The 72,089-nt window shown below is 35.4% G+C and overlaps 4 protein-coding genes, 1 long non-coding RNA gene and 1 pseudogene across 6 annotated transcripts; 3 read left to right on the top strand and 3 right to left on the bottom strand.

Moving 5' to 3' along the window:
- Nucleotides 1–889: 889 nt before the first annotated feature.
- Nucleotides 890–5,803, bottom strand: LOC143581490 (uncharacterized). 2 transcript variants are annotated; one of them, XR_013143831.1, is made up of 4 exons: nt 5,175–5,803; nt 5,040–5,093; nt 1,419–1,518; nt 890–996 (listed from the first exon to the last, which is right to left on the bottom strand). It is a non-coding gene; the product is annotated as an uncharacterized LOC143581490 (long non-coding RNA). The 2 variants fall into 2 exon arrangements; XR_013143830.1 differs by having other exon boundaries at nt 5,040–5,803.
- Nucleotides 5,804–37,542: 31,739 nt separating this feature from the next.
- LOC143581482 (uncharacterized) lies at nt 37,543–38,148 on the top strand (the record flags this gene model as incomplete). Its single annotated transcript, XM_077064257.1, has 1 exon — nt 37,543–38,148. A coding segment is annotated over one exon (606 nt), but the record flags the coding sequence as incomplete, so codon positions are not given.
- Nucleotides 38,149–39,107: 959 nt separating this feature from the next.
- On the top strand, nt 39,108–41,590 carry LOC143581489 (GCN5-related N-acetyltransferase 6, chloroplastic-like). Its single transcript, XM_077064263.1, has 8 exons — nt 39,108–39,523; nt 39,724–39,913; nt 40,392–40,444; nt 40,536–40,572; nt 40,659–40,724; nt 40,812–40,916; nt 40,989–41,136; nt 41,203–41,590. The coding sequence occupies exons 1-8, from the start codon at nt 39,438–39,440 to the stop codon at nt 41,343–41,345; spliced, it is 828 nt and encodes a 275-aa protein (XP_076920378.1). The 5' UTR covers nt 39,108–39,437; the 3' UTR covers nt 41,346–41,590.
- A 105-nt stretch (nt 41,591–41,695) lies between these two features.
- LOC143581481 (EIN3-binding F-box protein 1-like) lies at nt 41,696–43,578 on the bottom strand. Its single transcript, XM_077064256.1, has 5 exons — nt 43,432–43,578; nt 42,830–43,263; nt 42,557–42,718; nt 42,391–42,466; nt 41,696–42,287 (listed from the first exon to the last, which is right to left on the bottom strand). Exons 1-5 carry the CDS (start codon nt 43,576–43,578, stop codon nt 42,006–42,008), a joined length of 1,101 nt encoding a protein of 366 aa, XP_076920371.1. The 3' UTR covers nt 41,696–42,005.
- A 10,969-nt stretch (nt 43,579–54,547) lies between these two features.
- Nucleotides 54,548–57,119, top strand: LOC143581488 (mediator of RNA polymerase II transcription subunit 20a-like). The gene is made up of 5 exons (XM_077064262.1): nt 54,548–54,710; nt 54,808–54,950; nt 56,353–56,531; nt 56,617–56,706; nt 56,808–57,119. The coding sequence occupies exons 1-5, from the start codon at nt 54,697–54,699 to the stop codon at nt 57,039–57,041; spliced, it is 660 nt and encodes a 219-aa protein (XP_076920377.1). The 5' UTR covers nt 54,548–54,696; the 3' UTR covers nt 57,042–57,119.
- A 339-nt stretch (nt 57,120–57,458) lies between these two features.
- LOC143581487 (transcription factor MYB1-like) lies at nt 57,459–58,655 on the bottom strand (annotated as a pseudogene).
- Between the last annotated feature and the right edge of the window lie 13,434 nt (nt 58,656–72,089).

The following is a 72,089-nucleotide window of genomic DNA, read 5'->3' as shown; positions in this document are numbered from 1 at the left end:
TTCGCTACAGATTTACAATCACCCTCCCCTCTATCTTCAACCGGTTTCACCACCATCGTTCTCTCTCATCTATTGCCTCTCACCATGGTCACCATCAGGTTTTGCACCACCTGATTTAGGGTTTCGTGGTGGTGCAGCCTTGATACGGTGGGCCTTTGGCCATCTGTGGAAAGGGGAGGATATGGTGGTTCGGTAACTGGTTGTGTGGCGGTGTTTCCAATGTTTTGTTGTGCTTTAACGCAAGAGAGTGGGGAGCTGATTATAAAGTAATTGCAGGCTAAACCAAAGCAGCCTTCTGTTTGGGACCAAACGATTATAACCTGTTGTATAATTCAAAAGGTCTGCTCATCTCATTCCTTAACACCTTGTTGTCTTTTCCAGTTTTGTGTTGTATTCTCCTGCTAATCTGTCAAAAACATTTAAACAAAATTAACTGTAAACTGCTTAAACAACGTATCAAGACAGCTGAATAATAAAATAAGCCTATAAAATTGAATCTAATATCATCATGTGATTATAACATGAAAGTGACGTTAATCTAAGTGAATATGTAACTTCTCATTTTTCCTTATTTCAAAATTTTTAATTTTTCCTTATTTTAGGGGTGTGCCCACCTGGGTTTTGCATACGGGTTCTAAGCAAAATGAATTCGGGTCAATCCAGGCCATTTTGAAAAGGTATCAATTAATTCATGTCAAAACAGATTGGGCTAAAAGCAAAGGGGCATGTCAAAACCTCTCTGGGACTGCATAAACCGAAATCGATTCTATCCAAAAACCGATTTGGGAGAAACCGGTTTGAAAACGAACATAACCGTCAGTTTGTAACCGGTTTGAGAACTCCCAAGTTAAAACCAAACCAAACAGGATTCGAGATTGTTACCTAATTAGACAACTGGAGATGAACCGAGTGCTACTGTTTAATCGGCGGCTTCATTGTGTCACGTAGAGTTCATGTTTGAAAGCTGTTTTAGAGCAGTAACGAATTACCCTGAACCTGCAAGTATGATAAAGAAAATGTACTTAAAAAAATGATTAGGATGAAATATATTAAAGGTAGCAAATGAGCTGGTTGAGCGGGTCGGGTAACACTTCATAATGATAGAGTGAATGTACTACTAAAATTTAGTACATTACAAAACCATGTAAATCATATATCTAAAATAGTTCATTACCTAAAAATTAAACTAAAAACTAACTAATTTATTTTGAAATATTATATAGCAACTTTGTGTAAATTCACAAAGATCCTAATTATCTAAACTAACTTTATACTCAATTTTTAAATGTTTCCTGGGCTAAAAGCAAGTAGCTTCTTGGTGAAACCAAATCAAACCGGATTCGATGTATCAAGTGTGTAAATTGTTGGAAATATCAAATGGAACAAAATCATACTAACAGAATGTTTAATTTTGTTACCTGATTGGTTGAATCGGAGATGATAAACCGAGTGATTCAGTTTGATCATTGTGTCGCCCGGGAAGCGTTTCGTGTAGAACAGTAATGAATTGCCCTGAACCTGAAAGAATTGGAAAACTGAACAATAATGTAAACTCTCTAGAGGTTATGTTTTTATTTGAGTCCAACCACACAACATTCAATAGTTTTAAATTTTCAATTTTCAAAAGAAATGAGCAAATTATCCAAAACAAAAACTTTATATTTCTTGGCCATCAATCACACAAGCATGGAGTTCAAACAGACTATCACACAAGGCAATCTATATATGAAGTTAATCTTGAAAGTTAAAATCTAGATCTTTAGTGGTGATTTCAAGATGATAAGAAATATAATTAGAACACACAAAGGTTCAAATATATGTACAAACTCACTCAAACAGACTACTACTTTTGAGTTCCCCTGCAGGCATGATTAATAAGTAATTACTACTAGCATCAATATGTTATTGGTTTATCCAGTTATCACTGCAACAAATTGAGGAGATATGATCACTAGCCTATAACTGTTAGGAACAAAGCGGCGCGCGGAAGCGAAACAGCACACACATGCACAACGATAAACACGCATAAACGAAAATATAAACGACACAAGAATTTAACGTGGTTCGGTCCCCACGAGGGGACCTACGTCCACGGGCTGCAACTAGGTTTTCTTATTAGCTCAGAACAAAGATTACAATTACATGATGGGATATATATAATAAACAGTATTAGGGTTAAACATAATTAGGAACCAAAACTGGGCCTCCTAATAAAACCGGCCCAAAGGCCTTCATAACCCAACAATCTCCCACTTGAAGGCCTTGCGATAAATTCCAGCCTGCCATCCAAGTAAATATAACAATCTCATTCATCCAGTAACTCTAGTAATCTTCAGTAATAGAAATCTACCAAGCCTCCAGTTCCAAGAACAAGCTAAAACTTCAACAAAAGAAGTTCTCCAAGCCTCCAGTTCTCTAGGAACAAACTAAGATTTCTACCAATCCACACCCTGGTTGCATCCGCCCTTCTCATCAGTTACCTGAAAGGCCTATTGAAGCTCCCGAGAACTCCAATCCGGTCATCCCAGACCCAGCCATGACAAAACTCGCCAATGACTCATCCTCAATCTTAACCGACCCTCACTTACTCACACAACCGGCTTCAAAGACTTCCAGAGGATAAACGCTCTCCAAATCAGCAGACTATACCAGGAGAGATTTTCACATTCGGATTCCTGGTCCTCCGAACCCAACGTCCCTTTGGAAACAAACCTAGAACACACCTGCGTGCTCCCACTGTTACCAAAACCCCGAACATGTTCAGACCTCCTCCGAATACGCTCAAACTAACATCACTGTGGCTCCAGGCTTCATGTCTGCAAATTGAAACCCCTTAGCTCTACCCGATTCAGCGAGCCAAGACCTTATAACTCGGAAGTTGGTTCACTTCTTCCGACGATACAAAAAAAAACTCGTATCTTCCAAAAGTCTTTAATTAAAAGATTCAACAATGCTTCATTGAAGTGAGTAACAAATAAAGCATACCATAATCTTGAACCCAAGAGTCGTCACCGCCTTCACTGAGTCCCAATGCATCAACCCCAGATACATTCTCAAAAGCAGAATTCCAAACCTTTCGACATCGACCCTTAAAATGTCTCACCTCTACGCAACCTACCAAGTCGACTTTGCCCAGCTCCCACTGTCTCTGTTATCCCAACCCATGCCACACCAACACTCCATGAGATGAACCCTACTCGTACTATCCCGGCAAATAACTTTACCCAACACGAGATTATGAACCTCTCAAATGGTGTACCACTGATCACCACCAAACAAGATATAACTTCACAATTCCAAACGAACAAGAAGTAATAATCACAGTTTCGAACCAGCTAACAGGCAAACAGCTATAACAACAGTAGAACTTTCATGAAATCAAGCGGTACCAAGGGTTCTATGACCGTACACACGATCAGTTAACTCAAACCCTAACCGAAAGATCATCCAAACGAGCAATAGTTTACATGACTTGCCACTAACCTCATTTTTTTTTTCACTTATGCCGTCACCAGCACACACGCTGGTTCCATTTTCTCCAAGTTTATCCATCACCAGTACTATATCCAAGTTCACATGACAAACCAATCAACCAAAATCCATAACCGTCAACATTCTGATCATAACCACCTCGTCTTCAGTTATAACAATAACAAACGAGAACAAATCGAAAACAGTGAACAGACACAACAAGGGCACGGGCCTAAACTTGACGATTGTTCAACAGAACACTGCCAAATAAACCGATTTGCTCTTGCAATAACCGATAAATCAACTAACTGTAAATAAACTATATAAAGTTACCTCAGACTAATCTCTTGCAAACAAATCTGAACCCGAACCTAAATGGTCTTCACAAAACCCGGTTCCCTAATTTACGGTTGATAATAAATAGTCAAACCCCGAACTTGAAACACAAAATCCTAACTCTTTCTGCAAGTTTCAGTGAATTCCAAGTTTTTAGCAAAAAAAACTTAATCACAACTTGCTTCCAAATAACAAAAATGGCAGCTCAAAAGTTAGAGAAGTAGAAAACCAAAACTGACCAAATATTGATTTAAACAAAAAAAACTTTAGTCACCCTTTTCAATACCCAATGAGAAAGTAACCAGCCCCAAGGAGAATTATCTCCTTCACGTGAACAAAAAAAAACAAAGAAAAAACCCTTGTTTGTCTTTCTCATATTTTCATCAATTTCTAGCCACACATCATTCAGGTCAAGACAAGAAACAGAAACATCGGCCATGGTCTCCCATCGCAATCTCTGGCCAGCATAATCAGCCGACCCCATAAAATACTGGCACACACAGATCGCGCTGACCATCTACTTCGCCAATGACTTCGATTTGAACTCAGACCATCGATTGAACAAAAGAATATAACAAGATATCTCAGCAGCGATTAACCGAGGGAACGTGAAACCGAATCACTAACCAGATCCAAATCAAAACCCTAACTCAGCCTGACAGCCACCAATCTTGACTATCGATCACTGATGAACACGAACCAGAAATTAACCCTGCGATCTCCAAGAGTTATTCACGGTGACGGACCTACCCAACCCTAATCACCAAAAAACAGATTCGAACCAAAACCTTCTGCGAAATCGTTACCAGTGCAACGAACCGTGTGTCCAACAAGCCAAAGCTCTGATGCCACTTGTTAGGAACAAAGCGGCGCGCGGAAGCGAAACAGCACACACATGCACAACGATAAACACGCATAAACGAAAATATAAACGACACAAGAATTTAACGTGGTTCGGTCCCCACGAGGGGACCTACGTCCACGGGCTGCAACTAGGTTTTCTTATTAGCTCAGAACAAAGATTACAATTACATGATGGGATATATATAATAAACAGTATTAGGGTTAAACATAATTAGGAACCAAAACTGGGCCTCCTAATAAAACCGGCCCAAAGGCCTTCATAACCCAACAATAACTTCTACTATTCAGATAGTAAAACGATTTTCACAGTAATTAATAACAACGACAAAGCAAATACATTTGATTTATATAACTAGTTGGAGAGATACCTGGCAAACGGCGATAGAAGTGAGAGATCCCAGATTCGACTTCCTTCTCTGATTCTGAAGCACATAAACAACGCAAAGAATATTAACTCACCTAGACACGCATTAACTGAAAAAAAAAAGGCAATTATAAATTACCTGCAGGCTAAACCCAAATCAGCCCTCTGTTTGGGACTAAACGACTAAAATTGTTGTGTTATTCAAAAGGTGTGCTCATCTCACTCTTTAACAACATGTTGTCTTTTCCAGTTTTGTGTTATATGCTCCTGTTTTCATGATTTCAAAATCCCTTTGGCTAATCTGTCAAAAACAAACAAACAGATTGATTGCATGAAGATCCTATTTTTTGTTGTAACACTAATACATTTTTCAGTCATTTCAACAAAACAAAAGAGCTAATAATGCAACTTTCAAAAGAAAAAATCTACCAATCTTGAAGGCAAAGTGGCAAACAACCCATCGACCGTGAAGAGCAAGGCCATCCTCCGCCGCTCCGATGTGTTCAAGCCCGATACATGTTACAAAAACATGGCAATGCAGATTAAAATTTGTCATTTGGAGCATTCACATAAAAGTGACCTTGAACTAAGTTAATGTGTTAATTTTCGTCTGGTTTTTCACATTTGACAAACATCCACCAATTATTATAACACATTTTATCTATTCACCTCACCTTTCTGTGTCATTTATCATGTTTCGGTAATTTTATTCATATAATAATAGACCTCACACTCAAAAGATATTAAGCAACCCACTTTCAAGATAAGGTAAGGATCACCTTAACACACATGATCTATTTAATCACGAATATAAAGTGCTTGGTCGTGAGAGAACATAATAAAAATATTTTAAAAAAATGCCAACCTTTTTGTTTCTCCAAAATTTAATTTCTTTTATTTCTAAATCTTTTTCGAAACAAAATCTTATTCGCCATTTTTTAAGATACCTAAGATACTCTAGTCTATGCGCAAGCATAACAGAAGGGATCAAATTATCAGTTAATTTAATATAAATAGATGATATACACGGTCTTTTCGACTATTTTTAAAGATACACAAGATACTCCAGGTCTATGCGCAAGCATAAAAGAAGAGATCATGTTATCTTGTTTATTTTTAAAGATACGCGAGCTACTCAAGGTCTATGCGCAAGCATAACAGAAGAGATCAGGTTATCTTGTTTACTTTTAAAGATACGCAAGATACTCTAGGTCTATGCGCAAGCATAACAGAAGAGATCAGGTTATCTTGTTTACTTTTAAAGATACACAAGATACTCTAGGTCTATGCGCAAGCATAACAGAAGAGATCGGGTTATCTTGTTTACTTTTAAAGATACGCAGATACTCTAGGTCTATGCGCAAGCATAACAGAAGAGATCAGGTTATCTTGTTTATTTTTAAAGATACGCAAGATACACTAGGTCTATGCGCAAGCATAACAGAAGAGATCAAGTTAACTTGTTTATTTTTAAATATACGCAAGATACTCTAGGTCTATGCGCAAGCATAACAGAAGTGATCAGGTTATCTTGTTTATTTTTAAATATACGCAAGATACTCTAGGTCTATGCGCAAGCATAACAGAAGAGATCAGGTTATCTTGTTAATTTAATATAAATAGATGAAATGCACGGTCTTTTCGACTATTTTTAAAGATACAAAAGATACTCTAGGTCAACGCGCAAGCATAACAGAAGAGATCAGGTTATCTTGTTTATTTTTAAAGATACGCAAGATACTCTAGGTCTATGCGCAAGCATAACAGAAGAGATCAGGTTATATTGTTTATTTTTAAAGATACGCAATATACTCTAGGTCGCATAACAGAAGATATCAGGTTATCTTGTTAATTTAAAATAAATAAATGATATACATGGTCTTTTCGACTATTTTTAAAGATACACAAGATACTCTAGGTCTATGCGCAAGCATAACAGAAGAGATCAGATTATCATGTTTATTTTTAAAGATACGCAAGATACTCTAGGTATGCGCAAGAATAACAGAAGAGATGTATCTTGTTTATTTTTAAAGATACGCAAGATACTCTAGGTATGCGCAAGCATAACATAAGAGATCAGGTTATCTTGTTTATTTTTAAAGATACGCAAGATACTAGGTCTATGCGCAAGCATAACAGAAGAGATCAGTTTATCTTGTTAATTTAATATAAATAGATGATATACACGGTCTTTTCGACTATTTTTAAGATACGCGAGATACTCTAGGTCTATGCGCAAGCATAACAGAAGAGATCAGGTTATCTTGTTTATTTTTAAAGATACGCAAGATACTCTAGTCTATGCGCAAGCATAACAGAAAAGATCAGGTTATCTTGTTTATTTTTAAAGATACGCAAGATACTCTAGGTCTATGCGCAAGCATAACAGAAGAGAAGGTTATCTTGTTTATTTTTAAAGATACGCAAGATACTCTAGGTCTATGCGCAAGCATAACAGAAGAGATCAGGTTATCTTGTTAATTTAATATAAATAGATGATATACACGATCTTTTCGACTATTTTTAAAGATACGCGAGATACTCTAGGTCTATGCGCAAGCATAACAGAAGAGATCAGGTTATCTTGTTTATTTTTAAAGATACGCAAGATACTCTAGGTTTATGCGCAAGCATAACAGAAGAGATCAGGTTATCTTGTTTATTTTTAAAGATACACAAGATACTCTAGGTCTATGCGCAAGCATAACAGCAGAGATCAGGTTATTTTGTTAATTTAATATATAAATAGACCATATATACACAGTCTTTTCGACTATTTTTAAAGATACACAAGATACTCTAGGTCTATGCGCAAGCATAACAGAAGAGATCATGTTATCTTGTTTAATTTTAAAGATACATAAGATACTCTAGGCCTGTGCGCAAGCTTAACAGAAGAGATTAGGTTATCTTGTTAATTAAAAATAAATAGAGGATATACACAGTCTTTTTGACTATTTTTAAAGATACACAAGATACTTTGGGTCTATGCGCAAGCATGACAGCAGAGATCTGGTCATCTTGTTTATTAAAAACAAATAGATCTTGCATAAAGATCATCATCACTTTATATTCAATGATAAAATAGTGTGTGTAGCACATATTAATGACATCTTAACTATTCATAGAAAAATGTATATTTTCAGTCATAAGCTCATAGAGTATTGGGTTATGAGACATTTAATGGCAATACACACAAAAGAATTACCATGCAAAAAGACAAATGGTAAATAATTAGAAACTAAAGTTGGTATATGCAGAACAAAGAGTCAAAAGACAAATTTACCTTTTGAAGCAAGAACATGAAATTGACTTTGATCTATGTTTCGTTTGGCTTTCCACATTTGGTGTTGAAATGAATAATCTTTCACATTCGGACCTCCATGTGCGGTGTGTTCACCCATATGCAAGTAAAAAAAGAAACTCGATTAACATCGTATCAATACAATAAAGTATGTTGATTAATTGCACTAACTTAGCTGTTAAACCTTTAGGAACTATTTTTACGAAAATAATTTATGTTGTTTTTTCAAAGTTAAAATAGTTTTGTTTTATACTTTTTATGTTAAGATAAACATGAATTTAACTTCATATTATACTGTTTCTTAAGTATATATTTTACTAAAAAGTATATAAAACTTATAATAATGAAAATGAATAAACTGAAATTAAAATAAAATTATAAATGTTATTGTACTTATATATATAATATGTTACATACATATTGTAAGATTTATAGAACAAAAATTATTGCAAGAACATCAAAAAAAACCTAAATCGTTTAATTTTGTATTAATGATTCATATTTTTTTTAAAATTCATACATCTTAGATGCAAACACATGTCATATACATAAAAAAAATCATTACACTAACTCGCAAAAAATTGGTATAAAACAAATTAGTATAATGATTGTAAATATACATAGCATACATATCTGCATGTATGAAGTAAGAAATTTCAAAAAAATTATAAACCACTGATTGAAAATTAAACAATCTTGTTTGTTTTTTGTTCTTGCATTACTTAGTGTTCTATAATGAACCTCATAGTATATATATACAGTATATATATACAACTTCAAATACGGAACGGAATTTTGCAAAACTTAACATGATGAAATCAAATAGAAAGAGATGTTGCAGGGAAGAAAATAATAAAATATTTTTCATAAAAAATAAATAAAATAAAATAACTACTTTAGAGGCTTTCTCCTTTTGTATGAAATAGAAAATGTAATAACAGGATGATAGATACAAAAGATAGAAAATGGACTGGTTGAGAGGATCGGATAACGCTTTAAATTTAGTATATTACACAACCGGGTATCTCATATATAAGATAGGCTATGTTTTGTTTGTGTGTGTGTTAGACAGAGAAAAGGAGGGATAGAGGTATAACCTCATCAGGAGTCTGCTACTCTGTTCTTCATCCAGAGATTGTCGATATTCGATTACCATCCTGGAAATGGAAATGTAGTTAATACTTCAAACCAACTCGAGATGATATCATGAAAGTTGTGACATTGTTTTATCAACAGAAAGTAGACATCTTACATCAATTCAAACTATTTTTCCCCAATCTCAGATCCATATATCCACCTAAAACTTAATACTCTATATAGAACGCTAAAAATAAGTCCCAAAAAGCCACTAGACAGCAAGGGCAGAGTAACTACATGTAGCCCAATACTTAGTATACTTGTGACTTAGCAACAATCAATACTCTTAATGACCTAACGAGCTGAAACTTTTTGTGTATTATCCAGATTACTTATATTCCCCAACAAATTAAAACAATATCTATTTTCACATAAACTTTCAACACAAGTTAAGAATTGATATGAAACTCAAAACTCGTTAATTTGACACGTAACACTTCCAGAAAACTTAAACTGAATAGAAGAGATCCTTAACTCAGGTTTATATAACCTAGCGTTACCAAATTTAGTCCAGCTCTATTCTACTTAATAGCATGAGAGTTAACATAATCTCCAACTAGATATACCAACCTAACTTACTTGCCAAGTTCCTTTACAAACCTAACTCTTTTGCCAAGGCTTAATTCAAAAATCAAAATTCTAAATCAAGTTATTTATTATTTATAATGTGCAGAAACTAGAGAATGACCTCTTTAGACAACATCTATTATAAAAACTAGTGTATGTACATGATCCACCTATCTTACTCTACTTATAGAAAAATGTATTACACTTATATATTATAATCCCGAGATTAGAGTACCACATATTAATGGCATCCTATTCCTATCTATTCACAGAAAAATGTAAATTTTCAATCATAAGCTTAGTTTTGAGTTATTGGCAATACACACAAAAGAACTACCATGCAAAAGACAGTTGGTAAACAATTAGAAACTAAAGTTGGTATATGCAGAACAAAGAGTCAAAAGACAAATTTACCTTTTGAAGCAAGAACATGAAATTGACTTTGATCTATGTTTCGTCTTGCTTTCCACAATGGCACCTCCAAGCGCGGGGTGTTCACCCATATGCAAGTAAAAAAGAAAACTTGATTAACATCGTATCAATACAATAAACCAGGCTAATTAATTGCACTAACTTAGTTGTTAAACCTTTAGGAACTGTTTTTGCAAAATTATAATATATGTTGTTTTTATCAAAATTAACTTAGTTTTGTTTTATGTTAAGATAAACATGACCTTAACTTCATAATATGTTGTTGCCTAAGTACAGATTTTACTAAAAAGTATATAAAATTTATAATAATAAAAAACGATAAAACAAAAATTAAAATACAACTATAGATGTTATTGTAATTATATATATAATCGTGAGCTTTATCATATATCTATATAGTAAGATTTTTTATAAACAAAAGTTATTGCAAGAAGAAAAAACTAAATCGTTTGATTTTGTATTAATGATTCATAATTTTTTAAAAAAAAACATGCATCTTAGATGCAAACGCATATGTTATATACATAAAAAAAATCATTACACTAACTCGCAAAAAATTTGGTATAAAACAAATTAGTATAAAGATTGTAAATATACATAACATACATATTTGCATGTATGATGTAAGAAATTTCAATAAAAATTATAAACCACTAATTTAAAAATTAAATGAACCCTACAAGATATATATATATATATATATATATATATATACAACTCTATATAAGGAACTGAATTTTGCAATACATAACACAATGAAATCAAATGGAAAGAGATGTTGTTTGGAGGAAAATAATAAATAGTTTTTCATTGAAAAAACCACCTTTAAAGGCTTTCTCCTTGTGTATGAAAAGAAAATTCATTAAGCAACAAAATCAATCAATCAATCAATCATACCCAGTAAAATCCCACCGACAGCAGAGCTATAGGTAGGGTCTGGGGAGGGTGGGATGTAGGCACACCGTACCTCTATCCAAAGGAATAAAGAGGTGGCTTCCAGAGAGACCCTCGGCTCTAAGAACATGTGTATGAAGCAAAAAAAGGAAATCAAAGTTTAACAGTTATATAAAAACTACTACTAATTATAATAATATTAATAAAAAGGTCACAGTTTAACCGCAATATAAAAGCTAATAATAATAATAATAAAATATGTAAGGGAAATACCATTATGGTATGTGACCTAAATAAGTTAAGTCTAAGCCCTAAGGTATTCAATTCTCTCTAAAAATCCTTAACTTTAATTCTACTTCTCCACGAATTCCTATCCTCAACCATGTCCTCGGAGAGGTTTAGGTCTATCAAATCATGCCTAATCCTCTGATCCCAAGTCAATTTCGGTCGTCCTCTACCCCTCCTCCCCTCTATAGTAATGTTTTCTACGGATCTAACAGGATTCGTCGTCTGTCTTCTCTTTACATGTCCAAACCATCTCAATCTCCACTCTCTTATCTTGTCTGCTATGTTCGCCACCCCTAATCTCTCGCGAAGCACAACGTTTCTTATTCTGTCTAGCCTTGTGTGCCCACACATCCAACGTAGCATTCTCATTTCTGCTACCTCCATCTTCCGCACTTGTGCCTTCTTGATGGCCCAACAATCTGTTCCATATAGCATTGCAGGTCTAACTGCCACCCTATAGAATTTTCCCTTCAGATTAGTCGGGAAACTCTTGTCGCATAATATACCTGTGGCTGCTTTCCATCTACACCATCCTACCTGAACTCGGTGGGTCACATCACTGTCTAATTCCCCATCGCTCTGTACAAATGATCCTAAATACTTGAACTTCGTTACCTGCGGGACCACCTGCCCTTCAATTGTGATGTGTGCGTCTTCACTGTCGTTTATCTCACCAAAATCACAGTGTAGGTACTCCGTCTTAGATCGGCTAATCTTTAAACCTTTTGTCTCTAAGGTTGTTCGCCACTCCTCAAGCCTCATGTTTAGATCTTGTTTTTTCTCAGCAAGTAACACAATATCGTCTGCGAACATCATGCACCACGGGAGAGTCCCCTGAATCGACTTTGACAACTCATCCAAGACTACTGCAAAAAGAAACGGGCTCAACGCTGACCCCTGGTGAAGACCTACCTCTACAGGAAAGAAATCAGTATCCCCCACTGGCGCACGGACACTTGTTTCACTCCTGGTATACATATCCATAATTAAGCAACAAAATGAATTATATATTAAAGGTAGAAAATGGACTGGTTGAAAGGGTCGGGTAACACTTTAAAAATATAGATGCTATTGTAATTATATATATAATTGTGAGGTTTAGTATATGTATAGTGAGGTTTATTATAAAGCACAAAGTTATTGCAAGAACAAAGAAAAATTTAAATCGTAAAATTTTGTATTAATGATTCATATTTTTTTTAAAAAATCATACATCTTAGATGCAAACACGTATGTTATATATATAAAAAATCATTACACTAACTCGCAAAAAATGGGTATAAAACAAATTAGTATAATGAATAAAAATATACATAACATACATATTTGCATGTACGAAGTACAAAATTTTAAAAAAAAATTATGAACCACTAATTAAATTAAACAATCTAGTTTGTTTTTTGTTCTTGCATTAACTTAGTGTTGTTAATGAACCTCACAATATATATACAAATTAAAATAAGAAACAGTATTTTGCAAAACTTAACATGCTGAAATCAAATAGAAAGAGATGTTGTGGAAGAAAAATAATAAATAAATTATAATAGAAAAAAAGAAAGAAAGAAAATCTAGTTTAGAGGCTTCCTTCTTTTGTATGAAACAGAAAATGATTAGGCGACGGGATGAAATATATAAAAGGTAGAAAATGGACTGGTTGAGAGGATCGCATAACGTTTTAAATATATATTACACGATCGGGTATGTCATATATATAAGAAAGTTTGAATTTGTTTACCTCATCTATCAGGAGTCTGCTCTTCATCAGGAGATTGTGGATACTTGATTACCATCCTGGAAATGCATCAAACCAAGACAAGCAGTTAATATTTCAAACCAAGACGAGACGATATCATGAAAGTAGTGATACTGTTTTATCAACACAAAGTAGACATTCATATAGAAGGCAAAAAATAATGTCCCGAAAAGTCACTAGACAGTATATGTAGTCCAATACTTAGTATATACCTGGGATTTAGCAACAACCAATACTCTTAATGACCTAACGAGCTGAAACTTTCCAGATTAGTTTATTCCATACGCCTCCCCAACAATTAAAAAAAGACATCTGGTTAAGAATCAATATCAAACTCAAAACTCATTGGATGTAAGAAATCCGTAACTCGGTTTATACAGCCTAGCGTTATTTATTATTTCTAGAGAATGTTTATTGAGATCTGATTTGGAATTAACGATGATTAATTGGTGGTGTATACCATTACCATACCTTCGGAAGAGGAAGAGATAGATTGTGGCGTTGATTTTATGACTGAAAACAAACCCTAGCGTCAGATCTCATCGATATAATAATAATAATAATAATATTAGACCGTTGGAATTGAATCGAAACGACTGACTGACTTATTTATTAAGCAACGGATAAATAAACCTCTTTTTTATTATTATTATTTTTTCTAAAATAAATTCACGAGTTATAAGATATCATTTGTAAAAACATGTATTAAAAGTAGGTGGATTTAACTAGTTGGATTCTCTGACTAAACGTGTTCTATCCCATCACACTGTCGGGTGAGGGTTTATGGGCGTTGGCCTTAAGTGAGAGTTGTTTTTCAGAGTGTATCCCTATGTGATGAATTTAGTCAATATCTCATTTAAAAGATTCGTAGGTCATTCTAAAAAACACACTTTAAAAATACCATGAGAAAGCCTAAAAACTCAAAATTCCGCGTAACGGCCTCAAAAAATTAAACATAAATAATTAATTTGTTAATTATATAATACAATTAAAGAGTTTGGTGCCGCAAAGTCCCGGTTGGGCCACTTTGCAGCACCATGTTGGTCTTTTTTGGTTTGTTTTAGTTTCGTTCTGTAACAAACGTAACAAAAACCGACCAAATGTCAATTTTGTTTTTTGTTTTAGTTCTGGTACCGTAACGAACGTGACGAAAATCGACCGAATTCGATTAGACTCAACATGTTTTGTATTAGTTCCGATATCGTAACAAACGTAACGAAAACCGATCGAACACTGATTTTGTTTTGTTTTTGTTTTAGTTCCGGTACCGACCGACCAAATGTCAATTTTGTTTTTTATTTTTGTTTTAGTTCCGATACCGTAACGAGCATGACATAAACCAACCGAATTCGCATAGACACACTGCCCGGGATCGACAACTGTCAGGTTTTACCAACGCCTGAGTTTTACCGACCGACACCACTTCCACCTCAAATTTTATTACTTTTTGTTTTTATTTTGGTTTAGTTCCGGTACAATAATACACGTAACCGACACCAGCCAATTCGCGTTGACTTACCGCCTCAACACATGCGACCGACAACGCTTGGGTTTTACCATTGTACGGGTTTTAACGACCTGCCCCGGCGCAATGCACCGGATAAATACTAGTTAGTTATAATAAAAAAACATACATATTAGTTTGAATAGAGTTTGTTTTGATATTGGGCATGGTATCTGATGAAGCCCAGCTCCGCCCAACCAAAAATTAGCCACTTTTAATAGAAAAATAGGTGTAAAGTATAACAAACCACAAAATAAATAAAAAGGAAAAAAAAGAAAGGAAATGAAAGAAGGAAAACTCCATCCCACAATGGTGGAGGAAAGGAAAGGAGAGGCTTCCACCTTAGTATAAATAGGAGTGTAAGTTTCTTGTCCCACATCGCTAGATTATAAAACTAGTAAGCACTTTATAAGAAAGGAAATTCCTACGTTAATGTTCTTATAAGATATATCACACCCAGTGGTTCTAGCGGAGGGTGCAAAGTACCCGCACGCGCACGGGCACGGGCTCGGGCGAAGTGCGATTGGCGCAATGTGGCGCTTTGATGGCGCACTTTGCACTTTGCACTAAGGGCCGCCTTAGTATTTTTGTCGAAAATTAAAATTCTTAATTATCCTTCCATCGCGATACGCGACGGATTTAGATTAACCTCATCGCGTAACGCGATGATGTGTAACCTTATTCAAAATATGGCGGCGTAGCGATACGCGATAGGCTGATATAGCTACCCATCGCGTACCGCGGCGTGGAGGTTACGCAGAGGACACGTGGCGTGCCACGTAGCAGGCCTAGGGCTGACTCGACATAGCTATAAGATTCTTCGCGATACGCGATGCCTTTCTATTTATGGCCATCGCGTATTGCGATGGGGTCCAAAACTTACTATAAATAGATGGTGAACGGGACATTCAATCTTGCACAAAAATTTTCTTTCTCTCTGAATTCACACACTCACATATACTTATATATATTAAAATAACGGTATAATACCCGAGTATCGTAACGATATCCGATTGAAAGAAATATACACGAATCCGAAAGCTCTGCCTGTTAAGGTATGACATTGTGCCATCGTGTAAAGTTTCTACTCTCGTGACTATTGTTATGATTATTGGTTTTATACTAATCTAGGTATACTACATGGTGTTTATCCTAGGTGCTTAATACCAGGAGGTGTTAATTAAGTGTAAATTTGCAATGTGAGACATTCGAGTTTTAGTACCACTCACATTTGTATGAGACAACTGCTTTTCTGACACTGTCATGGTGATTTCAAAACCTACAAAACCCATGATAGATAGTCTAAATATTTTCAAATGTATTTATAAAGTATTTTAAATACATTACAGTGATTAAGTCTCTATAGACTTACGGGATGGTTACTACTGGTATTGTGGGTTTTGTATACAAGGCTTGCCTACTGGGCTATTACACGTTACTTATTGGACAAGTGTTAGCCACTAAGTAATATGACCACAGTCATAGATACGGTCGAGTGACAAGTACCTTTCGGTAATTTGTAAGCAGGCAGGTGTAAAAACATCTTAATGTTGTAACTGTAAAATGTGTCATTTACAAATGAATGTACTCACCAATATTTATTGCTGATCAAATATTTTAAACATGTTTCAGGTGACTTATTAGAGACAAAGGAATGATGTCTGCGGGCTTCTAGCTTAAATAAGTGGCTTGTCACCAGAATAAATAAACGTGTTTTGTAAATTAGGGTTTAACCCTATAAAACTTATGTTTGTATCAAAAGGGATTACATTCCTGGTTTATCATAATAATAATCATGGTATTTTTATAACTCTGATCATTTTTCCTAACTACGGTTCTGATGAAATATTCCGCTGCAAAATAATTTAATAAACACCGATACCACCGGTCAATGTTCACAGCTCCCCTCCCGGGGTATAGGGGTCGGGGGCTGTGACAGCTGAAGTGGTATCAGAACCACTGGTTTAAGCAATATGGGTATTTTAATAATACCTAATTTTAAAAATTAATGTTAGGAAATACATTCATTAACTTATGTGTTAACCATAAAAATAAGATTTTAATCACACGTGAAAATAAGTACTATTCTCGTTTGGAGTTCGTTGTTTTATTGTTTTTTATTAACAGCGTGAGTGAGCTAGTTGATGCTTTTGAACACATATCTGTTAACTCCACGGATATAGAAGAAGGTAGCTAACAACAATCTGAACCCATGATCTTTCAAGCCCAACCTGTAGAAAAACCAAAGCCTAAAAGAAGAAGAAGGCTGAAGGACTGGCAACGAGGGTTAAGAAGAAATAAGAAAGGAAAAACCACTGTCAAACAACCAACTCAACCACAACTCGAACAACCAACTCAACCACAACCTGAACAACCAACTCAACCACAACCAATTGAACCACCACCTATGTCAACAATACCAATGCAAGAGAGACTAGGCAGATGCCTAGATGAATGTAAAATCTTCCAACTAGCATTCAACGATGTAGGTGCATGAAGCTCCAGCAACCCTAATATATCATCCCAGGATCCAAATAATACCATGCTCCCTGATGACATCATCAGTCAAGCTCAAATGGAAGAATGGTGGACAAACGATTGGCAATATCAAACAATGATATCAAATCCTTATGCACCATTCCAGGCTGAAACCGCAAACTACCCCACCATAATGCCGGAAATGACGACAGAGCTCCGTCACTATGGGGATGAATTGGTGGATACCGCCAAAGACTGAGGAATATTGGGGAGACCCTACTCTAGAAATACTATGACCGAGAGCCTTATATATAATATTTTTATGTTCATTATCCTAATTTCTTTTGTGTAAAAAAAAAAGTGTAGTGAGCATATATATGTATATATAAAGGTATGCAGATCATCGACACAAACCATTGGAATTTCAAGTTGGAGACAGGGTACTACTGAAAGTATCTCCATGGAAATGAGTAATCCGATTCGGTAAAAGAGGAAAGTTAAGTCCACGATTTGTTGGACCATTTCAAATTCTTAAACGAATTGGACCAGTAGCCTATAAGCTAGAATTACCAGAGGAAATGTCAGGTATACATGATGTATTCCATGTAAGTAACTTAAGGAAATGTTTAGCTGATAAAACACTAGAAGTACCACTTCAAGATATAAAGGTAAATGAAAAGTTGAAATTCGTTGAGAAACCTTTGCAAATTGAAGATAGAAAGATCAAGAATCTCAAGCATAAAAGAATAGTTCTGGTCAAAGTGAAGTGAGATTCAAAACGTTGACTAGAATATACTTGGGAATTGGAGTCTGAAATGGAACGAAAGTACCCACACTTATTCCAATCAAATCTCGAGGACGAGATTCAAAATAAGGAGGGGAGACTTGATATAATGCTAAATATATATGTTTCCCTTGTTTATTTTATTTAATATTTTAATTGTTTTTGTTCGTTTTTAGTCAAGATTTGTATACTACTAACGTTTTTGTGTGTCGTAGGTTCCGGGATTTGATCGTGATTAAAAAGGGCGAAAAACGAGCTAAAACGAGCCGAAACGGAGATCCGGAACGCGTCAGGAAGAACCGGAACAGAGAACCGGTCAGACCGGGCCGGTCTGACCGGCCCCCTTGGAGAAGCACGCCGCGCCGCGCCTAAGGGAAAGGCAAAAAGCCCTTAGCGCGGCGCCTAGGCACTACTGATGGGTTTTTAATTCATTTTTGGTTATTGTCGGGCTTTGTTTTCGCTATTTAAACACCTTTAAATTAAACCTGACATAACCTGAAAACCCTTGGCCGATTTTGGAGAGTTCTTTGAGCATCTTTCGCGTTTGTTGGTGATTTTGAAGGTGAGAGAACATCCGGTGAAGAGTTACACGTTCACGTTCGAGTTTACGGGTTTTATCATCTTCGATTCCCCGTTTCTTATACTTTCACCATGTTTTCGTTACTATTTGTTTTGTTTGATTTAGATTTTAATATGCTAGGCTAAATTCCATAGACTGCCTAGGTCGTGATGAACCTTAGTTCGGTTTGATTTTATTTGGATTTTCGCTTCGTTATGGATATTATGTTCTAAGTAAACGGTTGAGTTTGGTTTAATTGATGCGTATGATTACTTGGTTTTGTTTACTTGAATTTATTGTTTCACATAGCCCTTGTTGATTGTTTCACATAGCCCTTGTTGATTGTTTCATAGGATTGTTTCATAGGAAGAACCGGATCAGAGAACCGGTCAGACCGGCCCCCTTGAAGAAGCACGCCGCGTCGCGCCTAGGGGAAAGGCAAAAAGCACTTAGTTTCTATTTTTTTATGTTTTTGTTTTTATTTGGTCTGTACGGATATTATTTTAGGCTTTTCTGGTTGGGTTGGAGGGTTAGAAGTTGGTGGATGCTTTATAAGTAACCTTTATGTTTTAGTTTCTATGTTTGACGTTACTTAGGTTTGTCAAGAGGAGAGGCCGTGTCCGTTCAGGAAGAGGGAATTAGTTGCCAATTCATGTTGAGCAGTCGGTGAGGAGAGCACCCATGGAAATAGACTGGCACATTGACAGTCTCACATATTACCAGCTAAGTCTTTTCCATTGTACTTTGATTTTGTGTTTTTATTTTTATGTCTTTGTTTTTATCTTTTTAGGTTTTTACTTTTTATTTTTATATTTTTTAGTTTCGTTTTAAAATTTCGTGTTTTCCCGTGCCCGCATTGAGGACAATGCAAAATTTAAGTGTGGGGATGGGACACAATTGTTTTAACTATTTTGTTTTCGTTTAGTTTTAAAGTTAAAATAAAAATAAAATAAAATAAAATAAAATTTTGAAAAATGTTTTAAAAATGTCCCTTGAGTCTAGTTTTTGTTGCGTCAAAGTGGGAGATGATGATTTTATCGGAAATTGGTTTTTCAAACTATTAATAATATGAGATAAATAAAAGAAAGCGCACTTAACTTGGGATGTGTCGGTAGGCTCAGCCTTGAAAAAGAAAGGGCAATTTGATAAAATGGTTAAAACGAAAATCTCTTGTGGGTAAAGCATTTTGTCCGTAGAAAATAAGTAATGAAAGGTCGGGACATACTCAAGCCTCAATATTTGGTATGAAAAGTGGAAATATCATAAATTTTAAAAATTTGAATACGTTATTATATGATGCTTGGGTAGGTTTAACGTTAGAGTATGCCGTGTAGCCTGTGATATAAACTTAAAACTGCTAGTTTAGTGTTTTACACCTCATCGGCGTATGGTTTTATAACCTTAAATCTTGTATTGATGGGATGCTTTGGGTCCGGAGACCATGGGTCTGTATGCCGACTATTCATCTGGGTATTCACAATTCCTAAGTGGGGTTGTGGATATTTAAATAAAGGCAAAAAGAGCAAACCCTTATAAGTCTATAAACATGATCACAAGAGTACAAAAGTACAAAATTCACTACAGACTTGATCATCCACGCTGTTAGCCATGTGGGGTCCCCTTGCTCGCGTCTCATTACCATTAAGAAACGGACCACAAGGGACACGCTACATGTAAGCCCTACAGATGAAATTTTGCATACTCACATATGGTGAAGGGTTCGGGGTGTTGCTTGATAACAGGGGTATGTCATGTTGTGGGGAACACTAGCTATAAAATAATTGAACCTTAATCGTATCTAATAGCTGCTTGGTAGACTTTGATGCTTAAGCTTAGGTGGATAAAAAATACCCTTGATCTTCTTAGCTATTCATAAAAAAAAAAATAGAGCAACAAAAGTTTTAAATCTGCTAATTTTGAGGTTTAAGTCAAGTTGGGGTGGTCTGGTCCGGTAAAAGCTGAAAATAAGCGGGTCTTAATTGTGTAAACCACTGAGTAAAAAATTGTCGGATCATATTTGTCCCGGTAAAGATTAAGGCATGGGTTTAAGTGGACAACAATATCGGTGATCGTGGTTTTAGCGTTTTTCTGAGCTTGAAAAATTAACCTATTTGTTTGTTAGAGTTTAATTTTCCGATTCTGATCCAACTGCATCAAACTTTTTCAGGGACAAAAAAAGAATAAGTGTGGGGATATTTGATATAATGCTAAATATATATGTTTCCCTTGTTTATTTTATTTAATATTTTAATTGTTTTTGTTCGTTTTTCGTCAATATTTGTATACTACTAACGTTTTTGTGTGTCGTAGGTTCCGGGATTTGATCGTGATTAAAAAGGGGGAAAAAAGAGCTAAAACGAGTCGAAACGGAGATCCGGAACGCGTCAGGAAGAACCGGAACAGAGAACCGGTCAGACCGGCCCCTTTGGAGAAGCACGCCACGCCGCGCCTAGGGGAAAGGCTACATGTAAGCCCTACAGATGAAATTTTGCATACTCACATATGGTGAAGGGTTCGGGGTGTTGCTTGATAACAGGGGTATGTCATGTTGTGGGGAACACTAGCTATAAAATAATTGAACCTTAATCGTATCTAATAGCTGCTTGGTAGACTTTGATGCTTAAGCTTAGGTGGATAAAAAATACCCTTGATCTTCTTAGCTATTCATAAAAAAAAAATAGAGCAACAAAAGTTTTAAATCTGCTAATTTTGAGGTTTAAGTCAAGTTGGGGTGGTCTGGTCCGGTAACGTTTTTGTGTGACGAGTCGAAACGGAGATCCGGAACGCGTCAGGAAGAACCGGAACAGAGAACCGGTCAGACCGGCCCCTTTGGAGAAGCACGCCACGCCGCGCCTAGGGGAAAGGCAAAAAGCCCTTAGCGCGGCGCCTAGGCACTACTGATGGGTTTTTAATTCATTTTTGGTTATTGTCGGGCCATGTTTTCGCTATTTAAACACCTTTAACTTAAACCTGACATAACCTGAAAACCCTTGGCCGATTTTGGAGAGTTCTTGGAGCATCTTTCACGTTTGTTGGTGATTTTGAAGGTGAGAGAACATCCGGTGAAGAGTTACACGTTCACGTTCCAGTTGACGGGTTTTATCATCTTCGATTCCCCGTTTCTTATACTTTCACCATGTTTTCGTTACTATTTGTTTTGTTTGATTTAGATTTTAATATGCTAGGCTAAATCCATAGACTGCCTAGGTCGTGATGAACCTTAGTTCGGTTTGATTTTATTTGGATTTTCACTTCGTTATGGATATTATGTTCTAAGTAAACGGTTGAGTTTGGTTTAATTGATGCGTATGATTACTTGGTTTTGTTTACTTGAATTTATTGTTTCACATAGCCCTTGTTGAATGTTTCATAGGATAGGGTTTTGTTAGGTCATTTACTGTGTGTTCTTGACTAGTTTGTGATTAATATCGATTAAAATCATAGAAACAATAAAATCAAGTAAACAGATAAAAGTGAGATGCTAGTCTAAAAAAACTGTAACGTGATAGGCTATTAATAGATCTTTGCTCGTCAGGATTACTAGATTTAGTTCTTCGTAAGGAGTCCGTCTAGGTTTGATTGTCAGCTTAGTCTATTAAGTTAATTGAATCTGCTTGACTATCTTTGAATTCCACGCTGTAAGGTAGGTTTTCGTTATAAAAGATACTTAGACATAAGCGATTAAATAACCGTAAGGAAGTTTAATATAAAACTGGTGAGTCTTAAAACTTGTTAGAAATCCATAGGCGTCTTCTTGAAGTTCAAGGGTCCTGTTCGGGTTTTCTGTCAAGGGTCTATCTTATGATTCCGGTTCCATAATTTGCGTTTTTCCATTTAAATTAATAACCGTAACTTTGGGGATTCTGGCCTGGGTAGTTAGGTTAATCATCTGATTCAATCCAAGTTTCCTTTAGTTTAAAGTAATTGAGTTTAAGTTTAATTAATTAATTAATTAGTTTAAAGTAATGATTATGTTTTATTATTGTTATAATAATTAGGTTTAGGGTTTATTATTTTATTAATTAGTTTATTAATAGTAATTAAAGTAATCATTAGTTAATATTAGAGTTTTAATTAATTAGTTTTAAAATCCCCCTCAAATATTATTAATAAATAGTCGTGTCTTGTAGTTGAGTCTAATTTGCTAGTTTCGTAATTTAAAGAGTCTCGTGGGTTCGATATCCGGACTTACTTAGCTGTACTAGAGTCGACCGGTTCACTTGTCGGTTAGTAGTTTAAGTTAAGTTTAAGGGTCTAGAGTATTACTTAGTGTCTAGATTAATATAATTTTAGTTATTTATTTTATAACTACTTTTAGCACATCAAGTTTTTGGCGCCGTTGCCGGGAACTCTTGGCGATTGCGTTATTTGCTTTATTTGGACCTAATTGCTACATACGTGCTATTTGTTTTATTTTCGTTTGAGTCGTAGGACTCTAAGTTAATTTTAGTTTACTTTCGTTTTTAGCTTTTAATTTTATTTTTAGTCTACTTACTTGGTCTGTTGCGATTTCAGGTTTATGCCACATCTTCGTTCGCAAGGACCACCGCTGGTTAATCAGGATTTTTCTTCATTCAAGACCTAGACCAGCTCGTCAGCAGAGAAACCACCGTTAGAAGCTACTTCTTCACAAAAATCGTCACCACACAATTCACCACCCGAAAGTCCGAGAATTCAACCAAACGTTCAAATGGCCGACGATAGGACAATTGCTGCTCAAGCCTTCGATGGTTTAACCGAAAACCAGTCATGCATCGTTGTCCCCGCTATCAACAACCCCAACTCGTCGCAGATTCCGTCATACATCATGAACAACATCATTCAAACCAATCATGTTCATGGGAACGATGACGAGGATGTGCCAGCTCATATTAACCAACTTTACCGCGTTTTGAAAACTTTTAAATTGCAAGATGCTACTGAAGATGCAATTTTCTTACATCTTTTTCCTTTTTCACTTACAGGTAAAGCAGCTATTTGGCTTGACACGCAGCCACCTGGCACGTTCACCACTTGGGAAGCACTACGTTCTGCATTTATCAAGAGGTACTTCCCACCGGCTAAAGCGGCTGTTCTTCGCGATCAGATTCACTCATTTCACATGGAGCCGGATGAGCAATATTGTCATGCTTGGGAGCGTTTTCAGAGCTTGCTATCTCGATGCTCACAGAATGGTCTCACACCATGGGATCTCGTGGAGAAATTCTACAATGGGTTGAACTACGAAACCCAAGTTCAGTTCGACACGGCCTCAGGAGGAAGTCTACTGGCTAGGAAGAATGTCGCCGAATGTAACAAGATGTTTGAGAGCTTCGCTCAATCGGACCTCGCCAAAGGGCCACGACGCGGGAATTCCACTCTCGTTAGCAGTACATCCTCATTTCTCGAGGTGTACACCAGGTTAATCTGGATATTACTGTGGCTTCTGCTTTGGAATCATTGACCCGAGAAGTGAAGGAACTTAAGACAAAGGTGGACAAGTGTGAGTTTTGTAGAGGTGGACACAGCACTTTGGAGAATCAGCAAGTCGATTTTGTTGGTGCTCAGAATAGGTTTCCCAACAACAACTTCAACAACAATCAGAATTGGAACACCTACAAGAACCCGAATCAGAATAACTCCAACTGGCGTCCGTCAGGCGCACCACCCGGCTATCAAAATTCTTACAATCAAGGATAAGGTCAGTATAATAATAATAACAATGGTACTAATGTTCAAAATAATGTACAGGATCCTAATGGAAGCATGGGACGTCTAGAGGAGATGATGAAGCAAATCTTGGAGAGAGATCAAGTCACACAGAAAAAGTTCACCGAACACGATATGCTCATCAAGAATCAAGAATCAACAATCTTCTATTCTCAATATTCAAAGAACCGTTGGTGATATTGCTCGTCGTCTCGAAGAAAGGCCTCAAGGACAGTTTTCGGGTTCTACTCAGACTAATCCGGCCGCTCAATTGAAAGTGATTACTACTCGTAGCGGAAGGGTTTTGGGTCCCGAGGTAGTTAAGGAAACGGGTGGAGTTGAAGAAGAGGAAGCGGGTGTATGAAGAGATCGAGTTGGAGGCTCCGGGTAAGTCGCATAGTAAAACACCAATTATTGAGCCACAAGTTGAGAAAAACCCGGTCGTATTTCGGCCACCACCCGAAATTAATATTGCCCGTGTTCCTTATCCCGCTCGTCTCAAGAATCAAAAGTACACGCGGGAATACGGGCATTTTCTATACATGTTCCGACAATTGAAAATTAATCTTCCATTTGTTGAAGCCCTCCAACACATGCCAAAGTATGTAAAATTCTTGAAAGATTTACTTAAGAGAAAAGATCGGTTGGGAGAGGTTTCGTCTATTCCGCTTAGCGGGGATTGTTCGGAGGTAGTGTTGAACCGGGTCCCGGAAAAGTTGTCGGATCCGGGTGTGTTTACAATCCCGTGCACGTTCGGAAGTGATATGATGAGTCAAGCGTTGGCGGATTTGGGTGTGAGTATTAATCTTATGCCATATTCGTTGTTTGAGAAATTAGAGTGAGCTTACACCGACTCGTATGTCGTTGTCGTTGACGGATCGTTCGGTTAAGTATCCGCGAGGTATTATTGAAAATTTATTAGTAAAAGTTGACAAGTTTGTATTTCCGGTTGATTTTGTGGTACTTGACATGGAGGCCGACGAGAAAGTCCCCATTATTCTCGGTCGGCCGTTTTTGAGAACTGCGAAGGCTCTTATTGATGTGTATGAGGGGCGAATTACACTTCGGGTTGGTGACGAGAATGTTACTTATGATATTGCAAAGTCAATGAAGCACCGGGATGATAGTGACGATGTTAGTGGTCCATGCCATTCGGTATATTTTCTTAATTCTTTTATTCCGGGTTTTGATAAGTGTGTTGATTATATTTGTGGTACCGATTTGGTTGGGATTGAGATGGATGACAAGTTGACGGAAATTATGGAGGATGGTGAGGAAATATTGGTAGATGATGTTTCTTGTTCGGCGGAGATTATGGAGGTTAGTGAAATTATTTGTGAAAAAGAGGTCGAAAAACCCGCTCCGTTGGAATTAAAGGTCCTTTCGTCACATTTAGAGTATGCGTACCTTGAAGAGGGCTCGGATTTGCCCGTTATTGTTTCGTCTAAGTTGAGTGAGGAAGAAAAGTCAAAATTGATAGAAGTGTTGAAGATGAATAAAGGGGCGATTGCATGGAGACTTTCAGATATTCAAGGTATTAGCCCCGCTTATTGTACCCACCGGATTTTGATGGAAGATGAATATAAACCGGTGGTTCAACCCCAAAGGCGTTTGAATCCAAATATGCAAGAAGTTGTCAAGAAAGAAGTTCTTAAGTTGTTGGATGCCGGGGTGATCTATCTGATTTCGGACTCTCCATGGGTAAGTCCGACTCAAGTTGTTCCAAAGAAATGAGGGATGACGGTTGTCATGAATGCGAAATATGAACTTATCCCTTCGCGTACGGTTACCTGTTGGCGGGTTTGTATTGACTACCGGAGGTTGAATGATGCTACTCGCAAAGACCACTTCCCGTTGCTGTTTATTTATCAAATGTTGGAGCGTCTCACGGGTCAACAGTTTTATTGTTTTCTTGACGGTTTTTCAGGTTATTTTCAGATTCCAATCGCACCGGAAGACCAAGAGAAGACGACTTTTACGTGTCCTTATGGTACATATGCGTATCGTCGCATGCCGTTCGGGTTGTGTAATGCTCCGACCACCTTTCAGCGTTGTATGGTGGCAATTTTTCAGGATATGATAGAGACGTCCATGGAGGTTTTTATGGATGATTTTTCGGCGTACGGTAATTCTTTCAATAATTGTTTAGTTAATCTAGAGAAAATGTTGAAGAGGTGTATCGAGACGAAATTGATGTTAAACTGGGAAAAGTGTCACTTTATGGTGACGGAAGGGATAGTTTTGGGTCATAAAATTTCAAGAGATGGTATAGAGGTGGATCGGGCGAAGATTGATACGATTAGTAGGCTTCCTCCACCGACAAATGTTAAGGCTATAAGAAGTTTTCTTGGTCATGCGAGTTTTTACCGGCGATTTATTAAAGACTTTTCAAATATTACTTGCCCGATGACCCGTTTATTAGAGAAAGATGTCCCTTTCGTGTTCGATGAGGATTGTTTGAAGGTGTTCAAGTTTCTGAAAGAGCAACTTGTAAGTGGTTTTATTCTCGTGTCACCGGATTGGAATTTACCGTTTGAGCTCATGTGTGATGCAAGCGATTATACGGTTGGAGCGGTTTTGGGGCAAAGGCGTGATAAACATTTTCATCCTATTTATTATGCAAGCAAGACTTTGAGTGATTCCCAAGAGAACTACACCACCACCGAAAAGGAACTTTTAGCCGTTGTGTTTGCATTTGACAAGTTCCGGTCTTATCTCGTACTTTCTAAGACCACCGTTTTTACCGATCATGCGGCGTTGCGTTTTCTCTTTCACAAGAAAGACGCGAAGCCCCGTCTCATACGGTGGATTCTCTTACTTTCCGAGTTTGATATAGAGATTAAAGACAAGAAGGGGGCGGAGAATGTTGCGGCGGATCATCTTTCTCGTTTAGAGGATCCGAAGAGAGAAGAGATTCGCGAAGAAGCAATTGGTGATAGATTTCCGCACGAGTCGATTGATTTTGTTACGGACGAAAAGCAAGGTTTGCCATGGTTCACCGATTTTGCTAATTTCTTATCTACGGGTCTTGTGTTAAAAGGGATGACTACTCAACAAAAGAAGAAGTTTTTCCGGGATGTTAATCGGTATGTTTGGGACGATCCTTATCTGTTCAAGATTGGCAGTGACCGAATTCTCAGAAGATGTGTGTCGAAAGAAGAAGGGTTGAATATTCTAAAGCATGTTCATGAAGGTCTAATGGGCGTTCACCATGGAGCGCGTGCCACGGCTCAAAAGGTATTTGATAGTGGTTTTTATTGGCCATCGGTTGTAAAAGGTGCGGTGGAATTTGTTAAGACTTGTGACGCTTGTCAACGCACCAGAAATATTTCGTCGAAAAACGAGATGCCTCAAAACCCCATACAAACTCTCAAAATATTCGACGTTTGGGGCATCGACTTTATGGGACTGTTTCCCGTTTCCGGTGGTCACAAGTATATTTTGGTGGCAATAGACTATGTTTCAAAGTGGGTTGAAGCCCAAGTATTAGCCACGAATGATGCTCGAGTAGTTGTGAAGTTTTTAAAGAAGTTGTTTACTCGTTTTGGAACTCCACGGGAAATTATTAGTAATCGAGGTACCCATTTTTGTAATTCTGTCATGGAGAAAGCGTTAGCTCGTTATGGAGTTACTCATCGCACCTCTACCGCTTACCATCCTCAAACGAATGGTCAAGTCGAGAATGCTAATAGAGGGGTGAAGAGAATTTTGGAGAAGACGGTTGGGATTAGTCGGAAAGATTGGTCGGAGAAATTAGATGACGTGTTGTGGGCATTTAGAACCGCGTACAAGACACCGTTGGGTACTACACCATTTATGTTAGTTTACGGTAAAGCATGTCATCTTCCCGTGGAGATGGAACATCGAGCGTTTTGGGCGTTAAAGACGGTAAATGTTGATCTTACTGAAGCCGCTAGAAAGAGGTATTTTCAAATTCATGAGTTAGAGGAGCTTCGTGACGCGGCATATTCTCGATCATTGGATATTAAGGAAAAGACGAAAGTGTTGCACGATCGACGTTTAAAGGGAGGTAAAGACTTCAAGAAAGGTGATAAAGTTTTGTTATATAATTCTCGTTTGAAGTTATTTGCAGGTAAGCTGAGATCCAAGTGGACGGGACCGTATTTGGTGAAAGAAGTATTCCCGTATGGAGCGGTGGAGTTAGAGAATCCGGACAACGGACCTTCGTGGAAAGTGAACGGTCATCGTCTAAAGCATTATCTTGGAGGGCCGGAGGAATCAACCGAGGTGGAGGAAACTCCCCTTGATCCATCAAATTAAATCATTAAACCGGGTTCTTGAGTGAAAACTCAAGTGTAGAGTTTGTAAATTTTCTTTACTTTATTTTCGTTTCGTTGGGTCGCTAACTTTCGTTTTTGTAGTTTAATTGCGTCGTCGAGTCATTGCAAGAAATCATCACCAATAAAACGAGAGGCTTTTCGAGGATTTGAAGGTTGCCAGGTAAGTTTTGCACGTAAAATTAACATAAAATGGGCATAAGAATGAGTAGGTATTTTTCTAATTTTTTTTCTAAGGCAAAGAGAGGTCCCAAAAACTTAAAAACTTTCTGTTAACACACCCCGTCGCGCGCGTGACGGAGTTTTTTTTTTTGCCTTGGCATCCGCGAACACAACAACAAAAAAATTTAAACTGCAGCTACGCCTAGGCGGCCCGCGAAGCCTTCCCCTGTGCGGCGCGGCGCCCTAGACCACATACATTCGATTTTTTTTTAATTTTTGAACCATTTTATGTCAAATTCTCATATTTTGTTAACAACACCCACCTTCTTCTTCCTCCTAGCCCTAGCCAACCCACCCTCTATCTCCACCATAATCCACCTATTTTTCACCATTAATCCATCAACTTAAAGCTTAAAATCATTCTCCTATCATCTTAACACCATAACCCACCATTAATTTTAACCTACAACTCACTAAATCTCTCACTTGCACACACTTTAGTTCTTCAATTTTTGCAAGATTTTCCGGGTTTACACTTCACTAAGGTATGGTTTCTTGTAAGTTTTGTAATCTTTGTACTTTATTAATGTTAGTTTTAGCTTAGATTTTACAAATTTTGTGGTTAGGTTTTGTTCAAGTTAGTTGTTTAAGTTAGATTATTGGGTGCGGGTTGAAGGGCTGGCAGTTTCGTTTTGATTTTTAGTTGCGGTTGTTAGGTTGAAATGTCTTGAAACTTTGTTTTCGGTTGCGGTCGGGTTGTCGGTTTGGGGTTTACACGGGTTATTTCATGTTGGATTGTTGGTTTGAGATGTTGAATTTTAGTTGTTTTAGTGGTTAAAAACGGGCCGGAAAACAAGTTTTAAACAATATATATTTACTAAAAGTGTGGTTTTTTGCTCGTTTTCGACTCAATTTTTCGGGTTTTTGGCACTTGGTTTTAATTGGGACAATTAAAGTGCCGGGAGGAGGTGATGTTTGTTGAGTCGGTGTGATCGTTTTCGGATTTTTAAGCTAGTAAAAGTCTATAACAAGTTGGTTTTCCGTTAGCTTTTAAGCAAATATTTAAACCACTCACACCTACTTGTTTTTCATTTAAATGAGTCGGTTTAAAATATTTGTAACCCGAACTTCCAAAATTTATTTTATTTTCAGTTTTTATATATTAAAAAAAATTTTAAAAAATCCGAAAATTAAAAAAAAATATTTTGTCTTTTCTTTTTAGTTTTTATTTACTTACTCCCATGTTTGTTTGTTTGTTTGTTTAAATGTGTTTAGATGTCTAAAGAGGCGGGAAAAAGGAAACGAGGTCCGACCGCACGACCACGTGGTGATCCGGAACCGGTTATTCCAGTGGGCCCAAGGACTCGGGTGATTGAATATCAGCCGGGGCAGATTGTGTTTAGAATAGTTTCCAACCTTAAGAAAAATTCATTGCTTAAGTTCGATGTTGATTCGCCCGAGTACGATCAGTTATGTAAGTTAGTTAACTCAGATCGCCTCACATTCAAAACGATAAATTGGGAGTTAGTGGGTTCGATTGGTCAAAAAGAGCGCATTGAAGAGTTATTGAGCCAAAAGTTTAGGGCGATGTTGGATTTAAAAGAACCATAGTACCACGAGCTGACACTTGAGTTTTTGAGCACATTTCAATATAAGGATGGTAATTTTGCTCAATCGAATGCGGTATCGTTCTCTTTGGGAAGAAAATTGCACAATATGACTATCGCACAGTTCGCAATAGCAAGTGGTTTTTATACGGATGCGGAGGTGAGAGAACCGGGGTTTGTGACGGGTCTAAGGGCTGCGTTTTTGAATAAGCATGCTATGAGTATCGGTTCGGACGAGTTGACCACTTTTTGGAACAAAATTTCTATTTGTTCGTTTTCGAGTGCGAATGTGGCATCGGATATTCGAGATCCCGTGCTCCGGTTTATCCACCGGGTTTTGGTTAATACTTTGATTGGTCGGGTTCGGGCGACAATAAGGTAAATTGGTTGGATATTTTTTTGTTTGATGGCTATGGTTGAGAAGGTTCCGATAAACTACGCGAGTCTTTTAGCGTGGTCGTTTCATCGGGCGAGACGTGGGGGAACAAAAAATAGGTCAAGGTTGGATATGGGCCCGTACGTTACACGGATTGCTAGGTATTTGGGTGTGTTTGAGAAGTTTAAACCGGATATTTTGACAGAGGGACCCATTAGAGAGTTTTTGGAGGTTAAGGATTTGAGGAATGCTGGGATTTTGAAAGGTATCGATCCGTTAGAGTGGGAGGATGTTAAGTTGGGCCCACAGATTCAAGCACCGGCGAGGACCGCAGCTGCTGCTGCTATGCGAGCCGGTTTACCGTCCCGTCACCAGTGGCCGCCTCACAGATCAGAGAGACCGGGTGTTCAGTTCCCAGTCAGAGAACCTCGCCCCGAGGATATTACTTTGGAGTCGTTATATGACCGGATGGAGTCCGGTTTTGATCAGATCAGGGGTTATGTGACTGAGAGTCGAGAATAGTTGAGACAGATGATAGAGGCGAACCAGCGGAGGCAGGATGAGCACATGAGGCATATGATGAGTTCAATGCATATTGATTTGCATGTTTCTCTTCGACAGCCGGTCGATGCGGGACCGAGTGGGTCGAGCGCCCCAGGTGGTTCGGGATTTGGACATGAAGTACCTTTTTATAGGACGGCTTACCCAGAAATTGATAATGCTGAGCCATACCATATTCTTGAGCAGGAGTCGGAGTCGGAGGAGGAAGAAGATGAGGATTGAGTTGACGAGCTGACATGGGAGTTTATGTTTTGTGATTTTTTTATGTTTTTGTTTTTATTTGGTTTGTACGAATATTATTTTAGACTTTTCTGGTTGGGTTGGCGGGTTGGAAGTTGGTGGATGCTTGAACTTTTTAAGTAACCTTATGTTTTAGTTTCTATGTTTGACGTTACTTAGGTTTGTCGAGAGGAGAGGCCGTGTCCGTTCAGGAAGAGGGAATGAGTTGCCAATTCAAGTTGAGCGGTCGGTGAGGAGAGCACCCATGGAAATAGACTGGCACATTGACAGTCTCGCATATTACCAGCTAAGTCTTTTCCATTGTACTTTGATTTTATGTTTTTATTTTTATGTCTTTGTTTTTATCTTTTTAGGTTTTTACTTTTTATTTTTATATTTTTTAGTTTTGTTTTAAATTTTTGAGTCGTGTTTTCCCGTGCCAGCATTGAGGACAATGCAAAATTTAAGTGTGGGGATTGGACACAATTGTTTTAACTACTTTTAGTTTTGTTTTCGTTTTCGTTTAGTTTTAAAAATAAAATAAAAATAAATTAAAAAAAATTGAAAAATGTTTTAAAAATGTCCCTTGAGTCTAGTTTTTGTTGCGTCAAAGTGGGAGATGATGATTTTATCGGAAATTGGTTTTTCAAACTATTAATAATATGAGATAAATAAAAGAAAGCGCACTTAACTTGGGATGTGTCGGTAGGCTCAGCCTTGAAAATGAAAGTGCAATTTGATAAAATGGTTAAAACGGAAATCTCTTGTGGGTAAAGCATTTTGTCCGTAGAAAATAAGTAATGAAAGGTCGGGTCATACTCAAGCCTCAATATTTGGTATGAAAAGTGGAAATATCATAAATTTTAAAAATCTGAATACGTTATTACATGATGCTTGGGTAGGTTTAACGTTAGAGTATGCCGTGTAGCCTGTGATATAAACTTAAAACTGCTAGTTTAGTGTTTTACACCTCATCGGCGTGTGGTTTTATAACCTTAAATCCTGCATTGATGGGATGCTTCAGGTCCGGAGACCATGGGTCTGTATGCCGACTATTCATTTGGGTATTCACAATTCCTAAGTGGGGTTGTGGATATTTAAATAAAGCCAAAAAGAGCAAACCCTTATAAGTCTATAAACATGATCACAAGAGTACAAAAGTACAAAATTCAATACACACTTGATCATTCACGCTGTTAGCCATGTGGGGTCCCCTTGCTCGCGTCTCATTACCATTAAGAAACGGACCACAAGGGACACGCTACATGTAAGCCCTACAGATGAAATTTTGCATACTCACCTATGGTGAAGGGTTCGGGGTGTTACTTGATAACGGGGGTATGTCATGTTGTGGGGAACACTAGCTATAAAATAATTGAACCTTAATCGTATCTAATGGCTGCTTGGTAGACTTTGATGCTTAAGCTTAGGTGAATAAAAAATACCCTTGATCGTCTTAGCTATTCATACAAAAAAATAGAGCAACAAAAGTTTTAAATCTGCTAATTTTGAGGTTTAAGTCAAGTTGGGGTGGTCTGGTCCGGTAAAAGCTGAAAATAAGCGGGTCTTAATTGTGTAAACCACTGAGTAAAAAATTGTCGGATCATATTTGTCCTGGTAAAGATTAAGGCATGGGTTTAAGTGGACAACAATATCGGTGATCGTGGTTTTAGCGTTTTTCTGAGCTTTAAAAATTAACCTATTTGTTTGTTAGAGTTTAATTTTCCGATTATGATCCAACTGCATCAAACTTTTTCAGGGACGAAAAAAGAATAAGTGTGGGGATATTTGATATAATGCTAAATATATATGTTTCCCTTGTTTATTTTATTTAATATTTTAATTGTTTTTGTTCGTTTTTCGTCAATATTTGTATACTACTAACGTTTTTGTGTGTCGTAGGTTCCGGGATTTGATCGTGATTAAAAAGGGCGAAAAACGAGCTAAAACGAGCCGAAACGGAGATCCGGAACGCGTCAAGAAGAATCGGAACAGAAAACCGGTCAGACCGGGCAGGTCTGACCAGCCCCTTGGAGAAGCACGCCGCGCCGCGCCGCGCCTAGGCGAAAGGCAAAAAGCCCTTAGTGCGGCGCCTAGGCACTACTTATGGGTTTTTAATTCGTTTTTGGTTATTGTCGGGCCTTGTTTTCGCTATTTAAACACCTTTAACTTAAACCTGACATAACCTGAAAACCCTTGGCCGATTTTGGAGAGTTCTTGGAGCATCTTCCGCGTTTGTTGGTGATTTTGAAGTCGAGAGAACATCCGGTGAAGAGTTACACGTTCACGTTCGAGTTTACGGGTTTTATCATCTTCGATTCCCCGTTTCTTATACTTTCACCATGTTTTCGTTACTATTTGTTTTGTTTGATTTAGATTTTAATATGTTAGGCTAAATTCCATAGACTGCCTAGGTCGTGATGAACCTTAGTTCGGTTTGATTTTATTTGGATTTTTGCTTCGTTATGGATATTATGTTCTAAGTAAACGGTTGAGTTTGGTTTAATTGATGCGTATGATTACTTGGTTTGTTTACTTGAATTTATTGTTTCATATAGCCCTTGTTGATTGTTTCATATGATAGGGTTTTGTTAGGTTATTTACTGTGTTTTCTTGAGTAGTTTGTGATTAATATCGGTTAAAATCATAGAAACAATAAAATCAAGTAAACAGATAAAATTGAGCTGCTAGTCAAAAGAGGCTGTAAGGTGATAGGCTATTAATAGATCTTTGCTCGTCAGGATTACTAGATTTAGTTCTTCGTAAGGAGTCCGTTTAGGTTTGATTGTCAGCTTAGTCTATTAAGTTAATTGAATCTGCTTGACTATCTTTGAATTCCACATTGTAAGATAGGTTTTCGTTATAAAAGATACTTAGACATAAGCGATTAAATAACCGTAAGGAAGTTTAATATAAAACTGGTGAGTCTTAAAACTTGTTAGAAATCCATAGGCGTTTTCTTGAAGTTCAAGGGTCCTGTTCGGGTTTTCTGTCAAGGGTCTATCTTATGATCCCGGTTCCATAATTTGCGTTTTTCCATTTAAATTAATAACCGTAACTTTGGGGATTCTGGCCTGGGTAGTTAGTTTAATCATCTGATTCAATCCAAGTTTTCTTAATTGTTTTCTTTAGTTTAAAGTAATTGAGTTTAAGTTTAATTAATTAATTAGTTTAAAGTAATGATTATGTTTTATTATTATAATAATAATTAGGTTTAGGGTTTATTATTTTATTAATTTGTTTATTAATAGCAATTAAAGTAATCATTAGTTAATATTAGAGTTTTAATTAATTAGTTTTAAAATCCCCCTCAAATATTATTAATAAATAGTCATGTCATGTAGTTGAGTCTAATTTGCTAGTTTCGTAATTTAAAGAGTCTCGTGGGTTCGATATCCGGACTTACTTAGCTGTACTAGAGTCGTCCGGTTAACTTCCCGGTTAGTAGTTTAAGTTAAGTTTAAGGATCTAGAGTATTACTTAATGTCTAGATTAATATAATTTTAGTTATTTATTTTATAACTACTTTTAGCACATCAAGACTATAACAAACCACAAAATAAATAAAAAGGAAAAAAAAAAAGAAAGGAAATGAAAGAAGGAAAACTCCATCCCACATTGGTGGAGGAAAGGAAATGAGAGGCTTCCACCTTAGTATAAATAGGAGTGTAAGTTTCTTGTCCCACATCGCTAGGATATAAAACTAGTAAGCACTTTATAAGAAAGGAGATTCCTATGTTAATGTTCTTATAAGACATATCACACCCAATGGTCCTAGCGGAGGGTGCGAAGCACCCGAACGCGCACGTGCTCGAGCACGGGCTCGGGCGAAGTGCGATAGGCGAAATGTGGCGCTTTGATGGCGCACTTTGATAGGCTGATATAGCTACCCATCGCGTACCGCGACGTGGAGGTTACGCAAGGGACACGTGGCGTGCCACGTAGCAGGCCTAGGGCTGACTCGACATAGCTATAAGATTCTTCGCGATACGCGATGCCTTTCTATTTATGGTCGTCGCGTATTGCGATGGGGTCCAAAACTTACTATAAATAGATGGTGAACGGGACATTCAATCTTGTACAAAAATTTTCTTTCTCTCAGAATTCACACACTCACATATACTTATATATATTAAAATAACGGTATAATACCCGAGTATCGTAACAATATCCGATCGAAAGAAATATACACGAATCCGAAAGCTCTGCCTGTTAAGGTATGACATTGTGCCATCGTGTACAGTTTCTACTCTCGTGACTATTGTTATGATTATTGGTTTTATACTAATCTAGGTATACTACATGGTGTTTATCCTAGGTGCTTAATACCAGGAGGTGTTAATTAAGTGTAAATTTGCAATGTGAGACATTCGAGTTTTAGTACCACTCACATTTGTATGAGACAATTGTTTTTCCGACACTGTCATGGTGATTTCAAAACCTACAAAACCCATGATAGATAGTCTAAATATTTTCAAATGTATTTATAAAGTATTTTAAATACATTACAGTGATTAAGTCTCTATAGACTTACGGAATGGTTACTACTGGTATTGTGGGGTTTAGTATACAAGGCTTGCCTACTGGGCTATTACACGTTACTTATTGGAAAAGTGTTAGCCAATAAGTAATATGACCACAGTCATAGATACGGTCGAGTGACAAGTACCTTTCGGTAATTTGTAAGCAGGCAGGTGTAAAAATATCTTAATGCTGTAACTGTAAAATGTGTCATCTACAAATGAATGTACTCACCAGTATTTCTTGCTGATCAAATATTTTAAACATGTTTCAGGTGACTTATTAAAGAATGAATGATGTCTGCGGGCTTCTAGCTTAAATAAGTGGCTTGTCACCAGAATAAATAAACGTGTTTTGTAAATTAGGGTTTAACCCTATAAAACTTATGTATGTATCAAAAAGGATTAAATTCCCGTTTTATCATAATAATAATCATGGTATTTTTATAACTATGATCATTTTTCCTAACTACGGTTCTGATGAAATATTCCGCTGCAAAATAATTTAATAAACACCGATACCACCAATCAATGTTCACGGCTCTCCTCCCGGGGTATAGGGGTCGGGGGCTGTGACATAAAGGGGACTTGAACATAAGCTTTGCAGCTATCATACTCAAACTTTACCACTTCACCAAGCCAGATTTCTTGCACGGTGGCCTACCTTGCACATGCTTTTGGGCGGGCCTGTAACTATGTTATGAAATGAAATTGGTTTTAGCGTTTGTTTTCTTTCTAAAATCTTCTAAGGGACATATTGTATCACTTAAAGTATGATTAACTCATGTCTTACACTAAAATGTATCTGATTAAAAACCTAAGTAATAGATTAATCTTAATCACCATATTTATCCCAATGTCCACGTGATAATGACATGAATTGCTTTTCCAAATTGTTATAGATCATTTACGAATGACATACGTATTGATTTAAATGAATATCCATTTAAGTCGATATATTTAGAAGACAGAATTACAAATTTTGTCCTTTAAGAAAAGCCAAATTACGGTTCGTGTCCTTTTTTTAGTTTCCTTGCAGACGGTGTCCTTTAAACATTTTTTTCCTACACGTTATGTCCTTTACGCTAACTAGGTTAGAAAAACTCAGTTAAATACCCTCACGTGAGGTGCATGTGAGGGCATTTTTGTCTTTTCAACAAAGTGGTTCAAATATATTATTGTAAAAAATAAATAATATATATTAAAGGTATACTCTCTCTCTCTCTCTCTCACTTCTCGTCTTCTTTCTCTCTCTCTCTACTCCTCTCCCTCCCTGTCTCCACACCAACAGCCCCCTGATTTTTTGGCGAGCCATGAGCAGATCTGAAACCATGACTCAGATCCACCACCAACATATTTTTTAATTCTTTCTCTGGATCACCTTCATTGTCATTATCCTACTACTCATCGCCGCCGCAGCCGGCGGCGTATTCTACGTTCTCTACCATCCTCACCGCCCTACATTCGATGTATCGTCACTCCACGTGTCACAATTTAGCTTATCTCCATCCAACAAACTCAACACCAGATTCAATTTCACTATCACCGCTCGAAACCCTAACAAGAAGATCTCGTTCTCCTATGATCCGGTCACCGTTTCGGATAACACGACGGTTCTGCGGACGGTGGTTTCGACGACTGGACAGAGTGTGGATGATAACAGTGAGTTGAAATCGGATCTGAAGAGTAAGAAGAGTGTGTCGTTGAAGAGTCAGTTGGATACGAAGGTGAAGGCGAAGGCGGCGCCGGCGGGGAAGACGGCGGCGACGGTGAGTATTAAGATCTGGAAATGGATGGCGGATGCAGAGTGTAAGGTGGATCTGAGTATTAAGATCTGGAAATGGACGATGTTTGTGTGTGATGTTCGGAAACTAGTGGTGGAAATTTGGGGGTTTTTGGTTTGGTCTGGAAGATGGAATTGGGTTTTGGAGGGGAGGTTGAATGGTGGTGTGAAGGTGGGTGTTGATGGTGGTGGATGAGTTCTGGAAGAAAGAATAGTTGGATATTAAGGAGGAGAGTAGGTGGGGGTATGGAGAGAAGGTGGTGGTGGTGGGTTGAATGGAATCCGCAACGAGGTGGGTGGGGGTATGGTGGCCGGAATTTATGGTGGCCGGAGTTTATGGTGATGGTGGTGGCGTATAGAGAAAAAAGAGAGAAATGAGGGAAATGTATTATATATTTTTTCTTTTCTTTTTTTTAAATTTAAGGATACATTAGAATTACAATTATGCTCATCACATGTCTGGCACGTGTCATATTTAACTGAGTTTTTCTAACCCAGTTAGCGTAAATGACATAACGTGTAGGAAAAAATGTTTAAAGGACACCACCTGCAAGGAAACTAAAAAAAGGACATGAACCGTAATTTGACTTTTTTTAAAGGACAAAATTTGTAATTCTGTCTATTTAAAATGATACGATTAAATGTAGCTAACTAAAAATATTATTAACATTTTAAAGATATAATTATACGATAAACTAACAGATTGCATCCTTTTAACATGGTTACAATGTATTGAAATAAACCGCGTTTCCATGTTGGATGCTAAAACTTACGCCAAGTTTTATAGTGTATGTAACCCAAGTCCGGCCCTCCTAAATATCTGGCCTCCAAAAATTAAAAATTATCTAGATTAGTTAAACAAGAAAATAACTTTTTGATGCAAACATCCCTTATAAGTTTTTTTTTAAAGTTATAAGTCGATTATATAAAACAATCTCAAACACCTTTTTAGTTTTTTTAAAAAGTTATAAGTCGATTAAAATAAACAATTTCAAACACTCTAAAGAATTTTTTAAAAATATTAGGATTTTGTTTTATGACATTTTTATAATTTTATATAGAGAGGTCATATATAGAGAAATAAGGTGTGATACTAACATAAAAGTTGGTGGCTAAAATCAATCCACAACAATGCTATCCATTCCAAATCAAAATACTGGTCACTCATTCAACACCACCAAAACATAACAATATTTTTCTTCTATTTCAACTTCCATAACCACCTCATCTATCCACATGCTGATGTCATAATTATTATTATTTTAAACAACCAATTGCATAAACAAGTGTTTCTTTCTTGGACACAAGTCTAATGTTGGACAACATTAAATTATTCACTTTCTTTATAGTTTTGTCTTGTATTTTAAGCCAACCATCTTCCTAACAAACCATAATTTAATGATCATTTCATCATCAAAAGAACAATAAATTTATGTTCTTCTCTAATCCAACACCTAGGAATTGGATAAACAAGTGCAAGATTTAATGAAGACAACCGGAATCGAACCTGGTTTCATGATTCCTGCTTGTTATGCACCAAGAAAACATCTTAATCCATGGATAATCACAATGTAAGTTTCTTCAATCACATATTATTTTACACCGAACCAGGAAAGGGTCAAGAGGGTCCATTGACTCCTCGGTTACCGGGATATGTTCATTTATTAGATAGAATTTTTTAGTTTTTTCAAGTTAAAAAAGATAACTTTACGATGACCCTCCGACTAAACAGCTCTGGTTGATTAATCTAATCAATCGTTTTCTTCTTCAGGACAATGAATTCACCTGATATAAAGAGACAAGAATTATCACTACACATTCAGAAAAACTCACCACACATAACAAGTCAAATCCATCTTCGGTTTGACCGGAAACAGGATAATCAACTATCTGTTCAAATCAAGAAACATGATTTTGGGCAGTTTGTTGCACGCGAAGCCGTTCTTGATGAAGAATTCTGGGTAATACTAATATTTGCTTAATAGGTGTTTGCATGAAACCGAAAAAAATCCGATCTATGAAACTGAAATAACTGAACCGAAATAACTAACCGAAACAAAAACTGACGGTTTGGTTTTATGTTTTTGTAAAAAATGAACTTTCAATTCGGTTAAGGTTTAGCGTATAACTAAAACCGATGAAACCAAACTTATAGATTTTATTTTAAACTTTAAGTAATTATAATAAATTAATATACGGTTTAACCTAAATATTTTACCACAAATGTATAATAATTATTAATTATTAACTAACAAAAATAATAGGCCCAAATTCCTTTTTTTTTGCCCAAATGGCAAAACAAAAACAAAAAACCGGAACCAAACCTAAACCAGACACTGAAAAACTAGTTCGGTTTTAGCCAAAAACCAATCCGAACCATGCACACCCGTCTCTCAATGCATTTTTTAAGTTTTAGTGGTATTTGATAATTTGGGTCAGACTGCAGCATGGTTAAGAGCAGAAACACACTTGGAAAACAGGACAGATGATAGGTATAACTAAGCATCCAAATTCTCATATTATTTGTTGTAACATGCTCAAATAATAAATGCAACTGATGCTAAACTTTTGTCAAAAACACAGATTTGCTGACAGCTACAAAAAGAAATTTACAGAGCAGGTAGAATGATAATAATATTAATAATAATAACAACTTTTTGGCCGGTGATTATTGACCATAAAAATCCCTTTTTTACCCTTGATCAGGAGTTTAACGCACTAAAACGCCAGTCCGAAACAAAACTTGGACAAAAGAGCACCTGCATTGTAACGGTATAAGTTTTAGCCCAATATTTTATAACTCCCATAGCTTATATTTGTAATAATATTTTATAACAAAAATATTTAAACGTTTGCTAGGTTAAGAAAGAACGCACGAGTGAAAGACATACCGTCTTAAAGAGTGTAGTCGGAACACTTGATGTCAGCATCCGACCCTTCTTACACGGGGAAACCTTTCCAGGGGTATATTAGTAAAAACCATCTTGAAACTGTATTACAACTAAAGATGAACTAAAAAATATTGTTGACTCTCAGGAGAAAGTCAAAGCACCTATTTTTCACACAACAGAGCCTAAAATCCAATACGGTTACATTGCAAACTTATGTGTAGCCAAATCCGCACGCCGACAGGGTATTGCAAGAAACATGTTGCATTTTGCCATTGATTCTGCTGTTTCAGATGGTAAGATTTGTATTTAGTACATGTTTGACCGAATGTTTGGCAGTTGACCAATGTTTTCGTTTGCAGGTGCAGAACAGGTGTATGTGCATGTACACAGAAACAACATAGCTGCACAAGAATTGTACCATAAAATAGGGTTTAAGGTTGTCGAGTTAGCCACCCCTCAACTGTCACACGATAAACTGTATTTACTTTGTTACAAATCATAATATATCATATAAAATTTGTAAATTTTTGTTTTATCTAATTAAACTCAGGAAGGATAAAATAGTCATTTAACATGCTTTCAATCGCTTATTTCCCGTCCGGTGTCCATAATATGCGTACACATTAATAACCGAAGTCCACGAAACCACACGTTTATGATCCAAAATTATTAAACTAGTAATAAGAGAAATGAAGAGAATCCACACCAAGTTTAATCCATTATTGGCGACAAAGAAACCGCCTTACTGATGAGCTTGGTTGATACGAGGAGACTTTTTTGGGATCCATTGGTGAAGATGAGCATGGTTTCGTCCCAGATGTGAGAGACGAACACGAATTCAAAGACGAAATGAAAAGGGGTTGCATGAATACAGAACACACAAACCTAACAGCGTATCATCGTCATCAGCTAGATCTATACGGTCAGTTTATCTGTCGGAATTAACGTATTTGTGCTTATCTTACATTTGTTAAAACATATCAGAGTATCAAGAGAAATGTAACCAGAATCAAAATAACATCCATGATATCATTCAAAATATAGAAACCATGTTTTAAAAAACAAAAGAGAAGTTACAAAGTAGGCCAGCCTACAAGTGGAACAAACAAAAAATGTTTCCATTTCCAATGCCTGATACAAAATTCCATATGCTGCCTGCAACTCAAACCGATGAGTACCTTAACGGTAACAGATCAGGAACCACAATGTTCTTCAAAATTTGGCTCTCTTGCAAACCAACAATCTTGGCATATTCATTCGAGTGTCCATGCGTAAACACATTTGTAATCTGAGTGCACCCAAACAATTTCACCATTTTCAGTGATAAGCAGCTATCTACAATCAATCCTAGGGCTTCATCCATCATCTCCCGACACCAAGATAAATCCAAACTTTGCAATTTCATTGCATGTTTGGCAAGTGATAAAGCAGTGTGATGAGCAACCTGCAAAATAACCAACATATATGAATATAACAACCTTAATATCACAGTATAACATTCTACGATGATGATAGGTACAGCTGGACAAGGAACATAAAGAAAGCACCTTATCAACATGGTTTAGAGATAGTTCTGTTAAAGTTCCTCCACGTGCTTCAAGATATGCAGCTACGGCTTCATCACTGTCAAGTTCACATAATTATCAAAGCATAAGCAGGGATATAAGCAAATTATTCTGATTACAGAAATAAATCATAAAAGAATTAACAAACCTGAACGTGTTACAAGAAAATTTCATTGTTCGAATTGTTTCACAGCCATTAGCAAGATGGCCGAGTGACGCATCAGTCAACTTACACACATTCGTCAAGTCTATTGCACATAAACCGGGACAACTTTCTGCAATGACTTTTATCGCTCTATCTGTCAACCTCCTGGTCAAATTAGAAAACAATTGATTAATATAAGTTAAAACTAAAATCCTGAAACGAAGTTCAGAAAACAAAAACAAAACACAAAATTTATATATATATATATAAACTCACGTGCAATCTGCCAAAACGAGCTCCTTCATCTTATGACCTTGGACAGCCACAAACTGTGTGATGAAAGAATTATTAACAGATTCGGACCGAGACATAGACAGTACTTCCAAATGTTGTAGGTTCAACAGTGCAGGAAAAATACTCTTAGCATCGATACCAAAACACTCATCAATGTACAACTCCTTAAGAACCGACCCTAACTTATCAGCTAAGATAATAATAGCATCAGAGGTAAGCAACGAACAGCATCCGAGGTTAATCGATCTTAATGCAGATGCAGAAGTTACAAGAGCTTTTAGCCCAGCATCTGAAAGTCGACATGCACCTTTTATCGATATGTTAGTTAGCGCAGACAGCTTATTAGGCAAATTATTCAAGGTAGCATATAACACATAGTCTGGTAAACATCTCCCACACTGATCCAGTTGCAGTACCTAAAACAAGCATTTATAATATTTATTTTTAGCCAAAAAAAAACTGTACCAACAAATACATACACAAAAAATTCAGATAAATGAAAATCTTCCAGTGAGATTACTAGCATCAAGTGCTTCAAAAGTTTTTGTAAACTGGTCCTCGTTTAACCATGATCAATCTTTTACACGTATCTCAGTCGGAGACTTGCTTGCAAGCAGATTAAGAAAATGGTGATTCATCTTTCTCGAGTCACAAAGTGCTTGTGTAAGCTTGTGTCTAAGTGCATCAGGCACGCTTTCAAGTGATGTTATTGCATCCACATTTTCAGCCATTATGTTCACGCATAACTCCTCTAACGATGGTGGCGCCTTCATAACCGAGCACGGTCGTTTTTCTTGGGAACCCATATCAATGGAGTAGACTTGCTTTTCTTTTTCTGTTCGGTTGACATGTTTGACTCTCGATCTTTAATGATTTTCATGGCGGTTGAAAAGGGACCGGGCCAATCCTCCACGCCACCATTTGCTTCCGGTTGTGGTTCAAGTTCATCTTCTTCTTGAATGGAGAAATGTGCAAACCTTGATGCATTCTCTTTGTCTACCCTCTTGAACCTTTCTTTCGGGTCCATTTTATCGATAGGCGCAACTCTGTTAATAGTTACTTCATCCGGGATCACAGTGTCAGTCATTGCAGTGTCCATTAAACCGTCGTCTTCAGGCTCACCAGTTATCAAATAATCGGCTACACTAAAATCTGATTCTGATGATGAACTAACCTCAATCACTTTCCCTTTCCCCTTATCTTGTACGCTGAATCGCCTTCTATCCCTTTCAATCGTGCCATTAACATCAACATCCTTAATTATAACACCTCCTTCCCTAACTCCATTAACATCCTCTTTTGTTTCCTTTTCGTTATCGTTTGTCACCATTAACTATTGTAGTTCTTATTGTAACAACTCGGGTTTTCAAATTATTGTTTATTAATCGTTACCCGACTCGTTTTCATATTCGAAAATTTAAATCAACAAAGCATCGCGTTATCCGAGATAATATTGTTTTATTAATATTTTTTTATTTATATATAACTTTCACATTATGGCAATTTTAACCCAAACTAAAACTATTACACCATTATGTTCCCACTTTCATTCTTCATGGACTAAAGTGTAAATATATATTGTTATTAATGATTTGATTACCTGACCCGTTTTCCAGCAACCCGTAACCCGTATTGAGTTACCTTGACCCGATTACTCTTTCTTGCGCCTTAATCTTTGCTATAACTTTGGAATTGATTGTAAAGGATCGTCTGTTTGTGTAACACGCATATTGCCGACACAACTATTTAAGGATATATGATCTTTGGGATACGAATTCAGCCTTTAACCAACCCGTCTAATGTCGAATTATCAATATAATATCTAGAGATCAAATTAATGCAATTAACCTTGCCAGAACCTTCTTCTGGACGTCGCCAACATAACCCCATTATCCAATTACTCTGCCGTTAGTGCCACTTCTTGTTCTGAATCACCCTTGAGCCGCGACTTCAATTAAGCCATCCACCATCGTTTATCAGCAGGAATCATTGACGTTAAATCCCGAAGGGTTCATCTTTCTCACCTCATCCTCATTTGTACTATGTTTCTCTAATCAGGTGAGTATTTCACTCCCCTATTTTACTTATTTTTAAACCTTTTTGGGGACATGTGCGTATCTTATATATTTAACTATTATCTAGTATTCAAAACCGCAATTGTTAATCCTTGTGTGTATATCAGTTATGCTTAACTTGCTATTTGCTTACTTGCTTTGTTTGAATGCTACTTTCTTACTTCGGCAACCGATGTCCATTTTTATGGCACGGTTTAGTCCTTGCTTTGGTAACCAATGTCCATTTATATGGATTGGTTGAGCCCTTTATTTATGGTTTGCTTTCTTTATGGTTTGATTATTTGTGTATGTGCTATGGCTTAACTGTTTATTCTCACAGGAACAGTTTGCATCTTTCTTTATTTATTATATAATATTATTGTCGTGTCTTAAACTGGTGTTTTACTCACTCAACATGTGTTGTTGACAAAAATATATTTTATACGCATTTGCAGGTTATCAGCTTGGTTGTTTAGCAAGATGAAGATCACGTAGAGATGCCTTTTAGGATACAAACTTAATTAATCGTTGTTGAAGTTTCTTTATACTTGATGTACTTAATTGTAATTGTTTTCATTTAAATAAATTAAATAGATATTGTGGTGATACACGGGATGTTTCAACTACTTATGCTTGAGTTCGTTTATTCATTATTTAGTTTGGTCGGTCAAATCGTCATGTAACGCTCATGGGCCGACAAACTCAATTGATTCGTTGATTCGTTAATTAAGTTGGGTCATTCAAATTGCCATGTCATGCTCATGGGAGACCGACTAACACATTTCTTTTGGTTTTGGTATGCTAATAAGTTGGGGAAACAAAATGCCATGGAAAGCTCATGGGAAACTCAACACCTCGAAGAAAATTTGTTATTTGTTTATTTGATTTTATACGAAACAATTTATGATTTGATTTAACTATTCAATTATTCTATTATTCTATTATTAAATTATTCAATTACTTACTTACTAAATCACTTTAAAATTAAGACTTACTGATTCGATTTATTCATACACTCAAAACATTTTTATTCTCCTGATCGGATACAAATCATTTATTTATCAAGACTCGGTTATTTATACTCTATTATTGAATTGATTTTCACCTATTCATCTTATCACATTATTATAATATCAATATCTCAATTAATTTAAATATTATCGCACAATTTAAGAATCAAATGGCTTTCTTATGCTCATGGTATCATATATATAACTTATTAAGCATATTTTAAGTATTCAACCTCAATTTTTTTAATTTGTTTAAAACATATTAAACTTTGATAAAACTCATTCACTCATCAAATTAACTCATTGATTTTCAATTTGAATTCTAACTTATTCTTAAGCTATGAATAAATATCAGCATAACACATTTAAGTTTCATCTTACTCAATAACTCATGTGAAATCTACACTATTATCCAATTTTCTCATTAAATCACATCTTTATTAATCATAGAATGTCTTCTCAACACAAACAACATCAATCGTTTTCTATAACCACTTCATGACCACATGCTAGTCAAGGAGATAGCTCCTGCGATCTCTAATATATCAACTCAATTTCCAAAACATAAATGCAATCTTGTTCATTAACTTCTCCGCAAATAAATTCAGTTCAACCACTCATACTCATTCTCATGTCAACAACAACAACAAACGCAAGTCTGGACATCAACTACATGTTGTTAATTCAATTAACAATCAATCTCAACAAAATCTTAGCGTCTCAAACAAGGAAGTTCACGTCAAAATTCACTTATTACGCTTCACTTGCAACTATCGCTATTCAATTCAATCCGCGCATCATTTTGTACCCGATGCAAGTGTTCGGTTATTTTGTTATTACTTGCCTCTTACCACAAGACGTTCCACAATAGTCTATGCCGTCAAATTCTAAACCCCATGCTACGATGTTTGCTCAAACTTTATACCAACCTGTAACTGCTGCAACTATGGAAAACCCTAATCATCTACGCCATGTGTGTTCTCGATTCAATCATGTTCATCATGCTTAAAATATCCAAACTTATATTATTAAACCTTACTTTGCAAACTAATCAAAATATTTCACTTCAATCAGTTTCAGTTATTTAAGTTTTTATAGATCTAATTAATCAAGTTATTTTAAATCAGATAAATCAAATCAATCATAACTGAGTTTATCAAAGAAGATATTTTTGTCATTTTTATCTAAACATATTTTATTTTTCTCAATCATACATCATAACAAACCTTTATTCGATTTTTGGATTTAAACAACTTCAATTTCAAGTGATTATGCTCATATAATAAAATCTATATTTTCAACAGACAACTTCCTAATATACGGTACTCTTAGTGTATCTTTTGACCTCATTCATCCGAATTCGTTTCACTCTCAATCCTAAGGAATAATTTCCTTTTCAAACTTTAAAGATTTATAACTTGTATCAAAAGACGTTTTAGAAAATTTAATATTTTATTAATTCAACTCAAAATTTCAATTCATTTTAGCAATATTGTACACGATGACTATCTTTTATTTATAACAAAAATATATTTTAAAATGCTTGTTATCTCTAAAAAAACATGTTATCCAAATGTTTTTTAATCCACACGATGGGACGAGTTATGTGGACCATCCGACGATCTAAGTAATTATGGAGGCCTACATAATTATCGAAATCCTCGCATGGAAATCATAATGCGTGCACTTGTGTGTCATAATATAGACTTGAAAGTGGTTGGAATAACGGTACAAATGTAAAGATGATAAGGACATGGTGGATACGCCGCTGGTACATCCTATATATAAGTGCCCTTATCGGATGTGCATTTGGAGCGTTATTTTAACTGTTTAAAGTTCGGTGTTATGATAAATTTTTAAATTTTATTTTAAATTTTCTTTTCCTCAAACTTTAATGGTGTTGTTATTGTATTCTTTAATTTCGGGACGAAATTCCCTAAAGTAGGGGATACTGTAACAACTCGGGTTTTCAAATTATTGTTTATTAATCGTTACCCGACTCGTTTTCATATTCGGGAATTTAAATCAACAAAGCATCGCGTTATCCGAGATAATATTGTTTTATTAATATTTTTTTTATTTATATATAACTTTCACATTATGGCAATTTTAACCCAAACTAAAACTATTACACCATTATGTTCCCACTTTCATTCTTCATGGACTAAAGTGTAAATATATATTATTATTAATGATTTGATTACCTGACCCGTTTTCCAGCAACCCGTAACCCGTATTGAGTTACCTTGACCCGATTACTCTTTCTTGCGCCTTAATCTTTGCTATAACTTTGGAATTGATTGTAAAGGATCGTCTGTTTGTGTAACACGCATATTGCCGACACAACTATTTAAGAATATATGATCTTTGGGATACGAATTCAGCCTTTAACCAACCCGTCTAATGTCGAATTATCAATATAATATCTAGAGATCAAATTAATGCAATTAACCTTGCCAGAACCTTCTTCTGGACGTCGCCAACATAACCCCATTATCCAGTTACTCTGCCGTTAGTGCCACTTCTTGTTCTGAATCACCCTTGAGCCGCGACTTCAATTAAGCCATCCACCATCGTTTATCAGCAGGAATCATTGACGTTAAATCCCGAAGGGTTCATCTTTCTCACCTCATCCTCATTTGTATTCTGTTTCTCTAATCAGGTGAGTATTTCACTCCCCTATTTTACTTATTTTTAAACCTTTTTGGGGACATGTGCGTATCTTATATATTTAACTATTATCTAGTATTCAAAACCGCAATTGTTAATCCTTGTGTGTTTATCAGTTATGCTTAACTTGCTATTTACTTACTTGCTTTGTTTGAATGCTACTTTCTTACTTCGGCAACCGATGTCCATTTTTATGGCACGGTTTAGTCCTTGCTTTGGTAACCAATGTCCATTTATATGGATTGGTTGAGCCCTTTATTTATGGTTTGCTTTCTTTATGGTTTGATTATTTGTGTATGTGCTATGGCTTAACTGTTTATTCTCACAGGAACAGTTTGCATCTTTCTTTATTTATTATATAATATTATTGTCGTGTCTTAAACTGGTGTTTTACTCACTCAACATGTGTTGTTGACAAAAATATATTTTATACGCATTTGCAGGTTATCAGCTTGGTTGTTTAGCAAGATGAAGATCATGTAGAGATGCCTTTTAGGATACAAACTTAATTAATCGTTGTTGAAGTTTCTTTATACTTGATGTACTTAATTGTAATTGTTTTCATTTAAATAAATTAAATAGATATTGTCATTTAAATAATGTTGCATGATAGTAACCTTTGAAAAGCTGTGAGCAATCAATTCGCCCCGACATTTCCGCCGTAGGTTGGGGTGTGACAGATTGGTATCAGAGCCGAAGGTTTAAGATAGGTCGTTAGTGGTGCCTTAGTAACATGCTTAGGAATCCCATACATGCTTATATGTTTACCTGGTGTGTTCTATTTGATTGTTTTACAGCTTACGTAATTACTTGCTAGATTAAATATTTATTTAACTGCTTAGCTAATTGTTTATTTTATTGTCATGCACACACACACAACTCCGAAGCTATGCTTCACTCTCAAAATATTTTATTACTCCTAGACTATGTCTCTTTCTCAAAATAATTTTATAACTTCGAGGCTATGCCTCAATCTTAAAAATATTTATATTAAATTTTATTAGATTGCCTTTTATTGTCGGAAATTTCCTTGCGAATTTCCTAGCTTTGTTTTTTGCTCTTTTCATTTAAAGTTAGAGAGTGTGATAAGATTCCCCGCCATAGTGGAAATTGTCATGCGACCGACACTTTAAGTGTTTAACGTAATCGGCTAAACGGTTACACCATTTATTGTGTTTTATTGTTTTTAAAATGTCTAGTCGGGTGTAAAACCCATGGGACGCCATGGACATGCCAACTATACATTTGCACCATTCATTATATTTGCGATATTTTGTTGAAACAATATCATTTGTGGTGATACACGGGATGTTTCAACTACTTATGCTTGAGTTCGTTTATTCATTATTTAGTTTGGTCGGTCAAATCGTCATGTAACGCTCATGGGCCGACAAACTCAATTGATTCGTTGATTCGTTAATTAAGTTGGGTCATTCAAATTGCCATGTCATGCTCATGGGAGACCGACTAACACATTTCTTTTGGTTTTGGTATGCTAATAAGTTGGGGAAACAAAATGCCATGGAAAGCTCATGGGAAACTCAACACCTCGAAGAAAATTTGTTATTTGTTTATTTGATTTTATACGAAACAATTTATGATTTGATTTAACTATTCAATTATTCTATTATTCTATTATTAAATTATTCAATTACTTACTTACTAAATCACTTTAAAATTAAGACTTACTGATTCGATTTATTCATACACTCAAAACATTTTTATTCTCCTGATCGGATACAAATCATTTATTTATCAAGACTCGGTTATTTATACTCTATTATTGAATTGATTTTCACCTATTCATCTTATCACATTATTATAATATCAATATCTCAATTAATTTAAATATTATCGCACAATTTAAGAATCAAATGGCTTTCTTATGCTCATGGTATCATATATATAACTTATTAAGCATATTTTAAGTATTCAACCTCAATTTTTTTAATTTGTTTAAAACATATTAAACTTTGATAAAACTCATTCACTCATCAAATTAACTCATTGATTTTCAATTTGAATTCTAACTTATTCTTAAGCTATGAATAAATATCAGCATAACACATTTAAGTTTCGTCTTACTCAATAACTCATGTGAAATCTACACTATTATCCAATTTTCTCATTAAATCACATCTTTATTAATCATAGAATGTCTTCTCAACACAAACAACATCAATCGTTTTCTATAACCACTTCATGACCACATGCTAGTCAAGGAGATAGCTCCTGCGATCTCTAATATATCAACTCAATTTCCAAAACATAAATGCAATCTTGTTCATTAACTTCTCCGCAAATAAATTCAGTTCAACCACTCATACTCATTCTCATGTCAACAACAACAACAAACGCAAGTCTGGACATCAACTACATGTTGTTAATTCAATTAACAATCAATCTCAACAAAATCTTAGCGTCTCAAACAAGGAAGTTCACGTCAAAATTCACTTATTATGCTTCACTTGCAACTATCGCTATTCAATTCAATCCGCGCATCATTTTGTACCCGATGCAAGTGTTCGGTTATTTTGTTATTACTTGCCTCTTACCACAAGACGTTCCACAATAGTCTATGCCGTCAAATTCTAAACCCCATGCTACGATGTTTGCTCAAACTTTATACCAACCTGTAACTGCTGCAACTATGGAAAACCCTAATCATCTACGCCATGTGTGTTCTCGATTCAATCATGTTCATCATGCTTAAAATATCCAAAATTATATTATTAAACCTTACTTTGCAAACTAATCAAAATATTTCACTTCAATCAGTTTCAGTTATTCAAGTTTTTATAGATCTAATTAATCAAGTTATTTTAAATCAGATAAATCAAATCAATCATAACTGAGTTTATCAAAGAAGATATTTTTGTCATTTTTATCTAAACATATTTTATTTTTCTCAATCATACATCATAACAAACCTTTATTCGATTTTTGGATTTAAACAACTTCAATTTCAAGTGATTATGCTCATATAATAAAATCTATCTTTTCAACAGACAACTTCCTAATATACGGTACTCTTAGTGTATCTTTTGACCTCATTCATCCGAATTCGTTTCACTCTCAATCCTAAGGAATAATTTCCTTTTCAAACTTTAAAGATTTATAACTTGTATCAAAAGACGTTTTAGAAAATTTAATATTTTATTAATTCAACTCAAAATTTCAATTCATTTTAGCAATATTGTACACGATGACTATCTTTTATTTATAACAAAAATATATTTTAAAATGCTTGTTATCTCTAAAAAAACATGTTATCCAAATGTTTTTTAATCCACACGATGGGACGAGTTATGTGGACCATCCGACGATCTAAGTAATTATGGAGGCCTACATAATTATCGAAATCCTCGCATGGAAATCATAATGCGTGCACTTGTGTGTCATAATATAGACTTGAAAGTGGTTGGAATAACGGTACAAATGTAAAGATGATAAGGACATGGTGGATACGCCGCTGGTACATCCTATATATAAGTGCCCTTATCGGATGTGCATTTGGAGCGTTATTTTAACTGTTTAAAGTTCGGTGTTATGATAAATTTTTAAATTTTATTTTAAATTTTCTTTTCCTCAAACTTTAATGGTGTTGTTATTGTATTCTTTAATTTCGGGACGAAATTCCCTAAAGTAGGGGATACTGTAACAACTCGGGTTTTCAAATTATTGTTTATTAATCGTTACCCGACTCGTTTTCATATTCGGGAATTTAAATCAACAAAGCATCGCGTTATCCGAGATAATATTGTTTTATTAATATTTTTTTATTTATATATAACTTTCACATTATGGCAATTTTAACCCAAACTAAAACTATTACACCATTATGTTCCCACTTTCATTCTTCATGGACTAAAGTGTAAATATATATTATTATTAATGATTTGATTACCTGACCCGTTTTCCAGCAACCCGTAACCCGTATTGAGTTACCTTGACCCGATTACTCTTTCTTGCGCCTTAATCTTTGCTATAACTTTGGAATTGATTGTAAAGGATCGTCTGTTTGTGTAACACGCATATTGCCGACACAACTATTTAAGGATATATGATCTTTGGGATACGAATTCAGCCTTTAACCAACCCGTCTAATGTCGAATTATCAATATAATATCTAGAGATCAAATTAATGCAATTAACCTTGCCAGAACCTTCTTCTGGACGTCGCCAACATAACCCCATTATCCAATTACTCTGCCGTTAGTGCCACTTCTTGTTCTGAATCACCCTTGAGCCGCGACTTCAATTAAGCCATCCACCATCGTTTATCAGTAGGAATCATTGACGTTAAATCCCGAAGGGTTCATCTTTCTCACCTCATCCTCATTTGTATTCTGTTTCTCTAATCAGGTGAGTATTTCACTCCCCTATTTTACTTATTTTTAAACCTTTTTGGGGACATGTGCGTATCTTATATATTTAACTATTATCTAGTATTCAAAACCGCAATTGTTAATCCTTGTGTGTATATCAGTTATGCTTAACTTGCTATTTGCTTACTTGCTTTGTTTGAATGCTACTTTCTTACTTCGGCAACCGATGTCCATTTTTATGGCACGGTTTAGTCCTTGCTTTGGTAACCAATGTCCATTTATATGGATTGGTTGAGCCCTTTATTTATGGTTTGCTTTCTTTATGGTTTGATTATTTGTGTATGTGCTATGGCTTAACTGTTTATTCTCACAGGAACAGTTTGCATCTTTATTTATTTATTATATAATATTATTGTCGTGTCTTAAACTGGTGTTTTACTCACTCAACATGTGTTGTTGACAAAATATATTTTATACGCATTTGCAGGTTATCAGCTTGGTTGTTTAGCAAGATGAAGATCACGTAGAGATGCCTTTTAGGATACAAACTTAATTAATCGTTGTTGAAGTTTCTTTATACTTGATGTACTTAATTGTAATTGTTTTCATTTAAATAAATTAAATAGATATTGTCATTTAAATAATGTTGCATGATAGTAACCTTTGAAAAGCTGTGAGCAATCAGTTCGCCCCGACATTTCCACCGTAGGTTGGGGTGTGACACTTATACATTCAAGCGCGATTCTTCATTTCTAGATCATGCAAAATGCAAAAGTGTACACGCTCAAGATTCTAAAAAACTATACTTCTTGAGATGTTCAAATATATAGGTTTTAAAAATTTTGATTTTGAGTAAAGTGATAATGGGTCGGGTTTCGATAACTTCATTCTCTTTTATAAGAATTGGACATGCCACGTGGTTCGGGTACATACATTATTGGGCTATAGTATACCATATATGCTTAAAACAAAATTGGGTATATTATATACCGTATATATTTAAAATAAATCCAACGGTAAATATAAATGTTATCGCCTTGTATGCCCGTATACCCGACCCAAACATGCCAGACATCAAGTTTGAGTTTCATTCTCATCTTTAGTTGTGAGTCTTTTGCTTGTTTTTTTGTTTTTCTTTTATATTCATTTATTAAGGAATGAACAGATTAAGATTTGTTAACTTTCAAAATTGTAAAAAATGAGTTATCCTTTGTAATAAGTAGGGCTGTAAGCGAACCGGACGTTTGTTGGGAAGTTCATCCATGTTCGTTTTTGTAATAAATGAACCGGACATTAACAACAAATTTTCGTTTGGTAAGCTTAATGTACGACACAGACATATGTGAAACGAACCGAACATGTTTTGGTTAATATATTAAGTATTTTTGGATATGATGTGATGTAATCCCGAATTTGTCGGTGACCTTGTGTGGATTGACGATCGTACTTTTTGACTAAATGTGTAATCGTTTATCTTTGTTTACTTGTCCACTAGTGTCCGTTACTGTTCGTTTCTTCATCAATGTTTGTTAGCGTCCATTACAATACTAACGAACGAACACGGATGCATTGCGAACCGTCCGTTTGTCCGACAAAAGTTTAACGTACGAACACAGTCCGGTTAGTAAGTAAAACGATTATTTTCACTCCTTGCTTAAAGTTTTAATAATTAAAAACCTTGAAAAAGGCTCTTTCCCCAAATATTAGGGTTTTTCCGTGATCGTAAATTGATTCAATCAAATCAATTAATCAATCGGATCGATCATCAATTCATCATCATCATCACGATGCCAATTAAATGGTAATGATTACACATTATTATTATTATCTATCGTATCGTTGCACTTGAATTAGTCTTGGATTAATCTAATTATTCATATATATGTATGTGAAATTAGGATATTGCACTGGCAGCCTGCAGCAGGACATACAGTGAACAGTCAGTTACTAGCAGAAGTAACACAGTGTGTTGAGAGCATTAACGGTGTCAAAGACGGTAAATGGAAAGCTTCAATCAGCTATTACAGACCTGTTCTTAAAGGTACCTTATTATTATTATTATTATTACTTGTTACTTAATAATAACATAATAAAATGTATTATCATCAATTGTTTTTGTTCTTAGAGGTGTACAAAACCAGGTTTAGGAGAAGAAATGTTTGAACCTTGGGGTGTGGATAAAACCAAATGAAACAAAAACCGACCGTTTGGTTTTAAGTTTTAATACTTAATTTGGTTTTGCGTATAACTAAAACCGAAAAAACAGCATGGAGCTTGTGTATTATCATTTTTTTACTTTGAATCTTATGTTAGTTTATATTATAGTATAATTCAAATATTTTAGCCCAACAAAAATATTTAGGCCCAAAATTTTCAAGTTTAAATGCAAAAAACTAAAACGAAGGGTTTTAAAAAACTCAAAAAGTTCGATTTAAGCACAAACCCGAATCGAACCTATCAAGTTAGATTTGGTTTGGGTTAAAAATCAGTTTGGGGCAAAAAAAAACTGGTTTTTTTTGCATGGTCTAAAACCAGTTTCTGTGAATGAGACGACGAATTGGTGTACGAACTGGCGATTTTGGTCAGGTCCAAACCTGTTTTGTTCATACCAATTTAGCCCCTGTAAAACCTAATGACTAACCTTAAGAGGCTGTAAGTCCCAAATCCAAATCTATACAATATTATATCAAGTAAACACAATGTTTGTGCGGAAACTAAACACTGTGGTGATTCAAGAACAATATAAAGGAACAATAAGAACAAGATGAACTTCATTGCACACGTTTATTATTACCAAAACGTCGGGTACATAAATTATCCCTGGAGAGCCGATTACAGTGATTAGAATGAGACATCTAATTCTAATAATGATAAAACAATATATAGGGTGTATATAAGCCACAAGCGGCCAAGCCCAGGGATTTCGGTCACATTGCATCAAACCGGAAACATACATACAAAAGCATAAACCACAAAATATCTTCTAACAGAGGCTGGTCTTTTTCTTGGTTCTTATTTTTCTCAATTCACTTGCAATTTAAGGGGCAGTGTAAGAGTGAATAATTTAAAGTTAATGAACTCTTATCAGTATAGTTAGTATTTAGAGTTTGTTTTAAAAGCTAAAAGGTTCTTGTTGTAAACAACTTCAAATGATTGTTGGTTGATTTACTGGAGATTTAACAGCATGATGGAGCAGAGCACAATATTTGTTTGATATTTCTTAAGAATCAAGATCTGCTTGCAATGCTTATATTTGTAAGACATTGATATGAAAGTCAATTCAAATGCTTAAGAAAACTTAACTCATGATGCGTCTTCGTGTTTATTTAATATTGGAATAACTGGAGTATGTCTGTAATTCTGTATATATGTATTTATGTATGTCATATACATAAAGGGACTCTAATTATATTGTATACAATTGTTTTGCGATTGCTTCTTAGAGCAAGCAAATCCAGCAGAATTCCCACGCGATTTTATGGGAATATCACTGCCAGAGCAGCCCAATAAATATTACTTCGTTTTACGAGGACAACGGTTAGTCGTTGAAGCAGAATCTACAATCCAAACTATAATGGAGAAACTTCAGTCTTACAAAACTAGAGTGACACTCACTTTTGAGGTCAGCAATTTCACTTTCAAACTTTGTGTATGTGCGCGCGCGCGTGTGTGTATATATATATATATTTATTTTTGTGTAATGTTAGGGATTTCAATATCAGCTAGGTGATTTCCAGTTAAGGGTTGGTAAAGTCGTTTCAATGCAATCCGAAAGCTTAAGGGGAATTGTTATGGAGGTATTTGAATTTAGAAGTTAGTTTTAAAGTTTTGTTGTATTAACAAAAACAAGTATTAAAACGAATACATGTTTTTTTTGTGTGTGTGTGTGACAATGCAGATGGAATACAAGCCGAGTTCATCATGGGAAAAGTCTCACAAAATCATGGGTGAATTTTTTGACATATGGCAAGAAGCGTTATCCAAAAGGCCGTTACCAGGTCATTTTGTACACATGGAACCAAATTTCGCGGAGTACGGGCTATCTGGTCAATACACGCTGCAACACACAGCTGTTCAGTATGCCATAATTATGGTTCAGACGATTGCTACTGCTCAAACAGTTAGAAACTAGAAACGAATGATGTTACAACTTACAATCGCTTGGTTAAACCTTTTAAGATTTTTATTTATTTGTTTATTTCTGAAACAATTAGTGTGTTGTTTTGTCTGGTTCAGTTATAAGCTCATTAATTTGCAACTTTTTTGACCAAGCAATTCTGGTTGTTGATCCTAAAGATCGACTAGACCATACGATGCGAATATGCCATTCCTGTCTCCCAATTAATATTTATAAACTTGAAATTACATATATCATTTTAAGAATAAGAGAGTAATTTCCTTTAGTGAATATTAAAGATAGAAATTAGTTTGTACATGGTTTTACATTATACATGATATAATTGCTACATTATTTGTAATAACTAAAGTAACTAGCATTTTATTAATCCAAGGATGATCATATGCTCTTTTAGACCACCTCTTCTGTAATTCATAATGAAGACAACCATTCACCCCCAATTTCAATTTCGGGAATCGAAGTAAACGGATCCAGAATTTCATGGGAAAAACCATGTGTTGGGTCCATATCATTAGTAGTAGTGGTAGCAGTAGTGGTAATAGTTGAAGAACCCGACATCATATCTTCTTTCACCAGTTGATCCGATAAGTTAAACAAACTAATAAAATCCATACCGAAAAGACCTGATAAAGAATCCCCTCCCCCCCCCCCCCCCACATGTTCACATCAAGATTGAAACTTGATAGATTATTATAACTATTATTAGGGTTTTCTTCATGAAAAGATTGATACTTGACAGGTTTGTATCATTAGGGTTTTCGTCATGATCATAGAACGAAAATAATGAAGCTGGCTCGGTAGCTTTAGCCGGATCGTTAATCTCAACAACACAAGATGATCTTGGTGGCTCTACTTGTTGTGGGTGAGAGCTAAAATTGGTTCTTGAGCATCTGGCTGCCTTGGTTCTAACCACCTTTGACTCGATCTCATTTGCGTTGTATTCTTTCGATTTCCTCTTATTATGGTTTTATTCTTTAGATACATGATTGACATGGTTGTTATGTTGAAGATCATGCACCTTTTTGGCAAGTGTGGTGTTCCAGTAATTCTTTATTTCATTGTCTGTTCGCCCCGGGAGCCTCCCAGCGATAAGCGACCATCTACAATTACACCCCACAAATAAGACCACAACTAACCAACATCAAGATATATATTATATGATGTTTTCATGATATTTAAAACATAATAATGAACCTGTTTCCCAAGAGTTTATGAAGCCTAATGATGAGATCTTCTTCATCACATGAAATATTACCCCTTTTGATATCCGGTTTCAAGTAATTCAACCATCACAATCTACAACTCTTCCCGCACCTCATTAAACCTACAACAAACACACAAAGTGTAAGGTCAAGATCATAGAAGAACCGCATATATGATGAGAATATGAATATATATATATATATATATATATATATATATATATATATATGAATATATAAACCTGCTTTGATGGGAATTTGTCTCCATTTGCCTTCACCATGGAGAGTAATATAATCAGTAAGAATCTTGTCTTCTAAAGCTGTCCATGAACCTCTATTCAATCCTATCTTTGAACAACAAGGGCTTCTTCCCATGTTTCTTGGATACTCTAAACAATTAAGTAACAACATACATATTTATAAATATTAATATTGACATGAATATGGATGCATGGAGATGGTAATGGAATCTAGAGGGGTCCCTAGGTAGCATGCATTTACAAGAGTGAATGTGACATTTGATGAAAAGTGAAGCATGATAGGAAGTGAGAAGGGTAGAAAATTTTGCCTGAAACAGGTTTTTGATTTTTATGATTAATGCATGCATGTGGTACTAATTTCAGTATGTGTGAGAGGGAGATAAGAGGGACCCGAGCTAAATATTCACCAATGTATCACTTTCTAATTTGTTAAATCAAATCAATTCATAAAAGTAGCGCGGTCATTTTTTCTCGAAACCCGACCCGAATTAAAACTAACCCGAATCGAAAAATCCAAACCCAAAAGAAGGCCACTGGTTCTTGGGTCTGATTTAAAAGTATCGGGTCAACCTGGATAAACTATTTGTTTAAAAATATGATATTATTTTTAGGTATGTACATCTTATACGTATACGGTATTACAGAGCACTCGACACATTCCACCTATTATGGTTGACCGACTTATTTTTTCTATTTATGGCTAATAACAACCGTAATAGAAGAATATGTTGTTTTACCGAGTTATCTTTATTTATTATTTGGTTATTACATAACAAGTAAAGAAGAATATGTTGCTTTAGTTTTTGCTCTGTAGTTTTTCTTTACTTTCTTTTTTGCTTTCTTAGATACCCGAAACTTGATTAACCCAACCTAAAAAAATCTGAATCCGAAAAACCATGAGAGATTTGGGTTAGGTTCGGGCCTAAAATTAAAATATTGAAACCCGAAAAACCAAAACATGAAAAGCAAATCCGAATAACACCCCCTACGTAAAAGTAAATTATGATTTTTTTTGAGATACGGGCAATACCAATTTTCAATTTTTTTTGTCGTTTCAATTCAAATTAACATTTAACGCAACCCAAACTACATCTGGATAATGGGTAAGCTAGCAACAAGCTGCGCCGCTATCCCCTTTTGGATCGCAAAGCCTATTCTACTAAATATCAATCATTGGTTCCTCAGGCTCTGTGAGTCACTGTGGACCACCTTCTGCACCCGCTCTAAAAAGCGAACCGCCTCGGGAGCTAGGGATCCAAATGTGTCGAAGGCAAATGGAATGACCACGTGCTGATTCTCCAAACACGCCGCCTCATGCTTAGCAACCTTCCTAGATTCCGCCATCAAAACCGCATGTCTCGGAACGAAGCCACTGTCTCTCAGCCCCACTAATGGGGACACCCCAGTGAGGTCGACACACGCATGCTTACCCCCTGCCCAACCAAACACAAGAACATCCGCATGACGCAATGTAGATCTTCCCTCTCTCGGATAAGTCAGAAAGTTAACAGGTGCCTCTTTTTTGGCAGAGATCCCGGCACACCTAAGCACGTCGCAACAGACACACACCCAAGTTAACAGGTGCCTCTTTATGAATGAAAATAATGAAAGCAATACAATAGCAACTTATGATAGATTTAATTTGTTGCACATGTAATTTATATATTGGACTTTTATGTGTAATTATAAAGAGGTCAAGTAATCTTTGTCGATTTAGTTTATTTGTTGATGACGTAGTGCTTGATGACATACACATATATATCGTCCTTTAGGTTTATTTTGTTGTCGGGTGATAATAAGCAAAATCGTGATATTCCTTCTTAACCTTATCACTAGACGAATCATTTAGTAATTGCCGACAAAACCAAATAAAAACGTTTTAAAAAAACGTCGGTAATTCTTTGTCGGTGAGAGTAATTTTCGATAGGGACTTCCAACGGCGATCCACCACTAAAAGTTCGACTAATCAGGTTATAATTGTATCGTGGGAGAAATGTTAATTAAAAGACTTAATTACCGCTGATAGTAAATAAGTTTAACGAGACATATTAAACTAAGTTAGGATATTGGACTATAGAGGAAAGAAGAAACAAATCTTCTGGACAACATCCATAAGTTTTAAAGATTAGGGAATATATCCATATGTTAGATTAAACCATGGGTACCAACCTTGTAAGGGTGGCTGTATTGGGCGATAAAAGTCCAAAATGGGGCGACAAACATTTTTAACACCGCCAACACCCCCCCCCCCCCCCCAGCTTCCTGGGCGACAAAGGGGCGATGTGTGTGTGGGGGGGGGGACGACACGACATTTACTCTATTTTTTAACAATAATTTTTCCAAGTCTACATATGACAGGTTGAAAAGTTACTAGTTATTTGAAGCTTTTGGTTTATGTCACTTTGCCACTTTGGTATTAAAATAGAAGAAATCAGAGAGAATTTAAAGACTCGGAACGTCTAAATTATATTTTTGTTCATAATAATCCATTAAAAGAAATGGCACTCCTTTATAAGGAGATTACAAACAAATAACGTACTGCACTATCCTAGAACATGCTTGATCCATTTTCACTCCTTTATTTAGGCTACAACTAATTAAGCTACTAATTTAAAACACGTGCATGAAGGGTAAATTAATAAGTAAACAAACAACTGTTCAAAATCCGATTCGGATACGAAACATTCGAAATTCAATTCGATTCGGAATCGATTATTAAGATTCGAATTCGGTTTTAATAAGTTCGTACTTGATTCGTATTCGAGTGTAGTAATCGGATACAGATTTATGACTTTTTATTCGATTCGAAATTCAAATTCAAATTCAAATTCAAATTCAAATTCAAATTCAAATTCAAATTGTGTATATAACTTTTTTAATTTTGTATCAAAACCATATATAATAAAATACAAAGAAAAAGTAAATCCAATAGCCCAAACTATTAATTTCTTAACCCATTCTCTTATTTCTTAATTTAATTTGTATGGATGTTATCAATTTCTGTGCTTTAATTTTGAGCTTATTTTTACATGGTATTATAGCTATTTTAAGCTTATATTTTTGTGTTTTACAATTATGATTATGGTTTTTGAAGTTTTTAACATAGATGAACTTGAATTAAATCAAATTTATTCGAATTCGAGATTCAAATACGAATCGAATTTCGAATATGGCATATAATATAAATACAAATACTAGCAAAAATAAGAAAATATTCGGATTATTCAATTCAATTAACTTGAAATTCGTTATTTGATTCAATAAACACCCTAAAAATAATAACAAGCTTAAATACATGCATGCTTCATTGCTTCTTCCAAACACATATTAAAGCAGCCGTGCTATCACTAAACACATAAAGACACAAGACCCGTGATTGTAATTTACATTCAAAATAGAGAAACGAAGTAAAAGACAAATCACCATTAATTAAGTTAGTTAATTGTACGACCTTACAAGGCAACAGAGTCCAATTGCTCCACCGTTTCCACATTAATAGAAATCCTGTTAATTATTTTAAATGATTAAAAACTATTGGAAAGAAATTAATACAAATGAACTTATAATAACAATATTAATGTATTAATTTATACGGGTTATGTGAAGAATAATTATGTATTATCTTTCAAAAATCTAAACCACTTAAGAGAAGCCCAAAAGAGATTGACGTGATGGTTTAACGCTGAGATCTTTAAGGTTCCAAGTTTAAAACTTTACTTAAAGAAGGGTTTTTCATAATATTGAGTTTTTAAGTCAAACTTAAAATGTCAAAATTAGTACAGACGGTTGACATCACGTTTCACGAAGTTTCACTCGAGTGTGAAAGATGGTTCCAAACGCTATAAAAAAAGAAAGAAAATAAATGAAAAATGGAGGGTGAGAGAATTAATTAGAAATAGGAATAACAAACAATTAAACTTTCTATATCCGTGTTAACAATTGCAATTTTGTGGGCAACAATTACATATAATTTCTTTATCAGTTATGAGCATTCATAGTTATTTCTTTGTAAATATTCTTTGTAAATATGTTAGTGTATTTTGTAAATTATATAGTATAATATTATAATAGGGGAATGAGTACATGTAAGATTGTAAGGGTAAGTTTTATATGTTCCAAACCACAAAGCAAACTCGCCCACTCTCATAAGGGGTAGATTGTTAAATTACAATTCAAAGCAAACCTTGTCATGAAGAATATATATTTTGAAAACATAAATGTGTAATTAATTATTATTACATATAAATACCACTAATTTTTCACCATTTTATTCACTCAAAAGTTTAATTCATAACAATTCTTAACTTCGAGGGTATAAATTTAAACAAGGATTTTGGTGGGTTGAGTTTAGTTAGTTGAAGAACTTATGAGATTAAAGGGAAATTAATGTAAAGTTTATATGTTTTCAAATTGTAAATTTGGAATGAGATTAATTCGATTAAGATATTCTAAAATATTAGAAAAATTAGTAGTTTAATATTTAATTATTAATGAAAATGCTAAAATATAGGTATTTGAGTAAATCGTTATTAGATTAAATTGAGAAGCGGATAATCCCGAATCACCGAGATAGTCCTATTCAAGTTAAACCTTTAAATTATATAAAATATAAGGTAGGTAATTAAATTAGATTGGATTGGGAATTCATAGATTTTTTTTCCTTTTTCATAAAATCGTTATAAATATTAAGAAGTAAGTAATTTGAATTATCAATAATGGAAATTTAAGTAAGTAACAAATTCTAAATTAAAGTGAAGCGTATAATAAAATAAGATAAATGCGAGGCTAGAAATGCATGAACCACCATGACTATTCTAACAACTACGAATTTATCATTTAAAACGTTCAAAGTTTTTAAAAAAAATCAAAGTAGGGACTTGAAATGTATACGATGAAGGTTCAATCAAAAAGTCAATTTAATACATAAAGTTAAATTAATTAATGGAAAATTTTAATTTAAAAATGGAAATTAAATTTAGAGAATTCATAATTTAGTTTAATAATAATAAAATATACAATAATTGAATTTTAATAATAAAGATTTATAAAGTGGAAATTAAATTGTGAAAACCATCATGATATTAAGGAAAACAAGAGATAATAAAATATTTTTAGTTTAACGTTGAGTATAAGGATTTAAATGTACTTAGAAATTTATAGTTCGAGGATATGATTATAATTAAGAAAATATAATTTAAATAGTATTTTAACGGATAAGAGTTATTATAAGTTTTCTTGTTCGGCGTATTTTAGTTTTGTTGAGGTTGGCGGTTGGTCGGTTAATAGCATACAACAACACTCATTGGTGATTCTAGTAGTTGAATGGAAATCATGGGAAACAAATGAACGACGTTGATTACGACGATGATTCTTAAGAAAGGCATTTTATGAGGGCCAATAATGGAAATGTGTAAGATGACAGGTGAGTTGTAGGAATGAGTTGATATGAAATTACGGGGATGCGTATGTATATGTATATGTATGTTTATGAATTATTACTAGTGAAGACTCGAGGACGAGTCAAGAATTAAAATAATGCGTATGAGTTTAAAGCATTTAAGTAAATAATGTTTTTATAAGATTTTCTAAAAATAAAATAACAAAGCATATCAAACTAGTTGACCTCCCATGAGCTTTCCATGGCAATTTGAATTGCCCAACTAAACACAACAACATAAAGTTTGTGAATTGGCCTCCCATGAGCATTCCACGGCATTTGGATGGCCCAATTCAAATAACGTGTAATAAACAACTGAGTTGTTCAGTCCATGAGCGTGTACATGGCATTTAACTGACCCAACTAATCAACGAATTATCGGATTAAATATGGGTAGTCGGAGCATCTTGTGAATCACCACGTTGATTATTCCAACAAAAATACAAAAACAAGTCAAGAAATGGATAGTCGGGATTACCGACTAACCACTTAAAATATCGTAAAACCATAATCGGAAGGTTACCGAATTTAAGCCACGAACCACCGTAAGGAATGCAACCACTATCGTGGTTATGGTTGACAGCTAAGGGTGTCATTCATATGGCATTTATGGATCTCGCTCGGGTCCATAGGGTCGAGTATTGTGGTCAGGTTATCACCCAGGTAAGGAATAGGTCTTACCTTTGATTCTTTGTAACATTATGAAAATTTCGAGTTCAAAAAGTAAACTTTCCAAAGTTAAGGGACTAAAATTGTCAAATTCCAAACTTGAGGGTTAAAATAGAAAATTCTGTTTTCTTGTCCGATCGCGATACGCGACGGGACAAAAGACAAGCCCATCGCGTATCGCGATGGGGCTTGGTCAAAGGTTCTAGATGAAGTCAATGGCGATACGCGATCACCGTTGAGCCATGCCATCGCGTATCGCGATGACGTGGCCTGGCATGTTGTGGCACGTGTTCCACGTGGCACACTGTGGCACCGTCTGCCGCCACGTGTCACCACGTGGCAACACGTCTGCCACGTGTCGCCACGCGGCACAACGCCTGCCACGTGTCGCCACGTGGCAGGCCTACTCAGTGACTCGGCAAGCCTACGTCGCGATACGCGACGGGCTTGCCAAGGACCCTATCGCGTATCGCAAAGGGATCCAAAAATTTGCCTATAAATAGCAAGTCCGGGATTCATTCCAAATCACACTAAAACCTGTTTTACTTCCTCTCTCTAACATCTCTCTAGAAAATATAAACTCGATCCTCGATTCGTCTCGATAAGCGTGCCTCGATCCTTTGTTTGTGTACCGACGATTTCTCGAAGTTGTGCCGTCCTCCACCCACATACCAAGAAAGAAGTGACATTCATAAGAAAGAAGTGACGAGAAAAGAATCGATCGAGAAAAAGAAGCGGCGTTGGAGTGCTGCTTAAGTTTCTAGGGTTTCTAAACGTCAAAAAGGTTAGACGTAATATCAAATGAATATAATAAGAATATTATATTAAAGGCTTAAGCCCTAAGTCGAGGTTATACTTGATGCCTCGATAAAAGAAATATAAACATAAACAAAGAAAAGAATAAAAGAAAGAATTGTAAATATATATGTGTGTAAGTATATATGAATATTCTTTGTTATGAAATTATCATTTAAGTAATAATGAGTATTCTTAAATAATAAAAGAAATGAATACGTTTCTTTGAGAAGAAGAAACGTCGGGTTTTTAAATATAAACTAAAGGTTTATAAGTACTTTTAAACTAAAGGTTTTCAAGTAAAAAGAGATACATGAACTAAAGGTTCATCGAGGTATAAAACAAGACTAAAGGTCCTAAGCCGGATTGTATATCCGACCAACAAATGGTTATACTCGTACTATAGGTGCGAGATAGCAAGGGAAAGACCCTCGGACGGTGAGTGAAGCCGACCCCAAAGCGATAAGGTGAATAAACCCCCAAAATTTTATAAACTTGTTTTCAAACAAGTCAAACATGTTATATGAAAATTGTTTACTAGGAACTACGTGTTCCTTAAACCATTATAAATGAAAGTATAAACCTAGCCCTCAGGCTGTGGTATGCGTATGTCTCGATCCTTTCATAGGTGGTACTATGCGATGGGCACATCGCACCACCCTGACCGTAGGACGCTTTCCCGCGGGAAACACGATCATTGTGTATATTTACGGGTACTTAACTAAGTCGAACGCTGCGGTGTTTGCTGAGGTGACCTAGAGTAGAGACTTGAATTTATAAATGTGTTATTTAACTTTGTTATTCCTAAGCCACGATGGGCCAAAGCAGGCGTAGTCTCAAGGGGTAATAAAGTAAAAGAAAATATTTTTAGCGTCAGCGTGTTCACCAGCATTCGTTGCTGACGTATTTTATTACATTTTGCAGGTGAACAAGATTAGCGCTTGGAGTGTCGAAGTGCTACTTTTATATCCGATGGCTCGGATCTTCTTTTGTATAAACTTGAATATATAAATGGTGGTTATGTAAAGATAAACAAATAATCTTTTAAACTTAAATGGGAATCTTTTGTAATCCCGTCTTTTGTAATTTTACAACTTTAATCCACAAGATATATAAGTCTTCCACTAAATAACGTAACACTGATTTATTTACACTTGTGGTATCAACATATGTGTCGCACTCCTAGGTCATGTTTTGGGCGTGACATTCTTGTAAACGTTTTGCTAGTACCAAACTCACAGTTTCTCTCCCCTTTTCATTTGTGATAGGGACATGCCACATAACCTAGCCCTACGGTGAACGAGCAAAAACAACAGGTGGGAATTCTTAAGGAATTTCCCACAAATAAAAGCAATCTAACTTTTGAAAAGTTTTATTTGAATGTTGAGGCATAGCCTTAGAGTTTGTGTGTGTGTGTGCATGATAATACAATAGACAATAAATAAATAATTATCTAAGAAAGCTGTAAACAATCAAATTTGAACACATAAAGGTAAACAGATAAGCACATATGGGTCCTAAGCATGTTACTATGGAACCACTAACGACCTATCTTAAACCTTCGGCTTTGATACCAATCTGTCACACCCCAACCTACGGCGGAAATGCCGGGGCGTGAACTGATTGTCACAGCTCTCAAGGTACTATCATGCAATATTAAAGGTGACAATATCTATTAGATTTAATTAAATAATCGTTTACATCAAAATTAACCAAAGTACATAAATTAAATTTAATCAAATAAAACAAAATCAAATATTCTAATTCTTGTATCTTCTTCTCTAGCATGCAACATAAGTTTTCTTCAAATACAAGCTTGAGAATCACATCACACGATAATCTGCATATGCGTTAAAAATACAATACATTTTGTCAACATAATGTTGAGTGAGTATAACACCAGATTTGAGACACTATATAATAATAATTAAAAATGCAAACTGTTCCTGCGATATATACAGATAAGCCATAACACATAACAATCAAACAACTATAAAGAAATCAAACTATAAAGAAAGGGCTCAACCAATCCATGTAAATGGACATTGGTTACCAAGCAAGGACTAAACCGTGCCATAAAAATGGACATCGGTTGCCGAAATAAGCAATATCATACAAATAAGCAAAGTAGCAAATAGCAAGTTAGGCAAACTGATAAACACATAAGGATAAATAGTTGTGGTTGAGTATTATATAATATAAAAATATCTATGAACGCATATGTCCCCAAAACGGTTAAAATAAGTAAAAGAGGGGAGTGAAATACTCACCTTAGATTAAAGGCAAACGAGTATAATTAAGAATAAACCAGTAAACGGATAAGCGAGTCGTCCAATATGCGTCAAACGAGATAACTTATCAGAACCTGAAACTTTGTGATATGAAACTATAAATAAAAACGAACTTAATGCCACTGGAATCAATCCAAACGGATGAGTAGAACTCTAGTTATGTCGAATTAAACGTTTAAGCGAGCTAGTACTGACCAGAATCCGAACAGAGAGTTGGAAGTCGGGTTTCGGTCAGTAGCTTTAAAATTTCGTTATGAGAATAAAATTCATCTGGACCGAACGTTGAATCCGACCAGAAGTATGAGAAAACGTTAAGTCAAACTAGTTGACTATTTTGTTCTTTAACGAGTTTTAAACGATTTGACCAGTCAAAACCCTTCAACCACCAAAATTGATTGAAGGTTATTGACTAGGAAATATATATGAATGATTTATATGTTTACAAATTACCCGGAAAGTGAAAGAATCAACGGAAACGAGGAGTCAAATGTCCATACGTATGCAAAGTCAACCGGTTATGAACGTATCTTCAACTAATAAGAAAAAACCGAAGAGTTTGAGGAGGGTCAGAGGAGGGTGACGGCTGATAGTAGTGTTTTAGGGTTTATGGATGATTTGTGGTAGAGAAATAATGATATGTTTACATAGGATACACTAAATCGATCTAAATATGGTAACTTACTTGTTTAAGAACCGAATGGGTCTTTAATGATTAAATCAATGTTATAAGCTGTAAATTTCGTTCTTGATCAAGGGTTTATGTACATGGACATGTATTTTAGTTGTATTAGTTTTCTTGGAGCTTAATTCACCCGATTTATGTCTAAAATAAGTGATTTGCATGCTAAAAACGAATTAGGAAACAAAATGATCAATTAATAACAAAATCGAACCAATTAATAAAAAAAAATTATTTTTAATATTTAAGGTAAGAAAATGGACATGTTATAATATTATATAACTTATCTTGGGGCATAAGTTTCGAAATTTGGGTCAAAAATAGTCCCGGTACTTTTATAATTGCGATTTTTAGACGTTTTAACTGATTTTAAGGGTTTTTAAGAACTATTTGGCATAAATGAAAATTATGAAATTATAAAATTATATAAATCAAGTTAAATACCAATAAATACAAGTTTTAAATAGTTCGAAAGATCTGAATTGCATTCCCGAATCGGTTTAAACTTAAACGAATACAAATACGAAAAATCCGAAATGTTACATCCTCTCACAGATCAAGTTCTTAGAGATTCTTTCACAAGAATCTTATCTCTCATTCTCTCCTCCACCTCATCGTCTATCTCTTCCACATCACATTCTCTTCTAAAAACACCCAAAAATCTCCTATTGAAGATGGTCTAGGTGGTTTAAGTAGAAGAAAAAGGAAATGTTGTGGAAAAATTAAACTTGAGTTTATATTGTTCACACCGTATAACTTTTTGAAAATTTTCTAAAAGGGGTTATGAGTGGAGGAGAAAAAGATAATAATAAATGTATAAATAGTATTATTTAATTGAAACCGAGAGAATAAATGTATTTTTGTGTAATTATATGAATATGGATATGTAACTGAGTAGGAATGCTCTAACCAGGTTAATAACCTCTGTACTATATAGGCTAAATTAGAATATAATGTTTTGTTCAAATTTATACTACATGTAAGAAAAAGGATAGAGACAAAAATTAATTTATCAAGAAATATTAAGCATTTAAGTATTATGAATCGTTACATATTTTCTCTTTTTAATTTGCGATTACTCTCTACTTTCTCATTCTAGAATTTGTTTGAAATCACAAAGTCTGTAACTTGCAATTACTCCAAATGCAAGCTTTGAGGATTAAATTTAGAAATGAAACTTAAAGCAATCCAAGATACATGCGCATGTTTTGAGGATCGATTAAAAATGGTTATTTGAGCTTGTGTCGTTAGAGACATGTGTAGGCATGTATAATATTTATTTATTATTCAACTGAATTGTGTTTATGGTAATTAAAACAAAAGTTTGATACACGGCTCGTTACACAATACATTTCTTACAACCAATTTGATACATTACAATTATAGGTTTGATTGTCATGAAATAGTAGTCAACATGTCAATATAAAAAGAATAAATAATAAAATATGAAGTAAGGGTATAATAGTCATTCAATAAATTTATCTTAATCAAATGGATATATATATAGAGAGAGAGAGGAAGGTTATCCTAAAAATAAGTAGTTCCTAGGAAGACTAAGAATAAATCATAGCCATTGGATCATGTCAATCAATGGTTGAGATTTAAAATTACCAAAAACCATCATAGTTTCCTAGAATTACTCTTTCACCATTATAACCGACATAGATTCCTAGAATTGTTCTTTTACCATAGGTTGTAATGCCACATGTCAAAAATTTATTGGTTCTTACCATTCTTAGGAAACTCCTTATTTTTATTTGAACCCTTTTCTATATATATATATATATGTAATATATATATATGTAATATATATGTTTAAGAAAGGGAAATATGTAATTGATTTTTTTAACTTAAGGAAATATGTGGTGATCTTATGAAGGAGAAATATGTAAATGCCCCAAAGCTTTAACATTAAGATAAAAAAAGAAGCCACGTCTAAACTATGGTACTTTGAAAAGAATAAAAGATAACAAATCCATCTACATGAACCGCATTCCACTTTTCACTAACCTTAAAGCATATGCGCTGTAATTTAGCTTCAACTTGATACTTGAGGAATCTACGAGAAATAACAAAAAATAAAAAAAAATCTAGGCTGTGTAGACCATCCACGCCGCGCGGCCGTGATGTTTCTGGGCTCCGTAGTACGCGGCATGTGTAGCTGGGTGATTACTTAGCTCCGTGTCACGTGGCCGCAACTGTATACACCCGCCGCGCGCGCGATGGGCTTTTTTGGCAGAAAGTTTCTACATTTTTTGCCCCCTTTTTGCCTTAGAAAAATTTCCAGAAAATTACCAATTATTCGTTACGCCCATTTTACATGTAAATCTTACCTGGCACCTCTAGAATTCTCGTAAATTCCTCTCTCCATGATGGTGGTGACTCCTTGGAACGACTCGACGACGCACCAAAACTAAGAAAATAAAAATAAAAATAAAAATAAAGGAAAATCTACAAACTCTACACTTGAGTTTTCACTCAAGAACCCCTGTTATGCGAATCACGTGGCGGACCGAGTGGAGCTTCCTCCACCTCAGTAGAACTCGGATGCCCTAAAAGATTTCGAATTATGATCCAACCATTCATCAATCTTGGTATTCTTCTTTCTAACTCCACGAACCTTCTCAAACTTTCGCTTTCCACCACCTCGTTCTCCAACACACTTCACCATTACCCGCGAACTCTAAACCTCTGGTTCCTTCCCCACACTTAAACTCACCGAACGGGAATCATCAAGACTAGGACCCATGCCCGAGATAAATGATTCTATCGAGTAAATTGGGTGACATGGATCAATGAGACCGTCTTGACCACTCGGATGTCTCATGGACTTAGCCAAATAGGTGGCACTATCATAACTGGCTCTAAGAGTGATATTACCTTCAAACACGTCAATGACTGCCCTAGTAGTACGTTAGAATGGACGACCTATAATAATAGGAACTCTCTCGTCAGCCTCCATATCTAAAAGAACGAAATCAGCAGGGAAAACCAAATTATCTACCTTAACGAGCAAATTCCATACGAAACCCCTCGGATACTTAATAGAACGATCGGCTAAAGATAACGTCATACGAGTAGGGGTAAGCTCTCCTAGGTCTAACTTTTCATATAAAGAATATGGCATGAGGTTTATGCTAGCTCCTAAATCGGCCAATGCTTGACATGTTGTATGTCACACCCCGACCAAAGGCGGAACATGTCGGGGCGTAACGTATTTATTGGACAGTAGCTCAAAAGACACTAATTAAAGCGACAATAATTATTTAATTTCATTAACATTAAACAAGTACACAAATTCAATAATAAACAACAATTACATCATGTTTGTATTTTGAATAATATCCTAAGGTAAAACTAATTTCTTCTATCTTGAACAATGTAAATTACTTGTACATGTAGCATGTATAAAAATAAAGTTTGTCAACACGAATGTTGGTGAGAGTACATAAGTTTTAGTTGAGATATATATATATATAGATAAATCACAATTCATATGTAAATGATGAGTATTACAATTCTTATGAAAATGTAAACAACTAAATAGATTTTGACCCGTTCTTATTGATACGAAATCAAAGTACTTGGGTAAATGTATGATCATACTAGATGAGGATAGATGAGGATGAGATACCAACCACCAAACATAAAATAAACAATTAAGCACATAGAGCATTATCATAGAGCATGCAATAATCACACATAAACA

This window comes from Bidens hawaiensis, unplaced genomic scaffold, assembly GCF_021521415.1.
Source record: "Bidens hawaiensis isolate Kalapana, Puna unplaced genomic scaffold, B.hawaiensis_p1.1 tig00031056_1, whole genome shotgun sequence".
In the NCBI taxonomy this organism is placed as follows: domain Eukaryota; kingdom Viridiplantae; phylum Streptophyta; class Magnoliopsida; order Asterales; family Asteraceae; genus Bidens; species Bidens hawaiensis.
The sequence above is the reverse complement of the archived record's forward strand: the minus strand, read 5'-3'. Positions and strand labels throughout refer to the sequence as shown.

Bases quoted from the DNA above. Each gene is read 5' to 3' on its own strand.
- LOC143581489 (XM_077064263.1), top strand. From the start codon at position 39,438: ATGAAGACAACCGGAATCGAACCTGGTTTCATGATTCCTGCTTGTTAT. The intron at 39,914-40,391 runs GTAATACTAATA...AATTTGGGTCAG, and splicing joins TTCTTGATGAAGAATTCTGG to ACTGCAGCATGGTTAAGAGC. The intron at 41,137-41,202 runs GTAAGATTTGTA...TTTCGTTTGCAG, and splicing joins TGATTCTGCTGTTTCAGATG to GTGCAGAACAGGTGTATGTG.
- LOC143581481 (XM_077064256.1), bottom strand. From the start codon at position 43,578: ATGGCTGAAAATGTGGATGCAATAACATCACTTGAAAGCGTGCCTGAT. The intron at 43,264-43,431 runs GTAAAAGATTGA...TGCTTGTTTTAG, and splicing joins AGTCTCCGACTGAGATACGT to GTACTGCAACTGGATCAGTG. The intron at 42,719-42,829 runs GTGAGTTTATAT...TAATTTGACCAG, and splicing joins CTCGTTTTGGCAGATTGCAC to GAGGTTGACAGATAGAGCGA.
- LOC143581488 (XM_077064262.1), top strand. The intron at 54,951-56,352 runs GTACCTTATTAT...ATTGCTTCTTAG, and splicing joins TTACAGACCTGTTCTTAAAG to AGCAAGCAAATCCAGCAGAA. The intron at 56,532-56,616 runs GTCAGCAATTTC...GTGTAATGTTAG, and splicing joins GAGTGACACTCACTTTTGAG to GGATTTCAATATCAGCTAGG.